Source organism: Gymnogyps californianus, chromosome 6 (assembly GCF_018139145.2).
Source record: "Gymnogyps californianus isolate 813 chromosome 6, ASM1813914v2, whole genome shotgun sequence".
Taxonomy (NCBI): Eukaryota; Metazoa; Chordata; class Aves; order Accipitriformes; family Cathartidae; genus Gymnogyps; species Gymnogyps californianus.
In genome coordinates this window covers 1176953-1249041 of record NC_059476.1, presented here as the reverse complement: position 1 = coordinate 1249041, position 72089 = coordinate 1176953, and the positions used below count along the sequence as shown (strand labels likewise).

The 72089-nt window shown below is 44.6% G+C and overlaps 1 long non-coding RNA gene across 8 annotated transcripts; it reads right to left on the bottom strand.

The window, feature by feature from the left end:
• Nucleotides 1-39390: 39390 nt before the first annotated feature.
• On the bottom strand, nt 39391-70373 carry LOC127018057 (uncharacterized). Of its 8 annotated transcripts, none has more exons than XR_007766694.1 (8): nt 70347-70373; nt 62226-62371; nt 61318-61502; nt 52659-52723; nt 42802-42944; nt 42016-42245; nt 40437-40479; nt 39391-39455 (listed from the first exon to the last, which is right to left on the bottom strand). It is a non-coding gene; the product is annotated as an uncharacterized LOC127018057 (long non-coding RNA). The 8 variants fall into 8 exon arrangements; XR_007766695.1 differs by having other exon boundaries at nt 62331-62371; XR_007766693.1 differs by lacking the exon at nt 70347-70373 and adding an exon at nt 67506-67596 and having other exon boundaries at nt 62211-62371.
• Between the last annotated feature and the right edge of the window lie 1716 nt (nt 70374-72089).

Genomic DNA, 72089 nt, shown 5'->3' with positions numbered 1-72089 from the left:
ATTTTTTAACAAGTTTCGGTCTAGCTAGAACAAAACTAACTTCAGAAAGCTTGATCAGCTTGAAGTTTGCTCGTCCTCCTCATCTCAGGACATCTATTGCACATCGCCCATTCTGCCCTCTCTCGCCTAAGGGCAACCTTGAAAGCCAGCCAGAAGGCCACCTCTTATGACATTCGGCTATTTGAAGTTCAGGCAATGAAAACTGCCAACACTTGCATGAAGTACTCTCTACTCCGCTCTAAGCAAAAGTCACAATATTTAGATAGAAGTTGCCAGTCTCATTATCTCAGAGAACTTTTTTCTCCTACCACTGGAGCCAGTAGAGATACTACTGCTGCTGAAGAGAGAGCAAAGTCCAAAGGAGACAGTCATATGTCTTTTAATCTTCATCATTTTTTTTTCTAATTATGATCAATTAAAATGAACCCAAACCTTTGCTGTTCCACAAAGGAGTGCCTGGTATGCATTCTCAAAAAAGCTCTTTCTCTGTAATGAGGAGCACAGAATAACCAACCATGAACAGAATCAAACCACATTAAAAAGTAAAAGAAGAAATGAAGACTGCGAGTCCTTTCTTAAGAAGAATATAACTTTCACTTATAAAGCATCATGACTGGTGCATCAGGATAGTCAGGCGCCGACAGCCAAAGGAAATCAGAAGTTACAGAGGAATCTGCTCAGGTAAGCAAACTGCATTAGATCCTACATACAACCCTTCAGATGTGCCTCAGAGCTCTTGGTATGTAATTAATGTATGCTACAGGTACCGCAGAGTCTTTATGACCTTGGTAGCACTTGAGACCTCTTGGGACGTCTTCTTGGTGCAGTGTTTATTTTATATCATGTCCTCATGACTTGTGTCCCTTTTCTGTCAAAGCTTGTTCTGGCCAGACAATGGGAGGCCATTCCCCGCAGGTCCCTGCATTCCTTAAATTCTCTAGGACCTGGAAAATATGGCTCCAGAGGATGAGGTCCCTGCTGCAGGGACTCTGCTTGGTGCCCAGGGAGAGGTGCTTGGCTGCACAGTGCGGGAGCACAGGGACAGGAGGTGGGTGCCCCGTGGACACCCCAAGGGGTTTGGGAGCCCCATGGTGACCCAGGCATGGGGGTACACCAGCTTTTTTCCTGAAGTCTGAGCCCACAGGCTGTGTTCAGGGTAATAGACTTCACAGACAGGAGAGAAGAAATTTTCAATCATTTCTTTCAGAAAACAGCAGCAAAATCACAATGCTAGCGTCAAAAAAACAGCCAAACCTATCATTTCCCACTCGACGAGAGCGTTGTTCTGCAGCTGCTACATATAATAAAGAAACTGGTGTTATTCCTACTTTAATCTAACTTTTCCTGCATCTGCAGTTATTCTGCTTCATTTTTTATATACCAATGCCTGTATTTTTAGTATTACACGGCTCCCTGGCCAGTTCTTAGTCAAGGCTGTGGGTGCGCCTTGCCCCACGCCTCCCGGGGCGGTGGGTGCAGCCAAGCTGTCGCAAAGCCCCTGCTCCCGACTGACCCCCTCGCTCCCTGGTTTGGGGGTTGTGAGGAACGTGCACCCTCAAGGGCACAGAGATCTGCACAGGGCCAGAAAAAAAACGGTTTTACAACTCCTCCCCATCCTTTTGTGGAGCAGCCAGCCTGGCTGGCTTACGATGTCAGCCTTCTTTAGGCTCTTAATTTCACCGTTCTGGTGAAACCAGTACCTTTCCCGGTTAGAAGCACTGGGTTTCCTATAAAGCACTCAAGGAACATCATTCTTGGTAGCTCCCAAGAGTGGACCAGGCTTTCCTTGATTTGCTCCTGATTTATACCAGCATCAGAAAAGAATCACACCTGGAGCCTTTATGTCACTAGAAGATTTTTTTACCAAATGAGCATACTTCCAGGAAAGTTTTATCTGCTCTCAGGAGTGATTAACTTTCCTTTAGAATTATACGTCTCAAAAATAGCAATATTAGCATCATCCTTGGCATAGACTGAAGTGAGAACAAAACCTCATGGAAAGACAGAAACGCAACAACAGGGAAAGAGCACTTCTGGGATATATTGCAAATTTTCTTTCTTTAGCAAAATCTTGATCAACTCGCCTGAGCTGGTACCTGGCAGTTCTTTACAGACACACACTTAAACATCGTTATTTCAGAATCAAAGGCCAAACAAGCCAGCCCCCAAATAGCTTTTCTGTGTAAGGAAAATCACCCACAGTTGCTACATACAAAGTAAGACTACTTTACTTTTCCTTAATTAATCATCTTCATTTCCTCCCTCTTTAGCCTTAGCCAATGAGGTGTAAATTGCAGGGGCAGATGCATTTTCTGGGCTGAATTCCAAACTAAATGTTCTTCAAAAAGTGAGGAGGCACTTAGCATAGTATTTTAGTGTTTCACTGTCATTAGGCACATTAAATTCACCTCATTCTGAAGGCTTTGGTGACATTATTTTACCCATATTCTTTCTACTCTGATTATGGCAGATTTTGTACCCTGAGAGCAAAGACCTGAGCTCAGCAAAGAATGAACGTTGCTCTGTCAAAGTGCTAGTGGTTCAAGAACATGAACCGAGGCAGCCTGGTCCAGCCCTGGGTCTTCTGCTACAAACCTTTTGGAGGTGGTTTACTCTGAGGTTCCTTTATGCCCCAAACTTCACTACCTCCTGGACGTTCATGAAGGTCCGGTTATTTGTGGGTTCCTCGGCAATGAGGAGCACAGCGAGGTCCTCAGATGATAGACACCAAACGTGGTTCCTATCCAAAATACCACCAGTGTCATTTTGAAATCTTATTTTTGGTATTTGCCAGGTTATTGCAGTGATTAATGTACTACCAAACCGTTAATGTATTACCAGCCTGATAAGTGAAAGAAAATGGTAGGGAGGGTTTTTCATTTACATTTCGACGCTACACGGTTTGTTTTATTCCTGACATCACAACAAAAGCTCGATTTGGATCTTTTCATTCTCTCTGCGCCAGTGTGCTCTCCTGCAGTACAGGGATAACTCACCGTGGGGTTTTTCATTCCCCGAATGTAAACAAGCCAGAGCCCTTGTTTACAGAACTGAGCTATGGGCAAGCACACTCTAATTTCTGAGGCTACATTTGCAACCAGGATCTCCGGGCATGCAAATTAGGAGTCTGCACATTTTCCCACATCATTACTATGGCAGTGTTCAATCATACAGAGAAACTCTAGGTGCATAAAAACGTAGGCACAAGACTGAAAAAGTAGTCCCGAAGGGAACCTTTCCTGGTGTGTAACCGTTTTGTCAGAGATGCTGATTTCTAATTAGCAACCCTTGCACTGAAGAAAGTTCATATATTTTCATTAATTGCAAAAAACATACTTACTGTAAAAGGCGTAGAGTCAGGAAAATATTTGGAGTCTGAGGATTTAAGAGAGGCCCGTCTTGCTGGAAACACCATTATATTCAGCACTACCAAAATCAATGCCATCTATTTGAATTAAACATGTATTAATCCGCCTATAAAGGACTGGAGCTATCCAGTCAATTTTCTGATTATACGTATAGCTTTTGTTAATATAGTAAAAATAAACCATTTCTCTTTCAACCATAACTCTGATGATGTTACAACCTGTTACAAGCACAGCTTTTTAGTAGCTACCATACTGTAATTATTCACCAAACTGACAGAATAAAGATCCTTTTTATCCATCTTATATTTCATCAAAAAACATTGAGGCGATTTGCAAGCAACAGCCTCACACACAGTCTCAAGACATTGCTGATAATATTGGCAATAAATAAATACTGGCAATTCTGGCTGGAGGTGAAGACACTGTCTCCTGCTTGTGCTATACAGTATCCACGATCCCTGTTTACGGGGCGGGGGGGGGGTGTTAATATTAACTAATTCATCTTTTAAATGTATTCCCCAGCCTTATGAATTATATGGGCAAGACCCTCCAACTCTGCAATATTTTGGTTTTACAAAGCTCTCTCTAACTGAGAGTTTTCTCTCTCTCTAAGTGAGTTTTCAGTGTTACTCAGGGCTGTAACCAGTCCGAGCTTGGTGGGATGGGGAGCTGGAGGTCGCCCATGGGTGCGAGATGTCTGCTGACCCAGCGTGCACGGGGTCAAGCCAAAAAAGAGCTGTAGCTGCATGAAGGGAATATCACAGCAGAGGAACAAGGGTTTGTATTTACAGGCACGTGTTTCGGGTTGCTTGCAACTTAGGAAAATAACTCATTCAGTGGAAACCGTAGTTCTGTTGTTAGGCAGCAGAGCTGTGCTTTCCCTTTGGGTAAGGGCAGTAGCCTGGCTTTGATTCCTTGCTCTACTAAAAATCAGCAATGTGTTAAAAAATATAGCTGCAATGTATTGCCTGAGAAAGTCTGAGGGCAGATAGGCTAATCACTATGAAATGGTCACACACAATCATCACGGGCTCCAAATTAAAACACCTTGTTTCGCATGTAATAAGGCCGCATGGCAATGACAACTTTTGCTTCTGCATTGCATGGAGCACCGAGGCATAAACCGTCTTTGCTGAGCACAGGGAAGCTGAGCCCAGTTCGGCACGAAGGAGCTCTTTGGCTCCCCGTCATTCTGGTACCTGAAGGAATGAAGAGACAAGAGTTTTTGCAGGGAATGGGTGTGATGGCTGATGCAATAAGAAAACAGCAAGCTAAAAGTCATTCAGTACCTGTCATCTGCAGTGTTTATGTCATGGGCCTTTAGACCAAGCCTTCTGTTACAAAATCATCCATCTCAGTAATCGTAAAATCCATTAAAAACAAGCAGAGGCTGCCACTTAACGCGAGCGTTATTTTTATTTACATCATATTATAAAGGTAATTTCAATTTACATTCATTTCAATTTTAATGGTGTTGGCTTGGATGGTCTGCAGAGAGATGACATGCATTTTGTGGATATATGTTATAATCATTGTAATTTGTATTCAAGAAAAGGCTGATGAACTTTAAGCATTTTGACGTAAGGAGGCTGGAACAGACGCTCAGCTAGTGCTCACAGGTTCTTTTATTCATTTTGTACAACCCAGGTTAGCCAGCCTCACTCCCGTTGTGCAGTTAGCATAGAAGCATTATTCGATAGTGTTTTCATTTTACTAAAACCGAGTTGTGTGTTTTCCTGAGGTATCTGCAGGTTTTATAAGCAGCTGCAAATCCACTCGGTATGACAGCATTTCTGTTCTGTGATTTACCGACCTCTGAACAAACTTGTACTAATATTATTCAGCTTACATATACTATTGAAATCGTAACACATAGGCTTGCTATAAGAACTAATCTTTATTTCCACAAACTTTATGTATTTTAAGGGGTACGTGACACTATGGTCATGAGTTTTCCTTGCCGTGATTGTGAGTTGGCTACAGTAGCAGTAAATGGTGTTCACCTAAAATTGGTGCCAAAAATCTCCTAAAGACACCTGGAGTTATTCCATACATATATCACAGAATAAAATAATAGAAAAGTATTTTCAGAATTGCTATAGTAAGGTTTTAGTATTATAGTGGAAATCCAGAAATATTGCTATTAGACCAAATTTAAATGTCAGTCGTAAAACAAGCACAAAAATTCTGTAAGACCACCCAGAAAAGACGTTTGATATCTCGTAGAGCCATACGTTTCATGGCAGCTTTCTGTCGGATTACCTGGGCTGGTAATCGTCTAGAAAGTAGGACCTCTTCACTTTCATGGCTTTTACGGGCCTAAAGGCTTACAAAGTGTCATTTCTTGAATTTATCACTGGAAACACCATGTATTTCCTTCATATAATTTAGAGTAAGGAAAAACAAATTTCATATTTGAACAAAAGCAGAGGACAATTTTCTGTTTAAACATTTCTAACCCATTTTCAAATTCAACCGTTCGTCTCAGCACAGTCACTTATTTGGCAGAGAATTTAGGGTTTGGAGTTGTTTCTGAAGCATCCCCGGGCTCGCACCCCGGCACGGTTTGTTCCATGCACTGAAGTGGCCGGGATGTACTCGGCGTTTCCCGAAACTCCGTCGTTTGGATGGGGAGCAGTGCGGGATGAAGGGTTACGGCATTACTGCACAGCACACGTGTCCTTGGGCAAAACTCTGCGTGTGTGTGAGGATGCGTGCCCGTACCCGCGGGGAAAATCCGCCCCGTTAACACTGCCACGTGCGTCCAGGCTGGCGCAGAAAGCTGTCTCTCCTTGGAGAAGCTCTCCAAGGCACCCGCATTGTATCCCGCTGCATTACGGCTGGTTTGGTTTGATACTATGAGGAGTTCAACTCAAGGATCTGGGGTTTCCAGTACATGTTAATAGCCGGGACTGCAGATAATAATAATAATCAATATCAAGCGAAAAGCAATGCTCTGGAGAGTTGTGCTTCTGAAAATATTATGTAGCTTGACTCTAAAACTAATCCCCGCACAAAATTATGCTGCTGATTTGCAGCTGTGTCACACATCCTCACGTTTCTGTAAGGAAATGTTAAAATCTCCCTACGTACAGATATTACCAATATCGATCAGTGCAGCCAGAAGTGGGTGGATATAAAATCAAAGCCGCTCAGATTATTGAGCTCAGTCTTTATGAGGCACATAAAGAAGACAAGGAGGAGTCATCTCTCCATCAAATGACTTTTTGCGCGGCGGCTGCGGAGCTCCTGGCCCTGCTGGCACTGCACAGCCCCGTGGAAATCCCCAGTTAGGCTAAAAGGCTGACACGGACCGCGGCGTCCCGCTGCCGAGCGGCTCGGTGGGCCGACCCGCGGGCACGGCCACCGCAGCTGCTGCACCGGCAAGCGCCTGGCTAACGCACCCCGAGCCTGCCGGCAGCGAGGAGGGGAGGCTGGCGAGCATCCTGCCCGCTGCTGACACTGCCCCGCGGAAAAACAGCTCTGCGACACGTGCGCGGGGGGCTACCCCGCAGCTCGCACCGCAGATCAGGCGCTTCTCCGCAGCAGGGCTTCCAGGGGAAGCAGCAGAGGCAGCGGCGGCAGGGCGCAGGGGTTTAGCTGAGCATTTACACCGTTACAAGCAGATTTGCCACGCCTTTGCTTGATCCCGGGTCTGAAGTTGGTGGAGTTTGACGTTTCCGACCATAACCACAGTATATGCTTTTATAGTTCACTTTTTAAAACAAAACAAAAAAACCTCATCCACACTCCTGTTGCACCTGAATTTGCCCAGACCTGGCAGGCGCAGGGACGAAAGCAACGGTCCCTCTGCTTAGGCTTCGCAGCCAGAGCCGAAGGAGAAGTAAGTGGGCACAGCCGGAGGGATCAGCGTTTTACAGCCTGTCATCGCTTCCCACGCTCCCTGCTTCTCACTGCCGCGGTGAAAAGGAAAACAGTGAGGAGAGAGGAGTCCTCTGTCGCCCGAGTCCTCTGTCAGACCTTTCTCACACCATCATTTTGAAAGCCGTTTTCACATCATCGAGTATATTTCCAGAATGAGCGTCTCTTAAATTTGCACACGGATATATTTTACAGTGTTACACGTACGGTAAATAGGCAGATACACTTGAGACAATACCCTTACAAATAATTTTGAGAGTAGAGTCATGCATATATTTTCCAGATTTTGAAAAGTGAGTCTTGGGGTGCTGAGCATGAGGCCCCGGGGAAGAAACGAGGCGTTCAGAGGGAAGGCAGCGCAGTGCCTCCTCCGGAGAGTCGGTCTGACCCCCGAGGGACCGTGCGTGTCCCTGCCTGCCTTGGGCATTCGTCCGTGGAGTCAGTTTTTCCCGGGTAACCGACCCGGACCAAACCAGCTGAAATACATTGGAGGGTGAGGAAAGCGAGGGGGTAGATCAGAAACATAATAGGAATAAAATACAAAAGAAGGGGTTCGCATTTACCAAGGTGTAATACAATATGTGAGCAAATACAGATATATTTTACATCACTAAGTAGGAGTAAGTGCAGAGTCCCAGGCTGCCCAGGCATGACATTTAGTCCCTGGTATGCCCCTCTCCACACCAATACCAGACCCTTTCTTCATCTGCTAAAGAGCTAATTTCGTGTCATCACTTTTTTTGTTTTGGGAAGAAGATTTTCCTCGACCCTTGCTCCGCGTGCAATGCCTGCTGTGCAGGCTTTTACAAAACCCCAGCAGACTGACAGTGTTTCCTGGAGCGACTGCTCTGTTGGCGTACGGTCCCCGGTGACACACGCCGTACGCAGCCGCAGCTTCCAGCACGCCGGGAAAACCCTGGCAGAGCATCATTCCTCTCGCTTTGCGACTGCCCCACCTCAGGCCGCCGCTGACGGCTGCCTTCCACCCAGACTCCATTAGCGACATCTGTACCAGACAGCTGGAGAATTTAAATGTAATTACCTCAGCATGCACCACGGTGCATTTGTTATTAAGGTATTGATTAATTGTATTTAAAGTATACCAAATGACATTGAAAACTTCAACGGCTTTGCTACCAGCACAAACCAAATAGAAACTATAACCCCTATCAAATCACCCATAGGCCTGTTCTTAGCGTGCACTATAAAGCTTAGACTATAAAAATTGCTTTATTTTTTTAAAAAAAGTGTTGGTTTAATGTTACTTTGTAATACTGAATTAGAGATGCTGGAATAAGAGTTTCATTTTCTGAATTGCAGCACGACTAAGGTATAGGGTTTCTTTATAAAATATGCACTTCCTGAGGCTTTGATTTCTCCTGTTGCATGCAGAACACGGAGCTGCGCCAGCTGACACTGATGGAGAAAAATACTGCCCCAGCACACATCGAGTCCCATAGTAATGTGACCACGAAGGTCTCCAGACCCTCACGCTTGCTCCACAGGGGCTGTCCCTCCACCACAGGCACAGCCCAGGACACAGACACAGGTTTGGCATCCCTGTGTTTCCCAGCAGTATTCCAAACTTCCATTTCCCACATTGGATTTGAAATCTGAAATTTTTCACTCCGGTCTTGTTATTTCCATTATCAGCCCTCTCATCCCCACGAGGATTTCATTCCCTGCTTGCTCACGGGTGGCAGGTAGCACTGAGAACTGTTAAAATGCGTTGCAGTCATGATCTGGTAGCCACCAGGCTCTCCTGCTGCAGGTGGGCAACAGCCGAAGGAGAAAGGCAAGCTGCCTCTCACCCCCCGGGCTTGCAGCTTGCGAGCCCTGAACTCGGTCCTAGGGGAGGATTATGGTTATCCAGCGAGCAACCTTTCCCCGGTCGCCTCTGAAGAGAAGTTAAGAGCTACACGGCAATGAAAGTACCGTCAGATTAATGCCCTGTCACCTCCCTCTGCTCCAGTAACTCCTGCGGCTGAGCAGATTACCGTTCCTGGCTCGGAATTCCCACCGGCAGCTCTCGAGCAGCATTGCACCGAAGACCGTTCAAGCCACTCCGCTGATCTCAAAGCTGATTTACAGCAAAATTATAATAATCTGTCAGTGCAACCCCCTGCGGTTTGCCGGGGTGAAGGAGAACAGGCAAAGGGACGATTTCAGCAGCTTGAGGGGAAGGGGGAAGGCGAGACGTGGCTTTGACTCACTCTGTGAGAACCGCAGCTGGTGACGGGCTGGATACAAAACACTGAACTTCCAGGGCTTTCCAAAATATTGTGGTTTTTAAAGTATTACTGTGCCTGCGCTGAGCAACAGTTCTTTGAAAAAATCCGCTGTTTGGACAAACTCCTCTGGTGCATTCTTCCAGCAATTATGTTATTTCTGAGACTCAAAACTAGTAGTTTAGATATGGTCACTTAAGGCATGAGAGTTTAAAGATGCTGGCAGGCGTTTTCCTTAATGGCCCATTGAATGCCATCTTAGTCCACCCCATTCACTAACCCACTGTACCTCTGTCTTAAACCTTCTTACGGTGAGCTCGTGGAAATTTTTTCCAAAAAGCCAGGACGAGCAAAGACTTCAGCTTCGTCTTGGGTGGAGGTTGTTGGCAAAACATACTGGGTCATTTCTCTCCTTCCTCTGCTGAGGAACACACCGTTTACCAAGGGCAGCAGAGGTCCCAGGCACGCCAGCCACTTGTCTTCACTGTTGTTGAAGCTCAGCGTTGTCACCAGTGATGATAACGCTCTTTTATCACTCAAGATGCGACTCAGTGCTACAGCACGTCTCCGATAGCTTCTCCAGCACCCACTCGGCACCCAGAGGAACGGCTCACAATACCCGCTAAAGCAGCGTAATGTCAGAGATACACGTCTGCAATAAGAATTTGAATATCATCTTTTCTGGTTTGCTTTATTTCCCCGCCCTCCCCTTTACCATTTGATGTTGTTGTTAGCACACCAGAAGGATTAACTCGGTATAAATGCAGGGCCTTGGGGACTGTTATGATTTTCAAACATCTAAAACAAAGTGAATGAGTCCTTCAGAGCTCGCCTTCAAATCAGCATAACGCCATTAATAATTAAACTGCACCATGACCTAAATAAATCAGAAGATCATACTTCATTTAAATACTACTTGTCACATATCAAGCTTGTCTGATACTCGATGGGGTTGGAGCGCTCAGCCAGACAGGAGCAGTCTTTCAGGTGTAATTAAATCTACCTGTACGTCGTTAAACAAGAAATATCCTTGAGCAACCAGTGCGTCAGCGTCACTTGGACCAGTGCGGTTCACACCGTCGCTCGACAGCTGGTAAAAGCTGGGGTTGTTTGGCCAGGAGATGAAAACCAAATGCTTTTCAATAAACTTTTTCTGCTCATTAGGAGATGGTCAGTCCACGGTCTGTTCGGTGCTTCGGTAATAAATAGAATTGCTGTGCTGTCTCCTACCAGAGCTCGTCTCGGGCATGGCCAAGCGGCTGAGTGCACTTGAGGGTTACACCTTTGTGTGTCTTTTTTCAGCAATCATAGCCAGAACCGCAGTGAAGTGCCGTTGTGAAGGATGCACCTTTGCTGACACAAACTGAGCAATGCTTGTCTTATATCAGAATTGGAAAATGTATGTAGTAATGACTTGAAAGGAGTGACACCCAGAGAGAGAGGAGGAGGAGGAGGAGGGCAGAGCCAGCCCCACGCCAGCCCGAGCCCGGGCAGCCTGACCCGGGGTGAGGGCTGTCCCCGGGGCCCTGCCACGCGTGCACAGACATGTAGGCAGTGTAAAAGGCGGTGCACGTGGGAAAATAGAGCAATCGCACAGCCTAGCATCATCGGCTTGAAACAAATCGTTTGGGATTCAAAAACATTTTAGGTCTCTTTTCTCCACAGTGCCCATTACTTGGCCCTGTGCATGGAGACGCTGCCAAACGCAATACAGAACAGCAACAAAAATAAGGCAGGTTCCTGAAATCAACAAAAGAGGCTGTTCTCATAGCAATTTGCCATCAAGAGAGAAAGCATGAAATAGCAGGAAATCGTGAGGCAGACTGTTCTCGTGAAATTTGCAGCTCAGGAGGTTCAGAGCATGTGGATAACTACGTGAGCTTTTTGGGTCCTGTATGAAAAACAAATCAAAGCCTTGAGAAGCAGGCGGTTGCAGTATTATGGCAAAGCCATTCCTTACTGAAACGTGTCTGTTTTCAAGTTCCTGACACTCACTCAAAGTCGGCAGGGATGGGGCTGCACCGAGCCCCGGGCAGAGGCTCGCCTCCGCCGCAGAGCTCCTACCAGCTGCCCCGACGCCTACGAGCAGCTCTGCTGATGTGCGCTTTGTCCTACGCGGGGATCCGCCTCGAAGGCGTTATCCATTTGAGAGACCGTGAGGAAGAATTCCTCGTTTAAAACAGGAGCTTAGTTTCAGACAACTAAAAAGGACCTTTCATTGATTAAAAAGAAGAGGGAAGGAATATGAAGTGTAGTCAGTGTCGCAGCTGAAAGCTGGCAATGGCTGCTCCCAGGCTGGAGAGGCAAGGCTGGGAGGAGCGGGGCAGGAGAAGGTGCGTCAGAGCTTTCCAAGTGAAGCCGTGGGTTCGTACTTTTGCGTCTTGATAGCAGAAATCTTACAAGCCTTATTACCTCTAAAAACCAGTCACCCTTGCAGTCACCGATGGCAGGAGGAGCATCCTGGTGGCTTCTCCCATCAGCGTTGGCCGTGTCCACGGCACGGGTATCCCGACCCTGGGCGTGGGATCGGCAGTGGCAGCAGCCAGGGCCAATTGCTCTCCCCGTTAGCGTGTTTCCCAGCAAAAAACCGAAGCCCTCGCAGGATACTCTGCTGGGGTGGGGGAACTCTGCTAGCAAGGCACCACTGCAAAACCTTCTCCGAAAGAGCCCAAATTTTTAAAGGCAAGGAAGAAATAGACACAAAAGTGGATAAAGTTAAAAAAATAATTTAAAAAAATTGAGATTTCATACACTCTGGTATGGTTTTGGTTGAGCATACCTTAAATCGGGTTAAATCCTCAACTCCTAGAGATTAATTCTCCAAGGCAGAATATTTTTCTCTCCCAGGCAGAATAACCCATATGGACTGAATCAGTAACTGATTTTTTTTTTTAAATCCTCATATTTTCCCACGTAAAAACAACATTTTCTTCCATGTTCTTGTAGTCTTTCTATGGGATTGCTGAAAATTGGAAGTTGGTAGGAATATAATCAGGATCTGTCGAGGTATTTATGCACCTAACACTTCTTTAATTAGCTGGATTTAAGCACAGAGAGGTCTAACTTCACAGTTGTGTTAAGTGACTTGTTTATTAACAAAGAAAAAAAAAAATCCTGTTATTCTTGTGCCTTCTCCTACGTGTGGTTCCAGCACTCTACGTACAGAGATTTGAGATATGTGTTATATTTAGGTAAGCTTCTAAATCTAAGTTATTGCCCTTACCAGAACTGGGGCAATGTTTGAAAATTTAACCAGAAGTATTTGTTTGCATAAAAATCTGCTTTAACTTTAATGAAGTTCTGTGCTTTGTGCATCTACTTTCTGTGGATGCTTTAGTCAGTGAGTTTCCTTCCGGATATTTGAAGAAGCAAATCCCTGTGGCATATTTTTAGGAATATGTTTCAGAGCACATACTAAAACAGAAGAGTCTTTGTAACGAAACTTCATTGTAAGACCAATAATGCAACTATTAATTGGAAGCCTGGAACAACCCAGCTTGTGCCACAAAATAATGCAACAAATTATTTAATCAAAGACACAGTCGGAGGAAACCCCCATGTGTTCGCAAGTAGAAGAAATCCCTTTCCTTTGACCTAACTTGCATTGAACCGTAGGGTTACCTGTGCGACTGAGCCCTCCTCCTCCTCCAGTACAAACAGACGGTAGAGCCCAAAAGGGCAGTAAATTCTCCTTAAAACCAAGAACATATCTGTCTTCCTTATCTCACCGGGAATGTGGCACAGTCCTACGTCTGCTAGAAAGAAATCCTGGTGTTTCTGAAGTACGTAGACTGACTCACCTAAAAAGTTCATTTTCCTTTCAGGTATAACTTATTTTTAGGAGAATTACTCAGTTGAAGTGTTGGTGGTATGTTTGAAACTGATAAGTCTTTTAAGTTCACAACAAAGTATTTTAGAATCCTTGCCACAAATATTATGCTTTACAACTTTTAAGATAATAGTCTGAAATTCACGCACATGTGCTTAAAAACTGTAAGCAAAAATTGACGAAGAATTAAAAGCTAAAGTTACAACACAATGTTAGCAAAATCTGCTAACATGAAGCATAGCTTCCTTCGCAATTTCCAGGCTATAAAAATGATCTAAATAAATGTGGCTCAAGAGACCAGTTTTAAGGCCTCCTGTCCTCCCACTCCCCCTCACGGTTATGATCACTCATGTATTATATTCTCCCATCTAGGCACAGCACCTGCATCTTCTGTAAGTTTTTCACAGTAGATGGTGTTAGATATATCTAATTTACATCACTTAGAGAAAGCGAGGGAGCGCCTAAGCGGTAGTCTCACATCTCTGATTGATGTAGTTATTGCTTCTTTGGTGATGAGACATCACATAATCCTCTAAACTGATTATTCTTTGGAAACACTCTAAAAATGCATTACTCAAGTCCAGCTCTCCAGGAAAATGTGATTATTAGAAAAGTCTACAGGCAGTGTAATACCAGTTGGTGTGCCCCCCAATAAACAGACCTCGTTTTAATTTGTTTGTTGGTTCAGCACTGCGCTAGGCTCGGGATCCGTGCTGGGTAATTGAGGACATGCAGGGGAACAGTCTGCTCTCCCGTGCACGCACGTTCCCATCGGTGTTAGCAGGACTCCGAGCCCGCGGTGGCAGGAGAAGCACCCGCAGAGCCCTGCAGAGGCTGGCTGCAAGTGCTTAGTCCTGAGGGAGAGAAATATTTTTCAAGAAATAAATTAGCACCGGGAGGGCTTACCTAGATGAAGTTTTGCACATCACCACCTCCGCTCCCAGTCAAGAGCAAACACACCTTCCCGCTGCGCTTGTTATTGCACGCCCCGGCTCTCAGGTCCCCAGCAAGCAGCCTGGGACACAGACCTGAGCTCCTCGTTTCCAAGCAAGAAGCCTCTCGGCCGAAGAGGCGGCGGCCGGGGCCGGCAGCCCAGCCTCGCGCCGGCGCAGGAGCCCCAGCCTGCCGTTCCTGCCCGGAGGAGCCTGGCTCCGCTGCACCGCCAGCACCGCAACCTGCCCGTTTCCAGCTCAGCAAAGGAAAATGGTATTTGATGAGGTATTCTGCAGCTGAAGGATATTCTTTTTCTTTCTCTTTCTTGTGCTTCTTTGAGCATTCCACAGGCTGAAATGCACGAATGATTAACTTTGAAGCGGGAAGAGGAAAAAAGAAGAAACCCAAATCTTTGAGCAGGTTTTGAGGAGGTCTCTGCAGGTAAGAGATAATGTCCAGAAAAGGTCAGACATGAAAGCCTGGGATCCAATGACTTAGAATGATTTTAAACATTTTTATCAATCATAACCTAGGGAGGAGTTAGCAAATTACTGCCGCTAAGGCTTGGTGACGACCCTGATGCTGAAGTGAAGGCAAACCCAGCTGAGGACGGGACATCCGCATCTCCTGGGCTGAGCACAAACCACGCACGGCGCATCTCGCTGCCCGGTTACACACCTCACGTGTTTTAATGACGGTTAAAGGCAGCGCTGACAGGATGGGAAGCCTCTAATGGAGCAAACAAGCCCAAAGTTTGGACGAGCTCCTGTTACAGGGCTGCATAAGGGACAGGAGGGCTGGAACTGGAAAAGAAAAGAAACTGTAGAATAAAAGCGGGACTTTTGCTGTACGGCGCTGTGTTTTGAGCGCGGTTCATGCAGCTGGCTCGGTTAACGTACTTGCAATGAAAAGCCTCCATACATCCCCCACCTCCGTTACATTTGCTATTAATAGTATCTGAGGCTACACGTTGACTTTCAAACATTTCAGACACAGATAATAGAAAATTTCCAATTAAAAAGGATAATCTCCTGTCAGAAAGAGAACAGTAAGCAGAGTGAATAATTTAAAAGCTTTGAGGATATAAAGATTTATTATATTTCCCAACAAGCCAGAAGCTTTGATTAATGGTTAAAAATAGAAAATAGGGATGGAATTAAGTTGTAAAAGATCTCCCCATATAGTCATTTTTATACTGTTAATATGGTTTGAAATGTTTTCGTTCTATGAAACAACCTGCCCGTCTCATTTTTCTTATTAAAATAGATTGATCATAATTTATTTTTTAATAAACTCATTTGGAATTAATTTCCAAATTCAGGACAAAAATTGCAAAAACAGCAGGGTTTGTAATATTAAATACTGCATTTTAAAATCTTAAAAATTAGCAATGGAAGTTTTCTGGTCATAAAAATCTCTTCTTGTAGATTTGGCCTTACAAAATTGCTCACCACAGCTCTGAATTCCCCACTGAGCAAAAGCACATCAGCACGGAGGGCACTGTGTGGGCGCTCACAGAGTTGCTACCCACAGCGCAAGAAATATATCCGTATATAGCAACTTGTGCTATTTAACTTAGAAATAAAAGCAAAAATGGCAAAACCAAAATCATAGCCTTTATTTTAATCTGTTACGTGGCCAAAGGCATCTATAGAAATTGTCGATCCCTTTGTTAGAGTTTTCATACTGTGGTCTACCCATTTGCCATCAGTTCTGCGGTATTTTTCAAAACAAAGGTACGCCTGAGCACTTCTGTGTGTTTTCTCCTTAGCAATGCTCCGTTTAGATCTAATATCATCATTCAGTAACGCCTTTTGCCGAATACGAATCCCTTGTATTTGTTAAATGCAGTTAACTTTCCAGTGCTACGTGTGCGTTAGGACTGTTGGATCCTGTACGAACAGTGCTGCTTAGCAGTATATAGTGTATAGCAGTACGGGTTACAGCATATTGCACAGTACAGCAGTGCAATTTCAGCTTAGCATGAAGACGACCCCACACACGTTGGGATATGTATACCGTACCCCTGGGTTACGGGTACGTTTCATATCTAAGCTGCCACAGCTCATCAGCATGGCAGTACTCGGATCATGTTCTTGCAGAAAGTCCTTCCTAAGCGGGTCAGGAGACGCATCAGCTCAGTGGTACTGCATAAAAATAAGCTTCTCTCACCTCGGACGTGTTTCTCACTTCTAACACATCCTTAAAGGTGCTATGACAGAAAATACAAAAATCCTTTTTGTCTAAAGGAAGTTTTACATTTGTTGCTATTTGTGTGACTTGATTAGGAATTAGATCTGATGGTACTTGGGGGAAAAAAAAAAACACCAAAAAACCTCTCAACAAGTGACCTCAGTTTCTGTTAGAAAGTTAGAAAATGACCAAACTGCAAAATCCCAGCAAGTACTGCCTAAAGCCAGCAGGAAAATTAAATGCAGCAGAAAAGGTGAGGGCAGTGAGAGACCAGCAGACGTTTGTGGAAAACGATGCTAGAGAGAGTGGAGGGAGGAAGCATCCCTCCTCCTCTTCCTCCTCCCCGCTCTGTGCATCAAGCCCTGCATCCCGCTGGCAGGTCCCGGGGAGCGGCTGCGCCCGTGCATGCGTTCCCAGCCCTCCTCCCTGCGGCTTGGGGCGGAGGAGCGTGGAGGGAAGGTGGTGCAATGAAGATTATTCCTTCTGCAGCAAGGGCGGCATTTCTCCTCCTGGCCTGGACTCGGAGCCGGTGCCCTGCTATCAGCAGCTGCGCTACCTATGCAAAAGCACTGCGAGATTTGTCACTGCCTCACCACTGCAGCGCGGTGAGGTTCTTCGTCTGGTCCTGGTTCAAAGAAGGCAAATGGAAGAAGAATAAATCTGAAGCGGGTTTTGCCAGAAATTGGTGGGTATTTTAAACTTTTTGTTATCATAAGCAGCAGTTGGCGCACAAATCGCTTCGTCGAGAACAACTTTGGGGAACCAAGATGAATTTTTCCAGAACGAAGTCGTTGCCTGCATCACTTCCCCAATGCAACACAGAAAGCATCAACAGACTCGCTGCGTCCTGCTCTCTGTGCCGCTGGGTGTGAGAGGCATAACCAACCCTCCGGGAGCGACTGCCTCCAGCAGCAACATCCCCTTGGGCAGCAGATCCCTCGGGCAGCTCCCGCAAAGGCTTTATCTGCCTTGTGGGGAGCCCTGGCCATGCCCCAGCCTGCCCGGGCAGCGAGATGGGCCGTGCCCGCTGCCAGCCCCCCCATCTTGGCGCAGGCCCCCATGCACAGCATCCCCGCAGGGCTCCCCTGTGCTGCGACACGTGAGCGAGCACGCACGGCTGCATCGCTCCCTCCACGGCGGGCAGCAGGGACGGCACCTCCTGTTTCACCACAACTAAATCTTACAGATCTTGCAATCCGCGCTGGTATCGTGTTGCAGTCCACGTGAATAGCACAGCGCCTAAAGGGAGCTGCCGATGCTCTCCCACCATTGCACCGGCCTTTCACAGCAGCCTTTCAATGTACGCGTCCATCGGCATCACTTCTACAAAGCTCTGTGAACCTCTGAGCTGGCACCTCTTTATTTTTAGGTTATTTGATAACTTACACGGGATACCTCAGGAGGTGGGTTATTGCCTGGCAGAGCTTACGGCAGGAGACAAGCGAGGCAGTGACAGGCTCCGTGGCGCAGCCGGCAGCTCCCTCCAAGGGCGAGCACCGAGCCGTCCCGCAGCAGCATCCCCGCCAGGAGCAGACGCGAGCCCTGAGTTCTTGGGGCTGTCAGGATGCAGCACTGCCGCTCTGGGAGGGTTTCAGCTCGCTCTTGGCTTTGCTGAGGCCATCCTCCTCTCGGGGTACATGCAGGTATCTTCATTTAGATGCTTTAACCTCTAAACTTCTTCAGCCCTTAATGAAGAGATGGTGGAGAGAGTTTTGACGGTTTCCCTTGGCTGCCAGCAACACATCCCCAGTGGTGGCTCTCCTGGCCTCAGCGATGTTACTTCTTCCCAGCTGCTATCAAGAGCAGTTTTCTCCCCAGTGACATTCACCCATTAATAACACACAGCGTAGCTCTCGCTCAGAAAGGTGTCACTTCTAACGTAGTGCCCTTTTTAAGGTGTCTGTATCTTCTCACTCCTGGAGGGTGGGTGACCCGCGGCATGCCATGCCGGTCCCCAGCTCTCTGCTCGATGCCTGAGCTGCCAAATCCTCCCCAGCCAAGACAAAGCCCTCAGCACAGCGCTCCTGGGGAAACGTCCCAATGACCTTCCACACAGCTCACGTACACACTGGGCATCCCTGGGTAATTTAGCGTGACTTTCAACATAGCTTATTGCACTGCCTCGTTTTGCTTCCGTGCATGTAATGGTCATCTTCAAAAAATTCCTTTAATTAGCAACAGAGGAGAGCCTTCCACCTCGCCACAGGCAGAATGAACGGGTGTTTAAAGAACCGCTGGCTCTGCAATAAGGGTTACAGAGTGAGCGTTCGCTGAAGTCCTGCTTTATGGGAAACCAAAGTCCATACTTAGGTGCCATTTAATTAACGCAGCCAAAGTACAAAAGGCATACCTGAGAGAGAAGACCTATGTAGCTCTTCCAGTTTTGGGAGTGATGCTACAAGCATAGCACTTCCATTTTTACAATATTTTCTACACATATTTTTCATTAGTGTTGGCTAGGTGCCAGTTCCCAAGGATTTGCAGTTTTGCAATAATTGGATATGTGATTCTGGAAATGATAGGACTTAAAATTCATAGGCCTTGCCTAAACATATACAGACATAGATTGTGCTATCTATTTGGGTTTAATCAAATGAGATAATACTGGTATTCACTAAGAAAATTGTGTGTGTTATCTTACTGTAGCATGTAGTTTTGTTGCAATGCCATATTTAAACAACAGTGCTGAAGAAATGGAGAAAACTTAATAGAGCTGAACTTGCACATCAGAAGGCAGAATGAGTGTCTTTTTGTTAGAGTCCCAGAAGGCATCGCCCTTGCTCCTAGCCGGCTTCCCTTCCCCCTCTTCTCAGTGCTGGTTTTTCTCTGTGCTCAGTTGTTGCGTATTCAAGCTGCCGAGGAGGCCCACGCCACGCAGACACCGGGTCGGTGCTCGCCCAGTGCCTCGCAGCCCGGGAGCCGAGAGCTGCTGCAGGTTAACAGGATGGCAGGATGAACGGCCCGACGTGCCGCTGCTGCTGCGGGTCTGCTGTGAACCTCTGCGCTTCGCCTCTCCTGCACGCCGCTCTGGGGAAGCGGAGGAGCGCTATCAACCCTCTGAAGTCCCGTTGCTGTGCCAGGCAGGCTGAGTCACGCAGGTATGAATAAGCATCCCCGCGCTGTGACGGTTAGCTGAAGCTCCGCATCTTTTGAAGTTCAGCCTAGCATTAGTCATCCCTTATTCATAACAATAAAAAATGCATTGTACCGTCACCGGTGCGTCTCTGCCCTCTCTCCCCTGGGTCCCGGTGAAGGCAGCGCAGGGTACTGCTGCCCCTTCCGTCTGCACCACGCTTCAGTCGGCCACTAACCGTGGTATATCCCACAGCCCCTCCGGTTTCGGTTATATTTCAGATGCCCCGCCTATTGATTTGCCTCCATTGCAAAACTGCTATCGGCAACTCTCAAGCCGTTGGAACATCCCTCCTCCCTCTGTCCCCGCAGACCAAACCAGGGCTGATCTCACTCCGCCATAGCAGAGGAAAAACCCGCAGTTCAAGCAGCTATAACCCCCCTAGAGCAAAGCCAGCGACAAAACCACTGCTCAGCCCTCGGGAGAGCCCGGCTGCTTTCGCTGACAGCCGATGAGCAGGAGCGGGACACCGGCCCGTGCCACCCATCCCACTGGGCAGCCCTGGAGGGGCGGCAGGAGGGACCCCCGACACCAGCACGCAGCTCAGTGCACAACACATGCCCGAGGCGCGAATCTGTCTTCCTTAAAGCTAATGGCAAGAAGGCTGCAGGTTTCACCCCTCGTTACACCGAAGGTCTGACCAGCATTAAGCCATGCAAAGCATAACTGACCACTTACTGGAACATGTGATTGCGAAGTCCTACTGTATTCAGCTGGTAACTTCTTGTTCTTTTAAATGCATAGCAGAGTTTAATGCTTGCTGTGTGTTTTCCTTCCCTCTCGGTCCCCATGAACAGGGTGACAAGTGACATGGAGCAGCCCCGAGCCCGGAGACTCACTTGTTTTCTGCTTTTCAAGAGCTTTGTTTTCATGAATCCACCCTTGCAGAAAGATTCTGGTTTCAACATTCAGAACACACTCGTGAGAGCTGCAAAGTATTATTTGTGATTAATCTTTGTATACTCTAATAGATGACTTTCGCTCCATCATGCCTCTCTCTTCTGTATCCCCTATTATCTCCTGTGTCACCGTGGTGTCGCGGTGCTTCCTGGTGGTGTACAAATCATGGTGTTAAGTCCTTGAGCAAAGATCCAGAGGTCACACGGAAAATAGCTTCGCCCTTTGTTATACGTTTGTTTTTCCAGCCGCTGCCGGCGGGCTGTGCTGTGAAGGGCGGGTGGGTGGGTGCTCCTCTTCTCGGAAAGGGGTCTCGGCGATGGGGGCCACGCTTGTAATTAATCGGCGCTCTCAGCCGTTCATCCCCACGCTACAAAATGGGTCACTTTTTCAAATTGTCATATTCCTTTGCTAAGGGCAGAGTCTTCTCTGGTGTTGAACAAGTCTCTGCCAGAGCCTCGTGCCAAGCTGGGCTGTCCCTCCACTCATCTAGCAAAAGTCCCCAACCTAGAGCCATGGAGGACCAAAGCCTGCCCAAAACTAGAGCAATTCATTGTTGTTTAATAATGAATGGTATAACCTTCCTCAGGCAGCAGCATAGTGTTACAAACTTCCTCACAATCTGATTATTATGGGTGCAACTAATTTTTCACTGCCTGAGCTGCTTAGAATCCAAAATTTATATTCACATATTCAAAGTCTTTATGAGCAAGAAAGCTTTTTTAATTCTCCTCCCCCCCCACTTGGGAATTGCCTTTCTCTGTGCAGCAGCAAATAAGAATATTCAGGATGCATTTTTCACATGAAGGTCCCCATAAAGTTGTGCTGAGGCCCCGCGCATTCCAGCGGCAGAGCCTTTACCAGCGAGGCCATCGGGAGAGGGAGAGGAGGGAGTCAGACTCCACACGTCCTGGTGCTGGCATTCGCAGCCGTCGGGGAATCTGCCTGCCCTGCCTTTTTTTGAAGGTTTGGGGGACTTAAGCAGGTACTCAAAATCTTGTTTGTGTGCACAACGCATCTTAAAGAAAGGCAGTTATTGTGCACATCTCTCAGCCTCTGTACACATGCTCATTTCTCTATCTGTGATCCAAGCAGTTACTAAATAAACGGGGAGCGAACCTGCGGATGGCCTCTCAGGGCAGCTGCAGAGTGGGAAGCTGGTGCAACATCCAGGGGATGTATGGAGGACTACACGTCGATCTGCTATCAGAGAACATTGCTCAGAAAAGCTGCTAACACAGCCTGTTTTCTGCTCAAGTGAACAAAATATCCTCATAGGAGAAGTTTGTTAGCTTGAAAATAGCAAATTTTTATGCATGATGTAATTCACTTGAAGCTTCACTGAGCTGAAATTGCCTGACCTTTTGATCTTTTGCAAATAAATGAACAGCCCTAAGGAAGCTTGAAAGTGCTGCACCCTCAGTGGCGGAGGACAGGGCGCCTGAAGGATCTGAGGAATTAAAGCTTCCCCCCTCCCCCCCCCCCCCTTCATTTTAGGGGACCAAGACTTGGGAAAAATATAGGTAGTATCATATGTTTTAAATGATGACCAAAAAAACCCAAACTATATTTGTACAAAGGTTCAAAGAGGTGTTATCTTTGCAAATACTGCCTAGCATGGTGCTGCCATTAGGGCTTGCTCAGCCCTAAGCTAGCTCCCAAGGCTTGCATCATTGTCACCCAGAATGCTGCTTCTGCAAAATGTTGAGGATGTATTTAAAGCCCCAAGAGGGAGCCAAGTCTTGATGGATAGGCTTTGAAAAGCCATTAAGGTAAGGTATAGAAAGATGGAGCTATTTTGAACCAAAAAGTACGAGTGGCATGGTCACTAAACGAACTGTCAGTGAAGTGATAGAGAGCCCGGTGGGTTTTCAGATGGAGTAACTACAGCAGCGCATGCTGAACGGTTGTGTGAATTGGCCATAATTGGTTGGATATGTCCCAAATGGCAACTCTCCTCTATTCTGCAAGGTAGGCAATTCGTATGAACTTTGTTCAGCTATTAATCAAGATGTGAGGGGGGGATTATTTTTTTTTTAGCCTTCACATCCACTTTCATAAGCCATCTAACAAAACCTAATTCTGTTTTCAGAGTGATGATATGAGAGGATCTCTCTTCTTCCCAGGGGATTTCTTTGAAGAAGTAGTTGTTGTGCAAGTGCTCCTGCCTCTCCTCCAGACCTACCAGGGTGGAGGAGAGTTTTGTAGACTTCTTGAGATTAAACTTGTGGTGCCTCTTCATCAAGTTTCTCATTTATGTCCAAAAGGTGCTAAAATTTGGATAGCACAAAGATTCTTCCCAAATCAAAATATGGGATATGATTTTCAGTCATTAGCAGGGGTCAAGCTGTTTGAAACCCAGTGGCTTCCACCTTCTGCTATGAATTTCAGAAAATTACAGAATTGTGAAACGATACTAACAACCTGATTATTTAAAAGGTAAATTGGAGAAAGATAACTATGCATAAAACCGCAACTGGGGGAAACCAGACCTCCAGCACCCAGTAAGCCAAGCAAAAAGCTAACAAAGCAGCACCTGCACAGCTTCTTGCCTTTGGTTGCTGAAGGTGACAGCAGACAGGTTTTGCCCCAACAACGCTGCTCGCCAAACCCCCAGTGCTGCAGTTACCGGGAGTTACCTTTGCGGTTAACCTTGCAAAGGAGACGACTTCCCTCCTGAGAAAGGTACTCATGTATTCAAACCAGGGATGGCTCTTACCTCGGGGACGATGGTCTGTCCCCACCAGAACGTTACAGCTCTCAGAAAAACCACATATGGGTCTCCTCCTCTCGCTCCAAGCCGGCATCCCCACCCACCGGACGGGTGCATCGTGCTGACCTCCGGTGGGATCCCGCGCTGGAGCTGTCTGTGCCGGTGCAGACACGCTGTAAGATCCCTGGGGCCTTCGTGACTCAGGCGTCACTGTGATATATCTCCCGTATTCCCCAGACACGGATTGCTTGCAGGCAGTCAGTTGCGAACATGCTTGCTAATGAAACGCTGAAATCCACGCTGGGACAGTCAGCTGTCAAAGTCAAGTTATATTGCCTTCATGGCCCGGTTAGAGACTGCACAAAACTAAACGGAACAGCAAAATCAGTGTTTTTTTAAATATTAACACCCTCCCAGTTTTAATTTCTCCCCTTCATGAATATCTCTGCCAGCCCTGCCCAGTGCTTGCCCGCTCTCAGCGAGGCAGGGGCGTTGCAGCCAGAGCTGTGCCAGAGTTTCCCTTCAAGTAACATTAAGCAAAGGCACATCTGGAGAGCAAAGCCCGGAGGCCAATTCACCCAATCGTTTCCCCACACCTCCCTCAGGGCCTTCTTGCAGGGGTTTCAAGACGCATATTAGCATCTCCACCATCTCACAACTCATAACCTGGATCAGGCCCTCCTGCCCGCTGGAAGCATTGCCTGCTTTGCTCCGCATGGCTGGGACCTGCAGGGCTACGCACAGCAGAGCAGTTTGTGCATGCACGAACGCCCGCTCCAGGACCAGAAGGGCCGTGCCGCCTCCCCTGCGTAAGGCACCGAGCCCCACAGCCGCCGGCACCGAGGCGCGAGCCACCGCCGCCGCTTGCTCCTGCGCCCAGCCCTTCGCGAAAGCTGTTCTTGCTCTCGGTTCAGGGATGGCAGGGCAGCGTGGCACAGCAGGAGGGAGGCCAGCCCCTGGTGCTCCCCGACCCCCCCGCTTCTCCCACGCTCAGGGGCTGAGGACCATGTCAGGATCCGCTCGGCACTTACCTGCAGCCACCTCCGCCCTGCGCCCCCAGTGCCGCCCAGCGCCTCGGGGGCCCGCTCCGCAGGACGTCAGGAAGGAGAAATGTTTAAGCTGCTTGACTTGGGCAAGATGTTCTTCTTGTTTTATCTCCCGGCGAGACCTGGAGCCGGGGAGGTAGAAAATTGAAAACTCCCACTGGAGCTGCGTCCGGCTCTGCTCTTCCCAGGAGAGGATTTAGCCTTTGCATGTCCAGTGTGGATTAGTGTTTCCAGGGCAGAATAATTATTTGATTTTTCAGCTGTATTTAATATATAAATAAAACATAATATATAAAGAAAATAAGTACTCAATAAAACATCTCTCAGGACTGTAGCACCGTACTGTGCTCACTGGCGGCAATCCTGCTGGGAACTGGGGTGTGGGGGGAGTTCCTGCCTCAGTAATGCATTTATGAGAAAAAAATGAGCAAAATCCACAGTCAGTGAAAGAATACAGGTCCTTTTTAAATAAACACTCAGTTTCCATCAGAATGCAGCTTTTTGTTCTTCTGAGCGCGTGTGCTGCTGTAAATCACACGCGCTCCTTCCTTTCAGCATGCCTAATGTTAATTATCAGCAAAAGAAACAGGAATACTTGTGTCAGGCAACATATGAGACCACCTTCTTCTAATATTGTTATTCATAGCAACATATAAATGTTCTTTTCAGACACGTGAAGGCATTTTATGCTTTTTATGGACTCCCAGGAGGAGAGGGGCAAGGGGACGGGGCTGCCAAGGACCCTCCTGCTGCCGCTCCCCGCAGCAGGGCTGCAAACTGCCCCGCGTGTCCCATCGCTGCAAGGGACTGCGGTGCCCGCCCTTCAAACCTTGGCCGTGGGCAGAAGGGGAGCACACCTCGGCCACAGGGCCAGGACTTCGGTGATGCCAGGGACACATTCCGAAAAAATCTCATCAAAAGGTGGCTATTGGACCAGACTTCACTCTCACAGAAAATGAAAGAAAAATTAAAGGGAATGCGTACGACTGCACGGGAAAGGCGCCAGGAGCAATGCCCTTACAGCACTGGCACGCACCGACGCTGGTGCCCACCACCCCCTGTCCTGGTGTCACCCTCACAGCCCCGAGCTGCTGCTTTGCTCTCGTGGTCGCCCACTCGCAGCCGAGGGCTCTGCGGCGCCCGTGCCCCGTCCCTGCCCGCGCCGCTCTGCTCCCGGTCCTGCACTGCAGCACCCCGCACCTCCGTTTCTCTACACTGTATTATTACGATAGACATAAATTTTTCTTTCTACACAGAGCAGCATGTGTAAAACCTATGTGCAAGAGCTACAGCTGTATAACAGAAAGGTAAGCAAAATTTTTCATAGAAATTACCTGTTCTTACAGAAATACATACTTACTTTCCCTCTTGAAACTTTTTTTCCATCCTTTCTTTTCTTTCCCCCAGACATGGAAGGATTAAACAAGTAGTCAATCCAAGCAGCTGGGTGACAGGACTGAAAGCTCAAGTAAATCATATTTTTCCCTTATTTAATACAACAGGCTGTTTTGGATGGAGGTAAAATTTGCTAAAGGTTAAGGTAAACAATTCAGAGAACGGCACACAAAAGCTGAAAGTGAAACAACATGACTTACAGATCTGTTTAAGCAATTCTGAATAAACTGCCCTTTTAAAAATACTTTGAGAATTGTCAATAAAACTTTCAAAAATATTTCTGACCGAACTCTCAATTGCAGGGAGATGCGATTGTTGTACCTGCCGGTGACTTTCCCTTCGTAAGGAGGTTTACAAGAAGCATCTTCAACATTATAAAAATGGTTTTGAAAAAGTGTCACTTGATGGGAGAGAGCGGGAAGGTGTTTTTCAAAATAGTTCTATGTGTTGCAGCTAAATTCTGTGTCCCACAGTATTGTTGGTTTAGGATCAGCTTCCCCATTTGTTACAAAAAAAAAAATCTTTGCATATTTAGTGTCACAAATTCAGGCATTTGTTAAATCAATTTTTTCTTGCCGTGCCACAGTTAATTACTATTGCTGGCTCAGTAGTAGAGGCAGGCAGAGAATCAAAAGACTGGATGGAGAAGGAGCCGTCAGGCTGCACCCCAGCCCCGCCGGCAGGCGGGTGGGTACCGACACCCGCAGCCATCGCCTCGCTTTTGGGCTCCGCTGGGCAACACCAGCACGGAGTCCAAAGTCCCGCTCCACCCCGGTGTTCCCTGATTTTCATGCAAGTTATTCACCTTCTTCGCTTCCGTTTCTGTCTGTGAAGCAGACTCAGAAAAACTTCCCTGCTTTCCTCACAGCACCGCTACAAGGACTGGTCCCTGCCTGGGAGGCGTTCTCAGGTGATGGGAATAATTTAGGGTAACTCATTTTTAATCAAAATCGGGGCTTTGTCCTTATTATCATAGCTATTTATTTTTGTTCTGTTCTTAAAACATTTATCCAACTTTTCGCTGTCCCAGTGAGTTGTGCCGACTGGGTCCTTTTCTCTTCCCTAAGCTTCCTCGAAAGCCTGCCAGGCGAGGGGCACTGCTCACCCTTACAGATGTCACCTGGGTTGAAGACCTCAGCCTGAGCTTTTCCAAGGGGTGCACAGTGCTCCCTGCCCTCGACGAGCTCCACACTCCCCTTCCTCGGGGAGAGGTTGGGGGCACCCGCAGGTACCCGATCTGCAGCAGCATTCGCCGTTGCCAGAGATACGTGTTGCACATCTCCACCTTGGCCACCCGCACGTTGCATTTCTACCCTGGTAACTTTAGAGGATTAAAACCCCACTCTTAATTTTAACACAGTTCTACTTTTTATAGAGTCGTTTCATTCAAATAAGACAAACACCTTAATTCCCATTCAGAAGCATAGCTGTGCTGCACAGCTTAACTCTTCTTTATCTCATCCACAGGCTGTGCAGTCCCAGAAGAAAAATTAAGCAATGCAGTCATGAGACAGTATTTTGAGTATATCAGTACTTAGATCACAATTAAGAGTTATATCATAGAGGCACTAAAATCAAATTAATGGCTTCAAAGGAAGTGACACCTAGAAGATACCAAGTCCTTGCCATAAAGGTATCGACGTGACCAGGAGCAGCATCTTCCTAACGCTCCTTCTAATGCATTTACCCACCTGGGTACCGACCCCTCCGCCGCCTCTGCCTGATCCGACTGAGCTGTGCGTACGCACAAGGGAACACGTTACACTCGGAAGTCTCTGGAACGTTTATGGTTATATCTGCAAGTCACCTGACAGCCTCTAAGAGCGCGGTATTTCTTATTCTCAAGCAAAGGTTTTGCTCTTAGGGAACAACCAGGGTCCCACTGAAGCCAGGGTGGATGGATGGCTGCGCACAGCGTCACCGACTGGGTCGGGAGACACGTGCATGAACAGGGCAGCTTCCAGGATGTTTCTGTAATGGAGAAGCGGAGTAAAAAGTGGTGAGTGGACTTAAAAGTAGTTTAATCATCACTTAAGGTAATCAGAGATCAGCATCTCATGGATCTGTTTGGAAAAACACCACAGAATTGTGCCTGGTGACAGCTTTGCCACTGCAGTTAGCCACTATGTAAGAACCTGCTTGTTCATGTAAATATATATATATCAGGACCTGACCCTGCCCGCTGACTGCAATGAAAATTAGCAGTGTCAAGTGGATGGGTTCGTCACTTATTTAAGCATACTTCTGCTTTTAAAAATACAGCGTACCTACAACACACAGTGATAGTACTTTTACAGTCAGCAACCCAGGCTAATTTCAGAAATCACAAAGAACCACATCGGGATACCCACGAAACGTACAGAACTTTGAAGTGGGACTGGGAAGCTGTGAGATGTTTCTGTTTTTATCCTTCAAGCCATTCTCACCCCTTTCTGGCATTCACAAATGGCTGAGAAAGGCAGAAAAGCAGCTGGCCTACATAGCTGCAGCGAAGCGATGGAGATTATGTGTGCCTGCTCCTGAAAACCTATTTCAAGTTTCTTATCTGACATCTAATACTTATAGGTTCCTTTTTTCTTCTCATACCTTTGAATTTATTCCAGATATAAAAGGAAATGGAAATTAAATTGAAAAAATTATGTTTTTGTCTAGTCAGAACTAGGAAGTACTTGAAATGTAATTGCGGTTGTTTCTGCAAGCTCTAGTTTGTATTTTGAAATGGTAAGTGTTGGGAAAGCTAGCTATTAACCTGAACCCAAATTCTAGCCATTGGGATCATCCAGTACTTCTTTTAAATCGAAACTGGCAAACAGAGTAAAACTTAAAACATAGAAAAGGGATTAATGCCTTTCAAAAATACCCAGGAAGCAGCCCCCCACCAAGAGCAGTAACGAACCTCACAGCTTTTCTCCCACCCGATGCTTCCTGACAAAGGCTTTATGGATCAAAACCACCCAAGAATAAATGAAACTGCCCAAATCAGTCATGCCACGATGCACAACAACTCCTCCAGATAAGCAGTATGGAAGGCACGGGTTCGACACCGTATCTGGAGACCGTCGGGCAGTCCCATCAGGGCTAGTCATCCTTTCCGCTGGACATCAGGTCCACCCCACAGTGGGAGCGGCTCCAAGAACATCCAAGTCATCTAGATACACAGACCTGTTTTACCACAACATACTCTCTTAAAAAGGAAGAACAAAATAGGGATATTAAATGTGTATTTTGTGAATGCTGCTATCCTACCGGTGGCTCTGGCACAGTAAACCTGTAGAAAGAATTTCCTCCACTTATGTGGATGGACCAAGAAGGAGGAGAGATGGAGAGAGAGAGAAACTGGTCTGAAACCGTAAGAGAAGAAATCATAGGGAAAGCAAATACAAAGAAGAATTTTCCCTCCTTCTCACTACCATTCTCCTTTCCCTCACCCTGCCTTATGAATATGTACACAGAGCTTTTAAAAATCAGCCAAGACACTTTGGTGCTTATTACTGGATTCTCCTTACAGTGATTCAAATTATAAACAGGGCTGTTGATGTTAAACCTGAAGTACTAAAATTATTACAAGTAATGCACGTCCAGCTTTGAAATTCTGAAGTTAATTTAAAACATCGCTTTTAAAAATGGGATGTCTTGTCCTAATAGATCTGTTGGCTATGTTGTGAAGAGAGTTATCAATATTTTTATAAATTTTACATGCAAGTAAACTAAAATTATCATTATATTGATTCAGTAGCAACCGCTCCAGTAAGGACTAGTCTAAATGACCAATAAATTGAGAAGTCTACAAAACAGAACGGGAGAAACATAACAAATGAAAATGTGGATGTTATCTGCCATCTCCTATTGTCCTATTTTAACTTGCTACGCTTCTTTTTAAACAGGAGGAATCAGTAGCATGTTTATTTTCCAGTCACCAAAGCATTAAGCAACATATTGCCAAGCCAGCTTTGGCAACCGGCCACGGAGACGTAGCATTGCACCCTCCTGCAGGGCTTCGGCCTTGGCTCGGCGTCAAAGCTCGCTCTTCCAGTCCAGAAAGTGCTCTGCTGGGCTTCAGCCCCATCCTCTACTAATGCTTCTCTCTAGCAGCTCCAGGACAGTTTTCCCCTCAAGTACCTGGACAACGCAGCAGTTCAGTTCTGATCTATAAATATTTAATATTTTATTTCAGAGCTGGGCTTTCTCCAAAGCAGCATCTGCTGTCTTTGAGGGTTTACAGCTTGTGCATATGCATTTATGGGGACATCAACCTTCACAGTTCTACAGAACTGAAGGTAAAGAATAAAGCAAATGGTCATGGATTTTTATATGTCTTAAAGACCAGAATTTCTCTGAGCTTTAAACCCTGCACAGTTAAACGAATGCCAGAGTTGAAAATTACCTAGCAAAGCCTCTCTTCTGGGCTGCTCTTCATACATGCAGTTCAGTACTTTAATTGTGCTTCCACGGTGTACAGACCTATTGCTACGGCCTTTTTTTTCCTCCCACTACACAGAAAGAGGTGTTAGTCTTTGACTTGGCACCAGGTCTCCCACCTCAGGTCCAGCAGGATCTGAGCAAGCTTTTCAGGCGATGGCAACGGGCTTTGCACTGCTTTCCGGGAGGGGAGGGAAAGTGGGGCGGAGGAGAGAGCTAAGCTCATTCCAACAGCCAGTAATGCAGAGGGGGTGACATTTCCCAGGGCTAATATGCTGCTGGAATAAACAACATGGCTTAGCAGAATTAATCATACACATTAACCCCACTGCTAGCTAACACGGTACATGGTCCAGAGTGTAGAAGATGAGGTGCTCCTACCTGAGGTTGCATCCAGGACAGTTTCAGTCTAGATGTTCAGCTTTCCGTGACAGTCATGGAAATGCCGTACGAGAGATCTCCTGTTAGATCAAACAAGTTCAGTGTTGTCTTAAAAGAAAAAAAAAAGACATTATTCAGTTTAATGTGTCATTGTGAAATAACACCCCTGGTTCACATGTACCTGTTAGTGCTTGAGCAGCTGCAAGGCATACCAGTCCGACGTACAAAGCAGAGATGAAGAGAGAACATGATACTTAAGATATTATTTTTAAAAGTCATTTTCTAATTCTTCAGTAGAACTCATCTCGGTTTGGGTTCTTTGTGTGCCAGGCAAGAGACCTTTACAACCTGTATAAACGATGTTAGAAGACCAAACTAGGAGCATAACACATTGGGTAACGCTGGAAAGCTGAGATGTCCAACCTAGGAAACTTTATTTCGATTTGTATTAATTTACACACTACAATATTTCTAAAGATTTAATTTAAACTTACCTTTAGCCAACAAATCTAACCATGCTAATACTCTTTAAAACGTCCCTGGCTACATAAAAGCGGAGCTACCTGGGAAAACAGATACAATTGCTGCAACCTGCCAAAAGTTGATTTTTTCATGCTGCTGCATCTTCCATTTGCCAGCCTTATTTCTATGGTTAATTAAGCAACCTCGAGGGTTATCCAGAAATAGAAAGAGGAGCAGTTGAATTTAGGGATACTAAGGAATTTTGTTTTTATAGTGTACCGCTTTTTGCCTCAAAACCGTATTCAGGTGAGGAACAAGTAAATAAGTGGAATTTTTTTTTTTTTTAATTCTACACATACCACACTGTCAACTGCAATTACATTACTTCAAACTGCATTCATTTTCTGCTTTTAAGTCTCCTGTGGCAATGATTTTGTTGAAATAATTTAATTTTACTGTATTATGCCAATACTACACTGCTGGAAATTTCAGTCTTCTTACATAGAAAGAAGTGCAAAAATACATTAACAACAAGCATAAGGAAATGTAAACTCTCAATGCTTCTAGTTTATGCTATTTTTCTGTGTTTTTTTTTTTTAAATCATCTTTCTTTTAACAGCTTGGTGCTGCCTCTTTAACGCACTGTTTGCATCTTACAAGGAAAACAGCTGAGTGTTTCGAGAGAAGAGGGCAATACTAGAGCGAGCAGCCTGTAAGCGCTTCCCTCCCACGCCGTACGTGGCGGTTGCACACCCAGATGCCCAGACACGGGAGACGCTGGGCGAGCAGCCGCCCGCTCCGTGGCACCGTGGCCACCGTGTTGGTGCTTGGATGGATCTGGGGCTGCCACCCGGTCAGGCCCCTGACGGGCTTTCTGGGCGGCTTTTTCCACCCGAATGCCTTTTTCCCTCAACTTCTCTCTCGTTCTGCAGAGCTCATGCACGTTCGCTTCCAGCCGGCTGGGAAGAGAGGGGTGGCATCCGCACCATGGGGAGAGCCGGCCGCTCGCTGCAGCACCCGGAGCTCTGCTCCCTGAGCCCAGCCTGAGGATGCACGGGAACAACAAAGACCTGCAGCACACAACATCACCGTAACTCAGCAGATTAGTCAGCAGTGAATTCTGCTTAACCGCTTCTCCAAAGATAAGTCAGAAAAAAAATTCAATAGAACTTGTGTTAAGCTGATTCCATGTTGCAGTACAAACAAAGTCTGGAACAGCCTAATCCTCTTACACCAGGGAGCGGGCTCCTAAAGTAGTTATTTAATAAGATTAAATACTGCAGGTCATAAAAATTAATTTATACAACTGTCATGGTTTAAGAAACTACATATCTACAGAGCGGGCCAAATTTCTTCTCTGTGGGAGAGGCGACGCCGAGTACAAGCCCTGCCCCAGCACGTGCCATGCAGCGCTCACGTAGCACAAGCCCCGATCTCGACTCAGGAAAGCCCCTCGTGTGAGTAAGTGTGTAAGCCAGATTTAAACTGCTCACATCAGACAATTTGCCAGTGTCCTGGTTTCGGCTGGGACAGAGTTAATTTTCTTCTTAGTGGCTGGTACAGTGCTGTGTTTTGGATTTAGAGTGAGAATGATGTTGATAACACTCTGATGTTTTAGTTGTTGCTAAGTAGCGCTTATCTTCAGCCAAGGACTTTTCAGTTTCCCATGCTCTGCCAGCAAGTAGGTGCGCAAGAAGCTGGGAGGGAGCATGGCCAGGACAGCTGACCCCCACTAGCCAAAGGGGTATTCCGTACCATGGAACGTCATGCCCAGTATATAAACAGGGGGGAGTTGGCCGGGAGGCGCGGATTGTGGCTCGGGAACTGACTGGGCATCGGTCAGCGGGTGGTGAGCAATTGCATTGTGCATCACTGGTGGGTTTTTTGTTTGTTTGTTTTCCCTTCCTCCCCCTCCTTTTTTGTTATATTCCTTTTCATTACTATTATTATTATTATATTTCATTATTACTATTGTTAGTATTATATTTTACTTTAGTTATTAAACTGTTCTTATCTCAACCCACGAGTTTTACTTTTTTTTCCCCTCTTTCCTTCTCCTCACCCCACTGGGAGGGGGAAGGGGGAAGCGGCTGCGTGGTGCTGAGTTGCTGGCTGGGGTTAAACCACAACAGCCAGACCCTTGAACTTACCAGACTTTAACGTGAACAGCAGCGTTCGTTCCTACAGCGCTTACAAATCCCTCCTTCCGTGGAGCAAGGGGAAACGCCGCATGGAAATCTCCCCGGGAAGCATCCCCCTGCTCAGAAAGCACAGGTCTGCTTATTCTGCACGGGAAAGGCAATCAGCTCCCTGATTTCACGGGCGAAACAGGAGTCTAATAGCTCTGCATACTGACACAGTTACAGCAATAAAGACGGTGTCTTAACTATCCTCACTTACGTTCCTCCTGTAATGTATCCTAGAGGGATCTGTCATTGGCACCTGCAGTTAGAAACTCAGAGCAGGTGCTATAAATACCTCTTTCCCTCCATGCCACAGTAAGACAAACTAGAGGAAAAAAGGTTTAATCTGGAAAATCGCACGGCACACAGGAAGGTCAAGGCCTGCTAGAAACTGGGGGGGGGGGGGGAGGAAATCACATTTTTGCTCATGTGATACGCATAGGTGTTAAGAATAAAAACCTTTATAGCTCAAAAAGGGCTGGAATATGGTTGGGGAGGAAGCAACAGTAGGAAACTGCGAACGAAAACATGGCCAGTTGCGGGGAAAGCAAGACAGAAATAAGCTGTGTAGAGGATGGGGCATGGCACACTGGATTTCCTCTCCCAGGGAGTTAAGACTAAAAAGAAATTTAAAAACCTATCAGAAGTAAGAGAGAAATTGAGACTTGCAGAAGTGTTTCAGGAAAGCAAAACACTTCTAAAAGTCAGAACAAAATCTGCACTGGGTCACAGAGTTCAGTAATTTAGCAATTTAATAAACTCAGCTAGAATGGGGAAGATCCAGTTTTATGTCTCAGCTCTGAAGCAAGCGGAGTCACTTCTGTTTTGCATCCCTTAATCAGTAATAACAGGTCATAATTTTGATCAGAAACTATATCCTGAAACTTCAATGTCAATGTAGTCAGTGCTGCACCACAACCAACATGCTTTCATGAGAAGTGGCAGTGCAGATGCATCGGAGTATTTTGACCACGCACACACCCCCCAGAAAACAACCTGTTCCTGGGAAAGCTCCAAACCAGGTTTCATACCAAGGCAGAAAAAAAAGCACAAAACAGCCGTCTGTGCTTTCCGTCTGCTGCACAGACGAGCAGGGCAGGTGGCGAAACGTGCTGCAAAGACATTGCAGCATGAAATCTTAAAAGTTACCAACTCTAAATTACCCTAAGGGACTGGGGCGGGAGTGGGATGAGTTGACAGCGTGGGGAAATTGTGATTACTGCAGCGACGTGCCCGGGTCGCTGGGAGGGGGCGGAGGTGGGATGTCTCTCCCGTGCCTCCCCGCGGTGAGGAGGAAGCTTTTTGGTCCTCCAGGATGGAGGCATGCAGCTTCCCCATCTGCTCGTTGAGATCCCAACAGCTCCAGTGCTCCCACACCGCATGGAAAGACCATTGGGAAGGTATTCTGGATATATGGGAGTGGGCACAGTGCTGAAACCTCTCCTTTTAATGAAAGCATCTGCTTGAAATTGTTTAAAAAATTATTTTAAAAATCATTTTCAGGCATACAGCTCCAGAACTCACTCCCATTTGCATTCATTTCACCAGGAAGTAGGAAATGAAAACCTTGGACTTCATGAGGCTTTTTCCGTTCTTTTCCCAAGCCCTGCTTAAACTTGTTATCGCCTTTCCCCAACTTACCAAGTTTTGCTCCTGAAAGCTGAGGAGAGAGATAGGTACAGGGGAAGAAAGGATAAGGACACACTTCAGCACTCTTCTCGCTTGTGAAAACTTCAGATACTTCGTCGAACTCTTTGAATTCGGAAAGAACAAAGCTCTTCCTTACATTAAAAAAGGAAGAAATATGAAAAAAAAATTTAAAAAACATACATTAAAAAGAAGCCGTGCCTATAATAATGCTGTTTGTGTTTGGAGACACAGGGATTTTTCTGAATAGTCTGAAAAGTTTTCCCCACCTACAGTTACCGAGCAGCCTGGCACTATTGAGTGCCGTTGGCTGGGGGAACCAGCAGCCACGCAACCGACAGCATTCTGGGTGCTGTTTTGTTCCATTTCTTACCAGTGACATTTTTTGAAGCAATATTTCAACAAAAGAAAAAGTACTTATATCACCTCAGGGAAAAGCAAGCCTGCGGTGAAATAAATATCTCTTTTGTATCAAAGCGATTCACAATTCCTTTGATAAATCTTATCACTGCGGAGTTTTTCTGCATTGAAACAACCCCATGAAGGGCTGAAAGAATCATCTAAATGCATCTGAACAATTCTGTTTATTTTGTATTCAACAGTGCATCGCACAAGCCAGCATAGCATTTCCATTAGTCTTTAAAAATAGTATTAAAGGACGTTTCAGTCTATTTAAATTATGTCTATTTTCATCTAAATTAGTTGCTAAATAACAAGTTCTATACCATCATTATGCCGTAGTGTGTAACTGCTAGAAATACACTTCAAACAAAACAAATTAAGGAACCTGGAAACTGCTACAGCAGAGCAAGGACATATTTTTAGGCAAAAATAAACAGAGAACAATGGCAAGTCATCAAAAACATGATAATAAACCAGCCCATATTTAGTGTGCAAAAGGAATGGTACATATGGAATACCTCATTTTACCCTGACGAGGTTTTTATTTATAAAACAATGCATAAAATTTGCAGTTTCCTTACTTAACTGGAAAAGGACTAATTGCCTTTTCGGTGGCCTATTTCATCATACCCGGCAGTTCTCTGGGAGTTTTGTGCCGTCTCGGAGCGAGACAGCTGGAGCGCTTCCCGCAGCACCATCCATCACCCTGGCACGGCTGCCGCTCCCAGCGCAAGCCAGGGCTGCGCTGCCGGCTCCGGACCCCTCCACCTGCAAAACCAGGACTCGAATTAACACAAGGGTGGGTTTTACCCAAAGTTTCAGTGGCAGGCTCAAGGACAGGACGGACAGCTCTCCCAGAGGGTGCATCGGCATTAGGGGCAACCCTGAAGATGTAGGATTTACAGTGGCCTGAGCAGAATAAAATGGCAATTTGCTACCGAACGATGTTATTTCTCGAGGAAGGCGTTGAAAAGGTGTGCCAGGAGCCTGGGGGAAGCAAAGTTTGGGGTACTTAATAACGACCAGACTACCTAACTCATCACTCATCTAGGAAGCCCCCAGGAACAGCAAAACCTTTTGTTTTCCCCGGAGGCAGCATGAACTGCGGACAGGAGGGTTCCGAGGTCTCTCCCTCACAGTGCCAGGAGGCAGGGCTGAGGGGCATCAGACCCCCCGTCCCAGCCCGGGACCCCTCGGCAGCACGGGGCAGGCGAGCCGACATGCCGAGCGAGGAGGCAGAGCTGTCCCAGCTCCGGCTGGGAGAATTCAGAGCTGCCACCTTCTGCCCTCCGCATGGTCCAAGGCGAGCAAGGGGGGCTCTAACAAATGCAAAAGAATATTTACATTGAGCCTGGCACTTACAGAGTTTACTGCCTGTACCCTCATCATACGCTTTTCCCCAGCATACAAAAAACGTTAGGATTGACCTCCATAGGAGTCAACTCTCACAGGAATGAAGCCTGACCCTAGTGACTTATCAAAGTTTTCCTTAAACTAAAAAAAATCCTTATATTATACATTTTGAAATTATACATTATCAAACTACATCAAAACAGTGTTAGAGAAGAAAGCCTCATGTAAGATAGAGTTAATCAAATAACTGGACTGAAAAAGGCATGTGTAAATGTGTCCGGAATTTTAAAAGTTTCCAGAGCAAGTTCAGTGCCTCCTTCTCCAAGCAATGCCGTAAGCTAATTGAGTAATGGTCTACTACTAACGTTTTGATTTTTAATCACTGCCAAAATAATTTAGCTCCCCATATTTTGCAGCAAGTCAATGCTAGGATCTTAATTAGCCATGTGCTATGCGTTCCTTGGATATGGATTATTATTTCCCAAACAGGATCTGGAATATCTTATTTTTGTACCTACTGGTCTTGATCATACACAATCATTTGCATTCCCAAAAAGCCAAACTGGGCTGCCTTCTAACTCATATAAACCCAGAAAAAGCATTCCTGTACTCCGTGCGTCTTGGGAACTGAATTTTAACAGTACCTTCAATATCTTCCAATTAGCTTTTTTATTTTTTTTTTTAAATAGAGTTCGGTTTTAGCATGCCAAGGCATATTAGTAAGGACAAAGAAAAAAGTCACAAAGTAACATTGAATGTGAACATATCCACATACCGTCATAATAAATATATGAAACGAGAAGAGGGATCAAAGCACATGTGCATATTTTGACTCAATACAATTTAAAAAAATAAAAAAAAACTGGCATGCTTCATGCTAAAGTGGCTCTGAACCACCCCCTCTCCCGCGGCACATGCTCTCCTTCCATCGGCTGGTTATTTCACCTCGCCCTGCAGCGCGAGGGTGTAAGCTCGCACCCGCGGGGTCCCGGGGAGGTGGGATACTTTCTCTGTCCCTCACGTGGAAGAGGGCTCTGTCCCGTGTCCCACGACAGCAATAACGTACACAGAGCTACCATTCTTTACAAACAGTACGAAGAAACTCCTGGTCAATTTGCGACTCCTGGTTACGTAGAAAACTGTAACCCTAAGTTTGGAATGTTTTCTAAAACCGGGAAGTTTTTGATCTTTTCACTGATATATTTTCAAAGGAATAAATACATCTTCTGTAGCCAGAAAATCTGGGAAATTTTCTCAATATAGGAAATTTGCATATATATTTGCCCTCTAAAAATTCCTAGTTTCAACTAAATGTAGGGAAATAATTTAGTGTATACATTTGATACTCAAGCCATGCAACAAGTCATATGCATTTAATTCAACAGTGCTACAAGAAAGAGAACTACATGAGTAATCAAGAATGTACTTAATCTTTCTCTAAGCAACATAGGAAAAAAGCTAGTGTGAAATATGTGACAATCCCCTAAAAATATAACTAAAGGACAACTGGTAAGGTGTGCTGTAAAAACACACTCGGCACTAAGGACACAAAAACTGACAAACCAGAAGAAAAATTTGTTTTGGAGTCACGCTCAGTAATAGCTGATGTATGCTCACTATAAAATGAGATGTATAATGCAAACCTCCCCGAAAATAAAAGGCAGCATAATTTCAACAGTATACCAGCACAGCAGGTCTAAGAGTTAGAAAATTCCTGTAGGCTGAAGAAGAAAATACATACAGGTTTTTTAAATCTAAAATCATACAAAAACTCAAAATTAATACTCAGATATCTTCCATTATATTTATGTAATTGCAAGACAGAGAAAGGAAAAACAAGACAATTCAGTTCTTTGGATTTGCTTTCACTTAACACTAAAAATGGACAAAAGTACTTGGAAAGCGTGCAGTCGTCCTGGGCGCACCGTGGAGGGAACAGGCACCCAGCGTTTCACTCGTGGCTCAAAGCAGAGGGTAAGTACCAACGCTTCTGAAGAGCGAGGAACCTGTTTTATCGTGTCAGTTCCTTTGAAACTTAAAAAAGTATCATGCTTATCTTTCTTTTTCTGGAAAGACAGCCCAGCTCTAAGCCTTGGAAAGAGCAGGCTTATTAGAAAAGAATTAACTCAGCATCTCGGGACAACAGGGCAATAGTTAAAATGGAAAGATGAGCTGTATGACACAGTATTGCAGGGGACTCTGGAAATCCACTCGTGACCCAGAACGTAACCAATACCCAGGGTGACCAAAGAATCAGACTAGTTAGCACAGTTCTTTAGTCACAGCAATCACCGGTATGAGATCAGCTTGGATGGTATCTGGTGAAGGGGAAGAGCCACCCACATGCCAGGTCCCAGCTGAAGGTGACGGCTGGGCTGGAGCCAGCAGATGAAGACCTGATGGAAAGGAAGGGCGGCTGTTTCCAGCCTTACGCTGCTCAGACTACAGTCGGCAGGTTGCTTGTGTCAGATAAAGTAATCTTCCACATCTTCAGTTCAACCTAGGGATGACTGTCAGCGTAAATCACTGGCTCCAGTCAAGCCACTAAGTTATTGATACCCATAGATTTTGAGGGAAAGAATAATTGGGAGCGGGAGCATTGCAGAAGATGCCCTGAAGGTAGACAGTTGTGAGAAACAGCTGCCTCCTGCAGAAGACACGAAGATCTCATTACCCGTTCAGAGCAACCATGCAGCCTGCAGAGTCCACGAGCTCGCGCCACAATGACAAGGATGCTCTCGGAGAAAGCGTGATCCATCCTCATTGCCATGCACGCGCACGGCAGAAGTGCTTCTCTTTCTCTGAAAAAGGAGTTTCTGCTGCTTTCCAAATATCAGAGAATAAAAAGTTAATGTCACCTGAGAACGCACAAAGGTTTCTTAGCTGTAAGAGGTATTCTGCTAAAAAATACCTCCTGTATCAACGTACCTGTTGAGGCCACCCACTGCAATTGACTTTGACCTCTGCTGACAGCCTGAGCTTCATCACCTGCTGAAGTATGAGACTGAGCTGAGTCAGGCTTGGGAGGATTTTTTTCTGCAGATCAGAACTTAGTTCAATCAGTTATGGAAGCTTAGATAGAAATAGGTGTGTGTATATACAGGGATTCTTGCAGAAACCTCAGACGTTTTAGTTTCTCCAAGAGAACCTGGAGCCAAGTGCGGGTTTTCTCCACACAAAGGCCTGAAGGCTTTTACCAGCAGTTTGGTGCTGTCCCCGCATGCAATTGTAAAATAAAGAAATAATGTAATATTCAGAACTTAAACTCCTAGAAGTCAGACTTTGAATCTACATTTAGAAAATTAAATAGTTTGTCTGATCTTCAAAAGTCCCAAATGGTGAATAATTTCTGTCAACTTGCATGCATCTTTTGTAGAAGGAGCGAACTCAAAACATTCATATATATTTGTAAAATGAAATACAGATTTGCTTCAAAAGATCTGTGCTACAGCACGGTTTGAGGTGGGCACTTTAAGATAATTATTGCATTTGCTTATGCAATTTCACAGCAAGCTCAGGGATCTTGTGTATTTAAAGCCTGAGCTGGTACATTTAATTTATGAAAACTGTCCTGCTCTCAGGGTTAGGCGGCTTCTGGACACTTCTCCAGCAAATCCGGAGGGTCAGCAGCGGAGCCTGGGTCTGAGCATCCCGCTGCCTCCGCCCGGCTGCTGGGGACCAGAGCCCCGCGCTACAGAACGTGCGACCGGGCAGGAGCGTGAAAAGCAGCGTTCAGGAATCATACTGACAACACCTTCCCGTGAGAGTTTGCCAGCAAGCTTCCCACGCAATTAAGAGAAGGCCCTACGATGTCAAGACCTTTTAAAAAAGATGGCAAAAACACTTAATTAAAAAAATGGGATCTGTATTCGGTTCAGGAGGGCGGTCCTGTTTAGTTTTGCATTAACAGCCTTGGGGGGCTCCGGGGGGTCATTTCCATCAGAAAACTCCCGTGAAAAGGTCACACGTTACCGTTTCCAGCATCCTGGGCACTCTCCAAGCATAAATATTGACCCTGCTAGGGCAAATAAATAAGTTAACAACGTGACTAGGTATCATTAGGCCAAACACTAACAGCAGCACTGCCTTTTCCCTCCTCCATGATCACCATCCCAAAACACTGTGTTACCAGCAGAACTTACTGACAAAAAGCGTAGGGGCTTTATAAAATAACTTAGTAAACACAAAAACCCACGTAGGAGCGCTCGGCGAGAGGCAGAGACTGTGCTGGGCTGCACTGTCGGGACAGAGCGACAGAGGACAGGGAGGGTTTCTTGGGTTTCTCCCAAGACCTAGGAACCTGGAGTCTTAATTTGTGACAGCTATTAGGGGCTTTGACACAATTAAATAAAGCTTTGGGCCCTGAGCATTTAAAGAAGATATCCCATTTCTGAGAAACTGGAATAAGCAGAGTAAATTATACAAAGTTTGGAAACTGGATTTGAAAGTTAAAGTTTGAGCTACTGATTGTTCACATGACTGTGAAATAATAATTACTGCAGCAATACAGGAAAAAAACAGCTATTTGTATTAGTATTAAAATCCAAATTAAACGCATAGATGTAAGGACAGGCTCCAAATTTAAAAAAAAAAAAAGCCAGGCAGAAATGTAACCTCTCAATTTTCACATTTCCAAGCCAAAAGATATCAAAAATACCCCAAATGTAGTTCTGCTGCCCAAGGTTACATGTTTAGTACTCTGTGCCCTCACAAACCCATACCCAGAACTGGTTGGGGAGCGGGTCTTTTCCCACTTCTTCTCCATTCCATTGTTTTATCTACTTGATCTCATTTCTCTTCCTGATTCCCCAGACGCTGATGATGCTCCTGATTACTCAAGCTGCTCTACATCTTCACCAAAACTACAAAAATGACCTTTTGCCACATGCAGATGTGTGATACAAATCATGCTATTCTTTAAACATAAAGGATCTGCAATTTGTTCTTTACTCGTAAGTTAAGATTCTCGTGTAGATATAAACTTCAGCACGTGGACCCAATATCCTTGTTTAGATCCTTGTCTCTTCTTAACTTATGAAGTCTCGTGCTTTTAGTGCATTTTTAGATTAAGACGTCAGGCAATTCAACAAGTGTTTTAACAATTCTGTGCCACATTTAACTGTACTTTGCGGTATTTAAGCAAACAATGAAAGACGTATGAAAAGTAATAAAATCCATAGATGAAATATGTTGGGAATTCTACTGCTTAAACAAAAAAAGATGATAATTCTATGCCTAAGGCATAATTTCAATTACAATAAAACAAAGTGAATGTAAAAACAAAAAACAGCAGTGTTACTGCACTTATTTGTATATCAACTATCATAAAAAACGCTGCCCACCTCCAGTGCAGCTCTGGAACAGAGCTAGCATTCAAACGCTAACCTGCTAACCCTATCGCTGGGAAGAAATTTAATAGAAAAATCGAATCTCTAAAAGTATTAACATTATGACACAAAAAGCAGGAAATTTCAAGTCAGTGCTCACTGAGCTGCTAGCTTACTGTTTTATTCATTATTTCATGGAAAAGAAAACCAGTGTCTTGTCTTACCTAAACAATGCTGTAAAGTCAGCAGCAATCAGTCACATCGTGATCGAGTCAAACATTCGAGCATATGCTTGTTTACTCCAGGTAAAAAAAAAACACCTTACTTTCTTCTTACATTTAGTGAATCAGAGTCTCTGCATTTGCCTGGAAATGCCTTGATTTTGAGAAGAATCGTCCATAACTTCGCAGCAAATGTTTTGCGAGGCTCTTCAAGGAGTATCATAGGGAGTACGCTAAGGTTGAAAATTAGATCATTACAAGAAAGGTCGTTTTTAACAGATCATCGGTAAGCAAAAACATGGGCATAAAAAATCTGGGGGTTTGATTGTTAGCATTGCTGTTTGCTTGACTGGATTTTCTGAGCTCACCAGCTTTCTTGTATATTCACGTAAAATCCAAGACAGATGCATTCCCTTTAAATGCTTGGATGTAGATGCAAACTTATTTGTGTAGAAATCCCTAATTCTAGTTATTCTTCTACTATTTCTCCAACAAGGTGAAGAAAATAGCTCCATCTGGGAGGTGGGGATGGAGCAGCAGATCAAGCACGCTGCACCAATGCAGTAGGTACGCCTTCTGGAACAATACAGCTTACTATTGTCACCTTCTTTCTAGCCATCTCCTTCAATATCATCAGATTTTTGTGTTGAGAAAACGTGATCCCCTTCCTCCAAACCAAAGCAATGGCCTCCGCGATGGGAGAGGAGAAGAGCAGAGCTGGTTTGGTGACGATCACTCCGCCAGTCCCAAGCAATCAGTGACCCTTAAGACCCTGATGTTTTCACTCACCTCTAGCAGAAATCCCTTAAAAAATGTGCCGGCTTCCCATCAACTGCAGTCGCGCAAATAAACAGCCTACAGCGTCAGCGTGCCCACGTGCGTGCAAAACGTGCATACTTCACTTATCTTCTAATAACTGGTTAAAAAAACCTCTGCAAAATAAGAGAAAGCACAAAAGCCGTAAGACGTCCTCTTAATGAGAAATGTGTTTAAAATTAAGTCAATATAGTGAGATAAATAGTTTGTGAGATGGAAAATAATCCTAAGCGTTACAATAACACTCCACAGGGCAACCTCAGTATAACTCAGGATATGAGCACTGTTGTGCAGTAATAAAATACACACTGCATAATCCTTCAGAGACTTGCAAAGACTCAACAAGAAAAAGGAAAACTGATTAGTTCTTTCCCTAAGCAGTTCAATGTGTAAGAAAACTAAAACTGAATAGCCTAGATAAAGAACGAAATGCACAGCAGAAATCAGGAAAGTAAGCCCAAAAACTCATCGGCCTGTTGTTAATAATTACAGAAAACAAGCAAACTACTTTGGAAATTCGGTTTGCCATTTAGTTTCTGCATGCACACGCTGGAATAGCAGGCAGCAAGCAAATATTCTGGCACGTGTTGAGACGGGCAGGATTTCCTAGCGCTGCGAGCGCATTCCCAGAAGCACGCTGCCATTTGTCACAGTTGCATTAAGCGGTGGAAGAGCCACCGCCGCTGCTTAGGCTCACACCACGCTGGTTCACAGCGCAGCGTGCCGGTCTGGAGAGGCAGTTAAGGATGAAGTCTCAGTCCACCTGAGCAATTAAAATAAACACAATCTTCGCCTTTATTCCTCACAGCGTTTGAACAGCATTACCTCCTAGGGCAAACCCAGCACACACCAAATCGCATCTCACAAAAATCTTTTCCTTTTCTATTTTTAAATAAGAACAGGCTTTACAGAGGCAAATAGCAGAGGAAAAAAACACCAAGCTAGGGGTCAGATCTCCATCTGGCCTGAATCTGTGTGACTATTTTGATTTCATCGGATCCATGTGGATTTGGGCGGGCTGAGGATCTGACCTTGCAGCCATCGGCTGCCAACCAACTTCCCACGTGAAATGGCATTTCATCGCAGGGCTTCCAGAGACGGCGGCCAGCACACACCTCCCGAGCCCCAGGCTTCCTCGGGGGCTGGCGGAGCTCAGTGTAAATCAACTCTGTGGATAAGGAGGGAGGAAGGGTTTGGATTTAAGTTTTGGAAAACAGGGGCAGGATCCGGTACCGGTTACATCACGGTCACACATCAGAGTCATCTGAGAAGACCATGGCAATGGTATACTGGGTATAGTGGGAACACAAAGGAGGTCGATTGTTCAGGGTCTTTGTAGGCAGTTCAACCACTGAATATATTGTGTTTTCAGTCCTACTGCACTCTGGCTATAGCCGACTTGACAGATATCTCATTAAATATATTTAGATATAAATCATTTGTTTGAGTCAATAAGCACATCAGGTGCGCTCTGGCAAAAGTTGCAGGTGTTTCTGAACAAGCTTTTAAATAAACAAAATTTTCTCAAAGATAAGAATTTAAGAGCTAAGGAACTGAGAAATCAGAGCTTTACACTAGGGGCAAAAGACAAAAACGTCCGCAAATATTAGATACATCCTGAATATCCTTTAATGTCAATATTAAATTACTACACAGTAACTAAATAAAACACCTGCAAACTATTCTTATTCTGAGCTGGTTCAGTTTACATTGACATGCTAAAAGGTTTAAACTAGAATGGTCTATAAAATGACAGAGAAATAGTTTTTTTAAAAAATCATAGCCTGGTATTTGCATCTCCACTTTGAGGTACTTCCCTTCTGATAAGGCTTTTAATTTCTCAGCCTTTCAGATTTTATCTCTGCAGATTTCTTCTAAACCTTGAAAGGCAACAATTAAAATCCACTCATTAAAAGAAACATTAACTATGAAAACAAATAGAAAAAGTCAGGAACAAGGCATTTGTGCAGACTGTCCAGAGAGCAGGTGAGGAGATGTCTTGATAGGAGACTTCATTTTAACTAAATAACATGTTCTATTCGTGAGCTCGGTATAAATGGACCTGTGTTGAACTCAAAGTCTGGAGGTGGGTGGGTTTTGGGTTTCTTTGGTAAGTAGTCATCCCTTTACGCAATATTTATTATTTCTTTGCCATTAAAAGGCAGATTTAGGCTGGTTTGCTGCCATGCCAACACTGCGTCCGAGAAGCACACAGCATGACTGAACAGAAAACCAGAAAGTAAAACCCAGAAAAAAGTCACCAGTAAAACCAGCACTGACCTCCCATGTCGGTGGTCATTTTTGTTCCATTCTCCCTGGGCATCATTTTGGGATGAAATTCCTTCAGAGCAGAGGAACGCACAGCCGGTCTCTCCTCAGAGCCAGCGCTGCACCATCACCTCCATCACCACGACCATCACGTCACAGTGCCGACATCCAGGCGGCACTGAGCGGGCGAAGGTCCGTGGCAGACAGATGCACGGTCTCCCACGAACGCGCTCCAGAAGTGACACCAGAAAGAGCCCACACACCTGGCCGGTCAGGATGGGGGGAAAAAAAAACCACAAAAAACCCACAAAACACCACCACCAGAAACCAGCTTTGGTAGCCTTTTGCCTAGGAAACACCATTCCATTAGCATTTCTTAATTAAAAAGGGGATCTAGCGGATCTTGATTACGAGCCATTCCTAGTCTAAACTAGTTTCTTTGCGAGCGCCAAACAAAGTCCTGAGCAGAGCAGAAGCTGAAGGAGCCAGCCTCGACAGGGCGCTGGGCTCCGAGGCACGCCGCCGCGCCGGCTGCTGCAAGAACTGGCCTTTAAGTAGACAAGGGTTAAGTATGCTCTGCCCTTCCTGAAGCAACATAAAATAAATGCACATGTTAGTGCTGAAATAAGTGATGTTGTCTTCATAGTTATACTTCCAGGAGAGGCATAATGTGTGATATTTTGCCACAGCTATTGTGACCCAGAAAACTAAACATAAATCACAGCGTCAGGAATCAGCACACAAAAACAGCGGCTCAGTGGACAGGTATACGGCAAATCTACTTCTTAGAGCAAGGTTAAAATAAATCCAGTATGTTCCAGTGATGCAATACATTATACTGACAAGATAGCTGAAAATACCATAAATAAAATGGATTTTATCATCCCTTATCAGTCTCTTGTGGATAATATTGTTTATTTCAAGAATGCCTCCTCCAGCATCAAACATAATTCAGCAGTAAAATGGACTTTAGTTGCTCAAACCAAACAAGAGAGCAGGGAGATGCTACACTGCACTTTTACTAATGAATTAATAGATCCATACGCTCTCTGTGCTTTAAGGAGCAGCAGCTCACAGCCCAGTCCCCATCTCAGTCCCCCATATAATAAACTGTGACAGCAGAACAACAGATGCTATTTCTTTAATCCATGTAGCCTTTCATTTTTGAAGATGAATAAAAAGAAATCATTTTGTTTATCTTTTCAACAGGAATTGCTTATTTTCTAACTCCAGAAATCTGAATATTCATTGCTATTGTTTGCATAGGGGGTTATCCTCAACTACATTCCAATTTATAAAATAAAATTTAAACTTCTGCTAAATCGCAGACTCGAATGGATACTTTGCTTTTAATTACTTTCAAAACTGACAATAAGGGATGCATTCTTCAGCTGTGTGATACATTTATTTACTCCGCTGTGCTTTTGGAACTCGCTGAATGTTTATAATTAGGTTGTGTAACCATGCGAACCTTCAGCTGGTGTTTGCTGTTTTTAAAGCAGTTTTGTTCTGCGTTTTGAAAGAAGGAAAAGCTACAATGTACCATGAAAATTATGCAGTAGGTCTTTAATCTATACTTCCAGTGCAGAAAAAAAGCCCACTTAAAAATTGTAATTGTGGTATTTTAAATGCTGCTTAGGTGCAGAGCGGAGTGATGCTTCCTGTTGCAACGCAAACGCAGGCAGCGACATTCAATCATTTCCAAAGCCGTCGCCAGAGGTTTCCTGCCCCAGTCCCACACCTGCACCAGCTCTCACCGGTGGCACATCCACGTGGGAAGTTCTGCTCCGAAGCACGAGCCGCTGGAGCGGGCCCTCAGACACAGCAGGCTTTAGGGGACTGCTTCCACATTTACCTGCAACGGGAAAGTCCTGACCTGGACGCGTATCTCTAAGCACTTTGGCAATAGCTATATTGCATTAAATAATTATACTTGCGCACGCCTCCTCCAAAAGCACCCAAACCATGCAGGTGCCCAGCAGCCTTCAGGTCTTCTGGAACTGCTATGAGAGCCAGTGGTGGGGAAAGGTCTTCCCTTGGGGACATGAGCAGGCCCAAAGTCACCTAAAGCAGAGTCTTTCCAAGCCATCCTCCTCTTGGGCTGAGCCTGGATGACGGCAGCGGTGGCTGACGATGGCAAATGTGCCAGCCCCAAGCCCTGCAGCACAGCGACGGGGCTATCCCCGCTCCCACCTGCTGAGGTCCCACCAGGTAAAGCACATCTCAGCTGCTTCACAAACCTCTACTGCTTTCCGAGCCCTGAAGGACAAAGCCATTTCAAACACTAAGGTGGCTCCTGGCTGGTGCCACGCTTGGCAATGGCATTAACGCTTGCGGCAGAGGCAGCCCTTGGGAATCAACCTAACATTAGCTTCTGTGGAGCTCCTGAAAGTCAGTCTTTTAAAATAGACAATTTCTTTTCAATTAGGTAATTTATAATCCAGAATTAAGGGGGGGTTTTTTCATTATTTCATGAAAACATGATTTTTAAATTGTTCTTGGTGCTTTCTGCACTAAGAAATTAACATTTGGTGTCAGGTTTAACCATCTGTTAACACACATGTGATTTCAAAATTCTCCCTCATGCCATCCATAAATAGAGTCTCCACCCCATACGTGATTAAGTTGTCTCCACCACACAAATGTTCACTTACATCTTTCCTATTCTCCATACAGATTTTCTGGTAAGCGCTGAGAAGCTGTATGATTTTCCCTTAGAACGATGACAAAAATTTAACACAGGCCATACGACATGTAAATGTTGAAGCTTCGCCATCTTCCCGTGCTTCTGTCGCAATTGTAGCTAAAAAGAATTACGCAAACGCATGAATTTTCTGTTCAGGAGCTCAAAAAATAATAATGTAATATCAGCTTCACTATGAATCAATTTTTCCTCTGTTTTTTTTTTTCTTCCCCAAAACAACCTCACAAACTTCCATTTTCTTTCCCTTTAGTGGTTTTCAGTCAAAACCAAATCAACATAAGATGCAGACTATGCATTGGTATCGTTCACAAAAAGGGAGGAGGCGGCGGACAAAGATGCGGGTCCCTCCGACCCCACCAACGCCAACTCTCTGTGGTCAGGACGGATCTTTGTTTTGCCTGGGGAAACAGATTTACACCTCTTGCCTCCTGTGACAGAGTTATTGCATTTAACATCGTCGTATGAATGTCATGGCCAAAGAATTACATCTCAAATCTAATCTAAAACGCAAGCTGTGGAAATCATCAGAATTTACCCGTGACCCAGCTGGCAGCAGATGGAGGAGAGCCTGTACAGAACCCAGCCACCTTTGGGAACATCTCTGGGAAGAGAGGTTTGGCTCCGCAGAGCTCCCTGCAGCAGGAAAACGGTGGAGATCAGATGTGGTGTGGAAAGCCTGCTCCTGTGTGACAGCCCGAGGTGTCCTGGTGCTGCGAAGCCTTATAGGAACAGCTGAAGTCAGAGGCAATTTTTGCAAGTCCGCGTGTCCCTCAGTGTGAGGGGACGACACGCTATAGTGCGGATTTTCTTTATTTCCTTCTGAGATTTAAACAGGTCAAGTCCCTCGCTCAGTGTCCTGCAGGAAATGGTACATTCCCACAATTGCATTTCAGAATGTATAATCAGCCCATTTAAGTATTATCATTACAGAAACGACAGCAAAATACAGATTGATAAGTGCCTCAGCTTACCCACACGCACTTGTACTTGAATGCCTGTAAGTTATTCCAATATTCAGCTCTTTGCTTTATATCACTGCATTTCAAACATACAGAATAAAAATTGGATTAAATGATGTGCTGAAGAGAATACTTTGCCACCGCGCAATGTGTGCTATGCTTGGCAGCATACGGGATGCACGTGTCTAGATGAATTACTAAGGCTCAGGAGTTAAAGTATTCAGGCATGATGGGAGAAAATACGACACACTGATGGCTTTCCGATGCCTCTAATAAAAACACAGCGATTCTAGCAAAGCACAAAGTAGCAGTATATTCCCTTAACAAAAACGAGTTAGAGAAGTGAAAGAAGTAGATGGTAGAAAGAGAAGCCAAAATATATCCACAAGTCACTTGGTCTAGGACAATAACACACTTAAATTTTGCATCTGTACCATCCGTCCAAATAAGTTGCTAATACACAAGTCTGTCACAGACTGCAAGTCTGGTAGAAAAGATTGGAAAATTATGTTAATGCGACTCGAGCTGAGAATACTAAACCAAAACAAACAAACAAAGAAACCAAAAGACAGAACTTTGTCACCACAGAGGCATGGAAATAGCAATACACTGCCAAATAAAAGGAAAGACACATTCACCACTGAAGTGAGTAGGAAACAGCCCATAGCCATGCGAAGGTGGGAAGCGGCCCTCCTGGGCCGCTCAGGAGCATCCCCCCAGGAAAGCTCCCAACGCTTGGTCTGTAGGGTGAAAGATCAGAGTAGTAGGTGTCTCTCCTTATCCGCTTACATGAAGTGGCACTAGCAAAAGACATTATAAAGTAAAAAGAGTGTTCACGTGAAGGCATCTGTGAGAGTCAGGTTTCAGTGTCATACAAGATGTCAACTACAAAGTCAGAAATGGCACTTGTAGTTTAGACTCCAGTTAATACCCACCTGACTGAAGGCAACATACCGTACACATGTAGCTATATGGAACAAGTTCGCTTTCTTTTGAGAGATTTTATAAACAAGTAAAACCCCCCAAAAGTCAACAAACAAACAAAACCCCCAAAACAACCCCCCACCTCCAGAAAACCTTTGAATAATGCGCTGACCCAACCCAACCCCCTCACAGCTCCCTCCATCAAATGGCATCTACAGTGCCGTTTCCCAGTTTGGAAAATATCGGAAGTTCCAGTATTGCCCTTCAGGAGGCTGGGCTGTAATCCCCCCTTGCCAGGGCCAGGAGAGATACCTTGCACCAACATCCTTCCCCAGCCACCCGGGCACAGCACAGGGTGCCAGCACCCACTGCCTCAGCACCCACTGCCAGGGGCGCAGGCAGTCTTGGGGCATTTTACTGAAAACTGATGGGAGTCAGCCAAGACTTATCTTACTTCACTTCAAAAGTTCATTTTAAAGATTAAGATAAGCTGGAGAGGATAAGCCGGGTGACAAAACCAATCTGCATTGTGATCTGCTCTCACGGACCCAAGAGCAAGACCCGGATAAAATGTCAGTCCTGAAAGGACCAAGGTCAGGAGGAGATGTCCAGCCCCATAGCAAACAGAGAAAACAGCGGACCGGGAGAGCTGAGCTCGGAGCCTGCCGCACCCTCGCCAAGCAGGAGGATGCAAACATGCCTCAGGTCATCTTCCTTCATATTTTCAGAACCCGGCACATGCCGCTGCCACGTGAAAGCGTTGATATGGAAAGCACGTTCCAGGAGGATGAATCAATATGAGGAATGCTTCAGCATGCTTTTCCTTTGGGCAGTTCACCCAAATCCAGTGGGCTGCAGTCACCGCGCTGCCAGACCTTGACTCTTATTGATTGCAATGGGAGCCAGAGGAAGCCCCAAGAAATTCTGAAGTGACAGGGCTGGCTGGGCTGGGCTCAGCTGCCCGGGCAGCAGTGCCTGCACGTCCCAGAGCCCCAGCAGGGACGTCTGGGGGAAAGGACATTGTCTGCACAGGTTGGTTTGGGTGGTAGGGTTCAACAACGTCTATCGATAACACAGTGCTACTGAAGTATATTCTCTTTTTGTAAATATTTTTCTCCCTGTGTTCATGGTAAGCTTACAGTTTACTCTGTGCTCTGCAGCTCTGCAAGTGCTGTCCTCCTCTTCCACTTTTGCCTCCTTGGCGCTTAACAGATGTACATGAAATTTCAGTAAACTGTGAAATGAACTGTCATTCAACAAAGCTAAGCTTTGAATAATGTGTGCCTACTAATACATATTGCCATCAGCTTCTAAAAAACAAAATCCTCGTCAAAATCGGTAGGTCCTTCTGAAAATTTAATTGTAGAACAGATTTTTAAACCTACAGATTTGATTTTGCCACTCGTTGCCAAAGAGGGGTATCCATAAGTGCAGAAGTCAAATCCTTTCCACTGATCCTAATGGCAAATGCTAAGAAGAAGAAAATGAGAACATTAAACCCTGCTAAAAGGATCCAGATGACTTACCATGCTACAGTTTCTATTATTAAATGGTATTTTTCCTGCCTGAATAACATTAGGATGCTTAAATGCTGCATACTAGTGATCCTGATTAGTTGTACGTCTTGAGGGATGTCTGAAGGATTCAGATAACTAGTGCTTGGGATTACATTTAATTTCTATATGAATTTTGGATTCAGGGGAGACAAATGAATTTCAGATTACCCAAAACTTGGATAACAAGGTTTCATGCATTCAAGGCTTGCTGACATTAAGGAGTTGCCCAAGAGCTATTCTGCATTTTATGTGTAATATATCAACAAATGAAAGAAAGATTTAGAAAGAAGTTAATAATGTTGGAAAGTAAGCAAAAGAGGACCTATAATGAAGTACATTTTGCACGTAATTCAGAAATAAGAGAAGCGCATTAACCTGCTGGGTGAGAGTGCTTCGCAATTCCTCTCTAATTGGATTCAGACTGGAGACCCTCCAGGCCTTTCTGCATCAGCAGGGATTTTACTCCACAGGTAAACCAGCTCGCTTGGAAAAAGTGGCAGCGAGGAGGCTTTATGGGGAAGATGCTGCAGCTGCGTTTTTTTTCTTGCACATTCACATGTGCAGTGAGACTTTCAGAAAGACCTAAATGGCCATAAAGGCTCAGCTGTGTTCGGTGCTTTTGAGAATACTGCCCTGGATACACGCGTGGCCAGCGCAGGCTAATAACAGGGCTTCACGGGAAAACGCCCCCAAATCTATTACAAGTGCTACTACTACATGGGGAACTTCAAAGAGCAGCTAGTGAAAGCAGATGTTTTCTGACTTCTAAAATATTGACATCGTATTAAAAATAACATTAGATAGCAGAAGAACTTAATACAAAACAATTGAATTACAGTGCCATACGACAAACACTAGATCAGCAGAAGCAGATGGATTCACACAAACATTACAGTTGTACCCCAAAGGTGACACTGGTGTTGCCACCCGCGGCGCGTACCAGGCAGAGGGGAACGTGCGACCCAGCCAAGACCCTCGTCCCATCAGTGGGCGCAGAGCCGCTCGGGAGAGTTTCCAAAACTCAATGTGATAGCCTTTATAGCAGTTTATTTGGTCTGAGATAAAAACAGTCCGGATATAAATGAAGACAGCTGTCATTTGAGCTGGCCAACTGCCTCTTGAGCTGCTACATTTTTTCTTTTAAGAGAAGGAAAACCAAATCCCAAGAAAGCCGGCCAGCCCTGACTTCAGACCAATACTGGTAAAAAGTGTTGGCTTTCAATGCACTTGGAAGATTTCCCCCCTCCCACCCAAAGTGTGTCAAACTTCAGATACGGTTTCCAAGGGGTATTAAGAGTATGCACTTCCATGCCTTTGAAATATTGTATTTAAGAGGTTAAAGATGCTATTTTACCAGCATCTATTTACTCCAAATGGACCCAGCTTTTGATATTTTGTCTCTATATTAGATGCTCTCACCATCAAGCAAATGCGTCATCTTCACCGCAGTCATTTCTTCTCACTCCATCACAGTAGCAAAGATCCTGCAGGCCAAAAAAAATACTGCTTTACACTGTTAAAACGCCTTGGTCCCCAAGCAGTGCTGTAACACACACCTGATTCTCACTGCTCACGCCAGGGAGCCTGCAATTCCCGCACTTTCTTAACCAGCAGAAAAAGGAAAAGGTGACTTAAAGAGGATGAAATTAATTTCTCATTAAGAAAATAGACGGGGTGTTTAAAAACCGGAGTAATTGCACAGGATGAAGGCTGAGCTCGGCTGACTGAAAAATTGACCATCGCAAGGACTGAAGCCCCAAATACCTGTTTGCTCTGCTGACAGCTGTGCTGCCCAAGGATCAGCGAGCCAGATGGGAAGACGCAGATGCTGAAAAGCCAATGTAACCTCACAAGTAGGCAACAGGGAAAAAGCAAAGGGAAAAAAGGTTGTCAATATTAATGGAACATCAAAACATCCAGGAACATCGACACCAGGTGATCAAAACAAAACAACCAGACAAAATCCCCTGCCAGTTAAGAAGTCGCAATAAATGTGAGATAGCAGCAGGAGTTATTGATTTCAGCCCCGGCTGCCTGGGGAGGCGAGCTGGAACAGCGCAGGCTACAGACGTATTCGAAGCCGTAGAAGTAACTCACCGCATGTTCTTCTGAGACCCAGCGAACCACAGAAGTACCTACGCATGGCTGCTCTCCAGCATCACATCTCAATGACAGCCAGCTTGCTTCTTCATCAAAACAGTGACAGATACAGCTTACTGCATTGACTTTATAACTTCATTGTTTGGTTTTTTTTTTTAAATGCTTCACCACTTATTTACTCTTATTTCCATTTGTTTCAATGGAATGGTGACAATATAAGCACACAAGAACAATCAAACACGAAAATGATCAGAGTTTTACCAGTCGGTTACTACTGGAAGGTGGCAAGTTTATGGGAGAAATACAGCAGGTGGGTTTTTATTTCTTCCTGTACTAAAAAAAAAACAAATAAAACCCCAAAGTTTGATCCCATTCTTGCAAGCAGCCAGGGAAAAAAATTTTGAAGTTATAGCACAAGTTGAATTCAGTCAGGCAGGTGGACAATACGTTTCTGCGCAGCACAGCCTCGGCTCCGCACCCCAGGAGCGGAGGGACAGGGATGGGGACGGAGCCATGCGAGCCCCCGGTCCACCACCCTTTCCTGCAGCCTCAAACTCATCTCCTCTCCCTGTCGAGGTGCCTAAATAAAAAATTTTCGTTCTGGACTGGATTATCTGAGGCATGACTTATTTGGCAAGTCCAGTCTGAGACATTTTATCAAACAAAAATATTATCTTTACCCCTTATAAATCCAAGCTGCTGCTGTTCTGCTGACAGCTGCAACATCAACAGCATCTCATTGATGAACCAAAGCCAACACGGGCCCAAAGATTTCAGTCTAGAGGGACTAAATTAGAGCAGGATTAGTCCTAAGGAGGAGAGGGATCTCCTCTTTGCCTCTCCGGCCCCACTCGGAGCAGACGTGGGGCAATGCTTCGTGGAGCGTGGGAGCCGGAGAAAGAAAGAATACAAGAGCGGTCTGCCACCCGGTACAGGCAGGTAAGCACAATCCAGGGAAAAAAACAAAATGGATTTTTTTTTCCAAGGAGGAAAAAAAGTTCTGGGGGTCTTAATATCATCATGTACTCAGCTGTGTCATGGCAGCAGAGCCCCAGGTGTCATAGGGAGTTTTTACATTATTTGGTACTGTTTTGATAGATCTCATTTTAATAGATCAAGCCTCTTTTTCATTCATTTAACATAAAATTAAGGTAAAAGCAGACATACTTACAAACATAGGAGGTGAGGAAAAAAGTCAGATTTATGTAACATCAGTGCCACACCTCCCTGAAATAAGGGCCTGTTACAGTTGACACCAAATGTGCTTCTGACAAAGTAAATAAAAGCAAATGCCTGCAAGGGGCAGCTAAAACCCTGTCCCACAGAGCCACAAGACTACAAGCTGTTATTACCCAGGGAGTGAGTCAACACCACAAAAAATAAACATAACCAAAAGAAATCCTACCATGAAACTGAAGGACACAGAGAAAGGAAGAGAGGTTTGCAAGAAGCTGCCTTGAGATACACTGTCGGACACTGGAAGCGCCTTGAATATCTGCCCTTCATTTTTAAATCTTTTTCCCCCTTTAGAAACTTGAGTTTCATGATGGAAATCCCCATTTGCCCTGCCATTTCTAGCCGCCTCATTGCCTAGGGGGGACACAGCAAGGGCACAGCTATACCAGCAGCGTTCATGATGCCGTCAGGCACGTACTGGTCCAGAGCGGGCTCAGCACTACCTGTGCACCCAGACATGGGTACGTTTGGGACAGTGCCTGCTGTACTGTAGACAATATGAAAATCCAGTCCTGAACTATCCTTGTCATCTCTAGTGCCTGAGATGCATCATGAAGACATTAACATCTGCTAGATTACTGTAGAAAATAAAAGCAGAAAAGAAATCAACTCCCACTAGGTTAATTTGGAAAAAAAAAATCTGTATATGTCCCTTGATATGAAATATGGGAAGTAGTATGTCCTGTCAAAAGCAGTCAGTGTTTCCTTCATGGAAACTGTATGCATCGCACACTGCTGTTTTCCAAGACCCATCCCTCAGACTGCCTCCAGGCTCGAGGGGTTTCCAGCTGGACCCCACTCTTACCCTGCTGCTGAAGCACAAGGATAATTTTAGCTCAGATTGCATTATATAAAAGAGTCGAGATAATATACTGCTTCTGGGAAGGAAACGCATAAATGTATTTTAACATTTAGGCAGCAAAAAGGAACAAACACAAGCAAATTCACAGAGAGGTGTGATTAATACAAAAATTGCTCATGAGTCAGCTTAGTTTACTAGTTTTTCCAATGTCAAATGCATTGAGCACTGTGCCATATTGTGGCATGCAGCAAGCAGTACATCTTTTACAATTTTAAGAGCCAGAGGAATATTTAATGTAGACCTTTAGTACATGGTCAAGCTCGAGCAACCTAAAGAGCAGCAATCCCTCCCCTATTAGTCAAGGAGCACGGTCCTGGAGAAGAGACATGGCCTTGATTTCCCGGGCTGTACGACACCGAACCATGCACTGGAGCCAAGAAACTCTTCTTGCATTCATCACAAGTTTCTGTAGTCTCAGACAAAGAAAGCCTCCACAAGAAAAGGTAATTTAGGTCAGTCAGATGAATGTATATTAAAAACCCAGAGATGGGTTTCAGAAGTCTGGATTCAGAAGCCAAAGTATAAATTAAATGCTTGAGGAAATATTATTTACACATTGTGTTTTCAGAGAGCAGCAAAACATTGTTCTAAAATGATGTTTCTAACCCCTTTTGATAAACTGTGTATACAAAGAATAAATTTAAAGTTAGATCCGTGAAGGCTGTCAAAAGCTACAGCATTTATTTACAGGAAAGAGGAACAATATTTTGACTTCTCTTGAGCAACCTTTCAGGAAGGGGAGCTTTTTGTGACTTAAATGTACAAAGAAATGCCACATTAGTCAAGGGTCTATTTCCCCACTACAACAGGAGCATTACTTTGCAATGACCTCCAAAAGGCCTCTATTTTTCACCATGGGTTGGATCGAGCATACAGTTAAAGCCACTGCCAGCCTCAGCTGGTCATGTCTAAGCAGCATTTCAAAAGGTGCTTTTTTTTTTTCTTTTGAAAAGTTATATGAACCGCTTTCTGGTATCCCACAATTACAGATTTACCTACTTTAGGATGGCACAACACACCTCATGTAAAACAGAGTGATTTTCTTTCATGAAAATCAGTTAGGGAGATAATAATACAGAAACAAAGAAAGCAAAGCAAGATGCATCACTGTAGCCAATGACATTATTATATGAACAATTTAAAGAACAGAGTCTTCAAAGACCACGAAGGGCCAGTCCCATTGAACAGGACAAACCCACATTTCAGAGAGCACCTGCCGGGCACAGCTCTCTAAAATTAATAGAGGCACTTTTGCTGCCTTAATGTTTAAGTCTTCCTTAATCAGACTAAAGCTTCACTGAGGGTCTTGCTCAGAAATGACGCACTAGTAAGAGAAAAAAAAGCAGAGAGCACCTGCCTGGAGAGAGACACATCATTCAGAGCCCTCCTGGCCAGGTTTGCTTTCCCTGCCAAAGGGACCGGGCGGTTTTAGTCCGATGCTCCCCAGAAGCATCTCCATGAAGCAGCCCTGGCCCATGCCACCGCGGCCGCTGCCATTCCCTCTCCCAAGGAGAGGGCCACAGAGGGAGAAGGCAGCAGCCCCATCAGCAGCCATGTCAGACCTGAAACCTTTCAAACCTGCCCAAAGGCAATCCCCCCACGCCTTGCAGCTCACCGCAGGAGCGCAGCACAGCTGGAGGGGCACAATTTTGAAGGACTCCTGCAGCTATTATGGCTGTTTTTCTGGTTTACTTTTCAGGGATATTGATGCATTTGTTATGATACTAAAGCTGTATTTTTTTATAGTTCCTGAGGGGTTAATTTGGTGGGATGTTGTTATCTTGTTTGTTAGACTTGATTTTTTTTAGACAAGACCTGAGATACCTCAGTTTTATTTTGTGTCTCTTCTGTGTTGAATAGGCTTCGCATGGGTGTGCAGCAGGTCTGCAAGCAGCATTTATTTCCACCCCCAGTCCATCACTGCCACATTCGTTCAAGCTCTTTCCTCCACCTCCTTTTTATGACTGTAATCGTGTGATAACTACACGGTGTATTGTTGCTGCATTTCAGTGAGAGATTGTAGACCTATTTCTTGCTTGAAGGACACATCCACGCACAAGCATAACTTACCTGGTTTTCTCTTCCAGAAGAATAAATCTTATCTTACCTGAAAAGCATGAACCTTTTTTTCATTTTTCACTTAAACAATTACCTCAAGTCAGCCAGCTGAAGTTAATCCGGTTCAAATGGGGGTGACCACACTGCAAAACCACTATCCCAGAGTGATGCGATCAGCAGTACCAAACGGTTGAATTAGCATCTGATGAGCTGTGCTAACATGAATTACAGCATGTATCTGTATCCCAGCGCATCCCTATTTCAGGCTTAGCAGGACTCCAGCTTCAGCCTCCGTTCCCTGGTGGGTGGGCTGACTCAAGTTTTAAGCACCGCTTTGCTCAAGGTTTTCATCTGTAGGCAGGAGATCAGCAGCAGCAGCAACACTGAGATTATGTTTTGAATGAAGGCTTCAATGAAAACATGTTTTCACTCTTCCTTCTTAGCCCACATTTAATATGTATTTATTTTGTAGCCAGTCACACTTTAACCACAACTACTTGGAGCCTATTGGCCAAAAGTTGAATCCAATTTTAAATTCACAGTTCCAGCACACAGAAATTCTAGACCTGAGGAAATCAAGATGCTGAAGAGCTGGTTTGGGGACTGTTCCTGCCATAAATTCTAAAAAGTTAATTTAGACAAAAAATCTTTAGAATTATATTCTTTATAACAAAAGTTACAAATTTGGTTAGACTTTGGAAAGACTTTAATTTTACTTTTCTAATCCTCACTGAGAAAATACCCTTGTGATTCAGAAGCCTTAGCACTCACCAGTGGAGCTTGATAATTTATCTTCAGTAATGGTCCACCCCACTGTTCTAGTTTCTGCTCGGGTAATATGTTTATTGCAGCTTGTGGAGTGCTACCATTTATTTATGTTATGACCCTAGTACTAACAGATATGAATGAATGGGACAAGTCAGACAAGACTGGTAGAGTTGCTCTTCTCACTGTCCTCAACAACAGCAAGAAGAAAAGATCATGTCGAATATCTATAAAAAGAAGGAAAGGTACAGAGGTTTGAACTGAGCAGCAGATGCTTTGGCACGTGAAAGCCTCTATAATGTCTTTAATGGAGAAAGTAAATTTTACTGGGAGCATTCAGAAGACTGGCTATTTATGTCACTTGGGTTGTGAAAGAGGCAGGTACATGTCTTCACAACACCTGATCCCTACTTTTCCTGCTTCAGAAGTAGGATTCAGACCCAGGTTTCATGGATGGTCTGCGCTTTCCAGGATGGAGCCGTATAAGATCATTCACAATAATTTTGGGGAGTGGCACTTGCAAGTCAATGGCTTTCCCATTGCAGCAATCCCACATCTGCCTGCAAAAAACCATGCCACCTCCAGAAAGGTGCCCGGAGATGCCAGCAACTGTCCTGGAACTGGGGACAGTTTAGCAGGAGAAAATGGTAGTGCTACAGCTCTGCTTGGGAAACCCCATTTGATTCTTGGCTGCTAAAGTACTTAAAAATTGATAGGGAAGGAAACTTTTTTAACACAGCATGACTTCATCAGGTGATTGTACAAAATAATTCAGGCTCTATTCCTTTGTCTCTTGACATTTGATTTTGTACTACATGGCAGATTCTTCTCTTCACACACAATCTCTCGACGCTGGCAAAAGTGAAATACAACTGATGTAGAACATAAATCAATATAAACTAATCCTAGGCAAATGTTCAGAATAAGAATATTTGCCACTTTTTTATGTCATGATTTATAAGTTTTACTGCCATTGCCACTCTTATTATGCAATATGCTCAAGCTTAAAAACTACTAAGAGGGCTATGTGCTCTCCAGTGCAAGGACAGTAAGTAATGAACTTGAAATTATCAGACTTGCAACATCTAAACTCATGGGGGTTATACAAGCTGCAAAACATTTGGCTCCACTTCAGTGAAGACTTATTTTATAGCCTTTAGTAGTAAAACTCACGAGCAAGAAATAAGCTCAATTCCCAGTCCAGTTAAATATCCAGGAAACCCGAGAAGCAGCTCAAGCCTGCAGCCCAGAGGACATCCCAATAAAGCTTCATGGAGGAACACGCTGCCACGCACTCCAGCTCAGGACCAGACAGGGCACAGGGATCTGCTGCTCCTGCAGGCATGCGAGTTTATGGCTTTTAGAGAATGTAAAGCTCATGGTGGAAGCTAAGAGGTAAGTACAAGGAGTAAGGTCATTCTTTGCACAGGGAACGCAGAGGTTTTCCTCCTGTCTTCCCTTATCACAGTCAGAATATTTCATTTCAGCAGAAGGTCCAGGGAGACCACTTTTAGGAAGGAAATGGCAGCATTTGGGGCCAGATTTCTTAAATACACTTAGGTGCCAGAAAGTGGAATTCTCATCTATTAAGAGCTAGCTTTAAATATACTCCACAAGAGTGAAGCAGTCAACCACCTTTTTTTCAGGACTGTTAGTATATTTTACACATAAATGGACCAGAACCCCCAAACTCCCTGTGCTGTTCCCCGTTGCATTAATATTTCCTCCTGCTTCTCCTCCTTAGCCCAAGGGACTCTGAAGCCTTTCCCACAACAGGACAGGTCGGGGGTCCCTTTCCCAGCAACCACCAGTTAGTAAATCAGGCAGCTCCCAAGAGAGTGAGAGGTGTCTAGTTGAAACTACTCAGGCAGAAGAGATATAAAGTCTGTTCTTACATATTTCATCTCAGCAATTCACCACCAAACTATTTTGCAATGAAGAGGACAAACTGAGGGAAAATAAGCAACACATCCTCTAGAGGGGTCATGCTTTCTGGGTCTGATCTCGCAGGTTTTGATGGAATATGTTTTGAGAATAGTTAATGGTCAAGCTTGCTGGGTAAGGGCCTCATTCCTGGGTCCCTCTGTTCAAAGCACAGCTTCAGGAGCTTGGAGAAGAAAGCCAAAGCGAGAGAGACATCCCTGTAGTTTAGTGCAGCTGGTTCTATGTACCAGCTAAGCAGATGTTTTCAGAATATATACATGTGTGCGCTCAGCCATATGTATTGAAGTTCGAGCTCACTCTCACAGGCATAGTTACCCTTAACTTCTCTGCAAGCATACCAATTCCCCTTGGAGCATAGCTGCAGCAGTCTGATGTGGGTACTTGCCTGTTAAGCCCTGGATCCCAGGAACATGCACGAGTCAGTTCAGCTTTATGGAACTAATTATGATCAGTGTAGACTGTATAACAGCTTGAAAGTTAGGAATTAGTCTTTTCCTGGGCTATCATTTCAACCAGCAACAGAAAGGCCCTTGCCAGTTACCAATTCTTTCAGCATCCACTTGGACCTTCCCCCAGCAAGTCTCTACCACGGTCTGCACGTAGCTGTGAACATGGGGCCTCAACACAAATTTGTATCGGAAGAGTAAAATTAGAGAGCACAGTGCAAGACCATACATCACCAGCAAAAGAAAAGATAGTTTTCCTGGAAGTGCTATCAGTAAAGATCCTAAGAAGCACTGACCATCCTTTTTTTTTTTAATCTCTACATTAGCTCATCTGTTCCCATCTCTCAACTTTTTGTTGGTGATTCTGTACTTTCTGCACTTACTATTGACCTCTTTCCACTCCCTCGTTGCGATATGGGGCCCTTTGTCCCTAACAAGCATATTAATGCCTTTCAGCTGATGAAGCACTGCAGGAGCCATCATTATACAAATCCCATATACCTGAAGCAATGTGAAATGAAATACAAGCTTTGCACCTCAAGCACAAGCAGATGATCCACAGCCACTGGGGTTGCTGGGGCAGGGAGAGACACAACCAGGCACATCACAGATAAAATGGACCCATGCAACATGGAACATCACAAAATTAGAAGTTGCATATTGTTACCTCTTTCTTCTCTGTGTGTTCCACTGCAGCAGCAATCAGGCCTGTCCTCAGTAAGGTAGCTCAGGTACTGAAGCAAAGCAGGCTGCAATGTCGGCTCTGTGCTGGAATAACGGCTGCGGGATGCAGCCCAGAGCTGACAGTCCGCTCCCAGAGCGACAGATCCATCAGCACCCGGCACCCTCTTGCTGCAAAGAAACACCAAGTCAGGACCTAAGAGGCTGGGAAGTGACTTCCTTCAGAAAAAAATAAGGTGGACAACGCAAGGCAGGCATTCCTCTTAGATACTTTAGGAGCACCTATTGCCTCATCACCTAATGCACTGCTGATTTTCCTGATCCTGACAGCACCTCTCATGAGGATTAGCTGTCCCTTTAGAAGAATGCCATAATTTTGATAGCAAAATCTCTGTTCTTACTCCTTTCTGGACCTCTAATAAGCTCTTTCTTGTCCTCTGTATTGCAGTAAAATTAAAAGGCAAGCCCGTATTTTCTTCCTTAAATGTCATTTTTTCAATGCTGTGGCAGGTACACTAGATTTTTTCCCCCCATGTACATCACTAGGTACCCAGAGAACTGCCAAAGCTGGGAAAAGTCTAATACATCAGCACTTACACTTCTGACTCTTTCAGTTCAAAATTTTGTGGGTTATTTTTGGGGGTGGGGTTTTTTTGTTTGGTTATTTTGGGGTGGGGCTTTTAATACATTATTTCACACCTCTATTTTTCCACTATCACAGTGGCTTAGCAATGTGCTTGCTGTCAGGGCCCCGAGGGTGCTAATAAGCCCCGATGTCCCTGCTCAGCCTCCCCACCACCGGCTCAATCTCAGCCCAGGGCCATAGGATGCCGGTCCCCAGCCCCGCCATGGCCCTGGTTCCCCCCTCGTTCCCCTCACCAGGTCACACCAAACCTCTGACATTCAGCACATGGAGCTGCATGTGCTGTGGCAAACACGGTTCAAGATTTGAAGAAACACTGAGAAATGTAGTGGACAGACTTAGCAGGAACTGGTTACCAGCAGCATGCACAGGCAGGCAAAGTATGGTTTCAGTAGTCCTGTTAATCAGAGCAATAAGAGAAAAGGAAAAGAGAATGCTACTGTAAGAATACATGCAATCAGACATGGGATACAAATTTTAACAAAGGGTTTGTGTCATTGAAGAGGGATAGCAGCAGCAGGACCTCAGGTGTCCCGGTTGTCCTTGGACAAGCACAGAGACACTTTTGGTACGGTCTTTCTGGAGCAGTCACGCTGGAGAGCAACGGTTTATCCATCAAGTGCATTCACAAGTTAGTGCTCGTACTGTAGAGATGGAGATTTTTGTCTAGCCTGCAGCTATAAGAAGTCCCATATTTTAATGTCTTTCCAGCTAGCATCAGCCCATCACCAGCCATTTCACACAACTGATAGAAAAGGTCTTACAACCTCCTGCAGGGTTTGTCTCCCCGTTTGCAGATACAGGGGCTATTTCCTCAGCTCCCGATGCAAACTCATTACCAGTGTGGGGAGATTCACAGCCGCTACTGCATCTAACAAATCACGTGTGCTTGGGAACTGTGTGCATTTTATATCGAGCAACAATTAGGTAAATCAGAAGTAATCCCAACAGCGGACACCAGAGCCAGAATTTCTGTCCCAAAGCTACAGCTGTAAAGCCGCTCCTCGATGCGGGCTCCCTCATCCCTCCCCGCCTCCGCAGAACAGGTCCTCCAGGCCCAGCAGAAGATTGTGCTGGGGTCCCACAGGATGCAGGAGCTGTTTAATCTGGATCACAAGGGACTTTCGTGGAATTTAGGGTCTGGGCCCACACCCGAGTGGCTATGCATTTCGGCAGAAAGAATTACAGGCACAGGGGGAATTTTCTGTCTAAAAAGATGATCATCAAGTTTTAGGTGCTACCAGTGTTAGCTCCCTTCTCAGGGCTTGCCTATCAAATCATGGGTTTGAGCTTGCACAGCAACTGCATATTTATACCTACTTCACTGGATCAGGTCTGGAATCACCTATCATCTCCTTTTGAAAATCTGCTGCCCTCCAGGAATGGGCATCATAAAACTGGAGTAGAGTAATAAGTGGGCAACGAGAAACATACAATTTGCATATATTCGCTGTATTATTTAAACTAACTAGTGCTTTACCTTTGTGACTATTCCAAATTTTTCCACCATCTCTAGGTACTCGAATAATCTTTCACAGAAAAATTAGTCTCCTCATACACCAGCTAATGTCAAAACAAGGTGCTTGCAAATCTAGGCTTGTTGCCTGTTGAAAGCAGTAACAGATGTCCTTTCTGATCATTATTTGTTGCACATATGAACCAGCTACTGAGAGGTTCTAACTCACAGATGCGTTTGTTTGATGCTTCCATTTCATTTGGAAATACTTCTATTGGCCAACTGCAGCAAGAATTGATTTTGCAAAACAGATGGAGATTATCCTGCTGATCACTGGTTCTTAGTCATAGTTCAGAATATTTTCTGTGCTGTTCCTCTAGTTTTATTCATGCAAAACAACCACATTAAAAACCCTCCTACATTAAAATGTAGTAAAAGTTTGATGTTAACCCTTAAGAGCTCCCAAGGAATTCATGGATAAAGCTGATTTTAGCTCTTACTACTCCAGTTTGATGTTGTAGTTGAACCGACATGAAGAGGTGCATACTTACTCTGAGATAAATGCTTGTAGCGGAAAGAAAGCATAGCTCACGCAGAGTGTTGGGCAGACAGGAGTTTGCCCATGCTCCTTTATTAGCTGTAAGCACAGAAGGAAGCAGGAGAGATTTTGATGGTAGGAAAGTGTGTGCTCAACACAGGCAACAGATGTACCATTAAGTACATGCCTCTTGCTCTGCCCCCCAGGACCTGCTCTTGAGATCATCCACTTTAATACCCAAAGTCCTCATGAGGACTAGAGCCACCTGAGCTTAGAGAAAAAACCTGAAATTTTGCCCTGAAAAGCTGAAACAAAACAGAGCAATCAGCATAGGAAACAGAAGTGGAAGAAACACTAGGATTAATAGGCAAGAGTAATAAGACTGCAATGTTATGTAGGCCTACAGTCTGCAAAATGCAGTTCCAGTGAATCCCACACTATGTTTGTTTTTTAAAAAAAACATTTTTATGCAAAATAATGGTGCCCCAGGAACAAGCTGCCAACTAGTAGGAAACAATAAATGACTAGTAGTAGGAAAAATGTGTTCCTGATAATTGTACCTTTGCATTTTACTGCAGAGTCTGAGGCACAAAACACATAGCTGTTGCCTAGACAAATATGATATGCATAAACAAGTATCAGCAGGAGACTCTCAGCACTCGGGGAGAGTGGCTGGAGAAGACACTTCCTGTGCATGGCAATGTTTTTTGGAAGAGTAGCTGGAACACGTTTTGTGTTGATTCATAAATGTGTCATTTTTGGATGGAGGGTGGAAAATGTGAGCGAAGATGGCACTGGAATGAATACCAGGAGTGTGGGAGACAGGAGCAGGGAGAACAAAGGAGAATAACAGAGATAAGTTCAGAGGAAGAGGATACAGCCCTGAGGAACGATAGAGAGGGACGGGGGGAAAGACAGGCATGACACCTTACAGAGTGGTAGACTAGAGATGGAATAAAACCAGAGGAAGAGAAGGGGCTGTGTAGCACTGGCATGGGGCAGAAGGGAGTGATTTGAAACAAACACTAAATAAACATCCAACAGCTGCTTTTAAAGATTTGCTTAACAAGAAACACGCGTGCGCAAAATTATCCCTCAGCCTATGATTGTGAAATTTGTTAGGAAGGATGAAGGTAAAGGGAGGCAGGAGAAACAAGAACAGAAACAGCTCTGGCTGTCCTGCCTCTTCTCCAACCATATGCAGTCCATACTGCACAAAATTCACCTCTTCCCCTGTTTTGTCCTGTGAGCTGCAACCTGCTTGAAATCCCACTTGAAATTCTGCGCTGAAATCTACTTGTATTGGCCCTGCAGTCATTTGAAACCTGAATACAAATTGAACCATCTGCGTGGAGAAGACAAATTCCACTCTACTCCAGTAAAAGCTCCCACATGACAATAAACTTGGTATCCTGCCCTGTAAAATAGTGGTTGCCCAAGTGATTGAATTTTCCTGATGGCCCAGGCTAAAATACATAGCCAAAAGTCTTTGTCAATCTCTTAGAAAGGGGACAAGCACGATGAGCTGCTTGGAAGGAGAGCAAGACATCCCCCGGACAGGGACTCCAGCGAGACAAGGCTGAGCAGTCCAGCATGGACAGTCACTCAACCGAGCTTCAGACGTGGACCATGAGACCATGGCATGGCAAGGATCCCTGCCCGGGTAGCTTCCCAGGGGGCTATGGAAGTTCATGCTTAGGGGAGGGATGGTGCAAGCTCTCCTGCTCTACACCTGGTTAACTTTTGACAAATAAGCTTGCAATAAGAACAATAAATCAGAGCAGGAGCAACTACCAAAATGATGTCAGCTTGAAAGATAATTAAAGTGTGGCAAAGTTTGGTTGTGCAGTAGATCACTAATTTATTTCAGCACTGCAAACAAAATCCTAGCTATTACTTTGTAACCAGCTTTCCAACAGAAGAGAGTCTACCATAAAGCCTACAGAGGACAGCCTGGTAGTATTAGACTTCAGATAACTTTGGGCATTTCAGAAGATGGCTTTTCACACCAGCTTATTGTCTGTTTCCCTAGAAACAGGAATCAGCACCCACTAGCGAAGGAGTTGGAACTTGTGTTAATTTTAGCTCCTGCTGTTCGTTCCAACTTAATTTCCATTTTCAAAGAAACAGACACAAAAGTATTGTAGAATTTCACACTGCCATTTTGCAGGCCACACGCAAACGCTGGATTCATGCAGTTTCACTCATTAAGCTCTGGGTTTATATTAAGCCATTGCAATCACAAGGTGGTCCAGATTTGCTCCTAGCTGAGCCCAAGCTCATACAAGCCTCAAACAGTCCTGGCTGGATTTTCAAGCCAACAATGAAATCCAGGAGGAGAATGTATGCTGGGATTTCATCGGTACAAAGTTATGCAGGGCTTTGCATTGGATGAGTTAGGGCAAAACACACGCTTCAGCCACATCCAAATTTAAAATGTTGTACACTATCTCCTCTGTAGCTTGATCACCTCGGCTGAGTCCAACAGTTGGTTTTCAAAGCCAGAAAGGGCAGCAGAGTCTGAGCAATACCTGGCTGGTTTTTCACATTCTATACAATTCGAAGAAAGCTATGGATATATTCCCTCAGGAATAGACCTGGATGCAACTCACAGCTTTTAATCAAGATTTCCGAAGGATGGTAATGAGCTGCCTCTCAAAGCTCATGATGCACAAATGCAACACCTCAAAGTCAGTCCACCTGAAATTATATCTCCCCAAGTACCTTTACAACTCTTCTCCTGGTGGAGAACTAGCCTTCTCAGGGAACGGAGTTTAACTAAGTGTGCAAAACTTCACTATTTTGACTGAATGAAAAGATGGTTTTGTACTAATATAAGCCACCTAGCTCAGCACATCCCAGTCAGTGGTGCTTTAAACATCACGTCCTTCCTTATTTTGCCTTTATTTCTTTCTGTTTGTGTTTCACGTAAGTTTTAAGCCTATTATGTTGCTAAGCAGGCATAGCTTGAACCTTCAATACCTAATATCAGCTCTTTGCTCCATTATGCTACCTCTCCTTATTGTCCTTATCACTGCATATTTAGGTCTGTGCTAAATGCATGACCTGGTTTGATTTTTGCAAGCTTACCCCTTTTCTTTTGCTTTGCTGCCACTATCCATGCTAGCTCATGCTTTCTGTTGCTTCTGCTGTATGAACTGAAAATAAAAATGGGATCTCAGGTCAAAAGAGCACAACCTGACCAGAGACTCTTTCCTTGCCAGAAATCTTGAATCAGTGGTACATAACTTTGTTTTGACTCAGCTGATGAAGAGCACTTCATTCCCAAAAATAGCGTCTTCTAATCAACTTTACTTACCTACCATCTCATCTCAGGCAAGGTGGGTTTTTTTCTGCAGGCTATGAGAGTTTTACAGTGCTATTACCAGAGATCAAGGACAATCCCACAATTAGGACAATGCAAGAAATCTCAGATCAATTGTGTGGGATGTGTTACACAAGAAACAGCCAGCTGAAGTACCTAGGGGCCACAGACTCCACTCAACCCCAAACACACAATTGTGTCGCATCACTCACCATGGCAGTCTGCTGCGTAAGCTGAAGTTTGGGGGCTTCAGAAGTCAGGTCCTGGGCCAAACCCTCTGGATTACCAACAGGTCTGTTTTCAAACAGTCTGCAGTGATTTAATTGAAGCGCTTCAAGCTCACAGAACAACCATTTTGTTAAAATGTTGCTTCCTTTGGTAGTTGTCTAGCTCACTTTAGTCAGTAGATTAAAATTTAACATAAATGTCCTCACATGTTCTGGCTGAACAAAAAATTTTGACCAAAATTTTATACTTATCATAGACTCATGGTTCAGACTGGGAGGGGCCTTGGAAATAAGCGCATTGTATTACCAGGTGCACTACGTACAGCAAATACTATGTTTTCTTGTGTGAAAGTTCAATAACTGGAAGTGCACTCACATTATTTTCATTGTGCTCCATCTTTTCCACCTCACCATGTGTTGTATTTCCAGCTGTCCTCAAAATGCTTTGGCATCTATTTTTAGTTTTGTCATGTTAAATTTCGACTATAGAGGGGAAAAACAGAAAGAAAATACTACTGAGATGCCACTTTTTGCCCCACTTCCACCAAAAAAGCCTATCTATGGCAGTCTTGCAACTTGTTTCTCAGACAAATCAGAAGTGATGAGCATGCAGACTGGAAACAGTGTTCCACAACAGACCAAAAGTTATTTAGTCAGCTAAAAAAGAACAGCCTGACCAGGCTACAGGGAAAAAAGCAAAAAGGTATGAGAGAGACATGAGCTTGATAAGGTTGACAAGAAAAGGGGATATAGCTCGCTAACATAAAAACCATAAACCACAAAACCTGTTTGCAGGGCATCAATGTGATCTTGGACTAGGCTGCATGACTGTCAGCAGCACATAATTTAATGTAAAAATCCTAGAAACATTAATTTTTAATAATAGCTAGGTAAAGAGAGAAAATAAAGCAGAGTGGAAGTACTTGCTGGTTTTTTATGCAGTATTAATGTGTAGTATTTTTACAGGGTATTGCAGTGCTAAATAAGAACTCAGAAAAATCAAGCTTCAACTATACAAGATTGTTACATGGTCTTTTTTGTGTGCCTTGGAGACCCAGCCACTTTGTAAGAGGAGGAAAATTGAGTTGACTTTCCTTAAACAGGAATGGATTGTTGTGCCTATCCAGTCATTTTAAATTTACAGAAATGTAAGCAAGAAAAACATGGTCCTAAGAAGTTTGCCTGACAGAAGTGAACTGCATAATAAGTGCAATGCTCTTAACTAGAAAGGTTATAGTGACCTACTTCGTTGGTCGAGAAGGAGGGAAAGATATTTTTGCCAAGCTGGAGCACTCGGTGTTTGCTAGAACACTTTCAGGGAGAGTACAAGGGGTGGTTAATGCCATAAACATAGTCACAAGCTAAAAATGGCAGTGTAAACAGTAGGAACAGTCAATACTCTTGTGTATGAGTAATATGATGATGAAAAATAATATGTACAATGGCTAGAATAAGCTATAAAAAGCAACTATAGGGGGAGGGGGAACTCTGAAGCTTTCCCCAGCAGAGCTTTTCCGAAACCCCAGTTTGCACATGAGAAGCCACAGTAATGTAAATAAGAAAAACCGGTTTGATTTTAAAATTAAAAAAAGAACATTCATAATTGTGGATTCTTCTTTTATTATGCAGCTTTGCAGCATAATTTTGGAGTAGCTGGTCAAATGCCAATTAACAGTAAAATAAAGAGCTGTTAACTTGGCCATTGTCTAATTTTAGTTTAGGCAGATAACCAACAAGAAAATGACTCCACTCAGGGGTAAGAGGAGGTCTGACAATAAACTGAAGGAGAAGGAAAAGCTACAAAGAAAAATAAATACAGACTAAGAGCAATGACTTCAGCAGTCAGGGCACGTGCTCAGGATGGCAGAAGAGAGCACGAGCAGCCCATGGCAGACCACGCTCCAGCTGATCAAGAGAGAAGGAACACCCCAAAACCCATTCAGGTGATTAAATAACTCACATGGTCTGGGCAGGCTACACAACAAAATAACCATCAGCAAATGGCATTAACAGGTAGGATACCAGCGCACGTGCGGTACGGGAATACCAGTACTGAAATTCTTTATTATGGGCAGAAAGTGGTAGCCGTCATCTCTGGCTGCACCCTCGTACATGCCACCTCAGCACTGCACAGATCGCCTGTAACAGCACGCAATATCCTTCACCATCTTCCACCACTCCGTGTGCTTCTGGAAGAGACTACCCCTGCTTAAAGCACAGACTGAGTCAAGAACTACTGTCTCACTCGGTTTATGGCTTTCCAGTCAAACAATCTCAGTGTTTTTTTCCTTATTCAGCCCGGTTTTCTATATTACATGCCTTTCTCCCAAGCCTTAGAAGTGCTGTAAACCACCCCGGGCACATGTGAAGTACAGCTCCAGCATCTCAGATCAAGCTGATATTCAGAGGCACTCTCACAGCAAGGTCATTTCTCCCTCAGCTACAGTCTCTTTTCTACCCTGCTCATCTGAGTCACAGAGTGGCTTTTTGAAAGGCTTTCAAGGTTTTTGTACACAAGAAAGGAGCTGGCTTCCCCACTTCTCAAACTATTTTCTTTTAAACTATCACACAGGTTTTTTTTTTAATGCATAGAAACCTACCCATCCCTCCGAGCTGTACCTTGGACCATCCAGCACGAACCACAGCAGTGCCCAGCACACCAGCTAACGTGCCAGGTCTCCTCCGTCAGTAAGACCCCGTACAGCACATCCTCCACACAGCAGAGCCGTGCACAGGGCAACAAGCTCAGGAGAACCACAAACATCTCCCTTAATGACAGCACTCCATACGGCAGGGCTGGGAAGCCCGGGCAGGACAAAGACTCACCAGAGGCAGCATCCCTGCAGAGACCACAGTCCTGGTGCTGGGGTGGTGGAAGCAAACTGAGCTTGCTCCGCTCCTTTTAAATAATGACCTTAATTCTGCATTTACTCCAGCTGGTTCTTCCTTGATCCGCTTCATACTCCCAGCTGTAGTTAACAAGCTCGCACAGGCATTGGGTCTCAAGTTATGTTGCTGCAAGAGTCCACGAAAGAAATTGTGAAGGAAGAACTTGGTTATTGAAGCAGGGACTTTCCCGTCAAACAAAAGCACAGGGAAAAAATTATGAAAGGATTTTGTTCCTTAAATTAAATGCATAAATGAAAACCATGCTGCTATATGTTACATACTTCTGCCACTTCTAGCATGAAAAAGAAATCAAGGACTACTTAAAATAAACATGCTCTACTGTCTAAAGCGTTCCTCTTGCAGTGACTTTGGCATGAGGAGATTTTTGTAGAAACCATGTTTTGGGATGGAATCTCTACGTTTTACCTGCAATAGAGGAAACATTGGCCTGCTGATTCAAGCAAAGTTAGAATGAGATTTTGAAGCCAAAATCTGTTAAAACAAATCCTTGTACATTTTATTTAACACTTTTATTTAGTTTACAGCGTTGATACATAATGATGCATTGATGAAAAAAATAATGTTTTAACAGAAGAAAATAACAAACGAAGGCAGTTTAGAAATAATTTTCACTCAGTTTCCTCTAACCTCCGAATTGTACATACTAACTTCAGAATCTCTGTAGCCATAGGAACCTTGAACCACTAACACCATAGGTACAGAAAAATCTACTCATAGTTTATTAGCAACTTCAAAAAGTAAAAAAGCATAAAATCATAGAATTTTAAAGCTTTACAATGCAAATATATTTTTTCTATAAATTTTCAGAGTTTTCTAAAAGGTATCAAAATATTTTTTTCTTAGGAAATTGATAAATTCCTTCATAGCATTTTGTAAAGTCAACTTTGGTAAAGATAAAATCAATTTGAAAAATGGTTTCTGTTTACTGCATCTACATCTTTACTGAAAAGTTTTTTCCTTCTAAGTCCATAGAAACTGGAACTTCATGACAGCCATGAAAGAACATGGATAAACAAGACAAGAATTAGAGACTGATGCAAACTCTATGGCTCCTTCTGGCTTAATAAGTGAACTCCCCACATTTCTCAAACACTTGAAGTCTACTGCAAACGCTGAAGATTTTTTTAAGTGAAAGGAAAATATAATCTTATTTTACTTTCTTTGGGCTTAGTTGTGAAAACATTATGTTTCTATTAAGCAAGCAAGCCATCGGTGTTTATCTTCCATCACTTATCGCAAATGTGATTTGAGCAACAAAGCCATTAACCAGCTGTTTGCTGGTTTTTATATTTTACCCTTGATGTCTTACTATTTGGTCTAGTGCATGAAAAGCAAGACGTATTACACACCAGCCGATCCCCAGGGGCTAAGGCAGCATCTCCCCCTCCCAGCGCTGACGTGGGCAGTGACCCGTGGACGTGGAAAGGGAGACGAGCGCTGCCCGAGCCCTCTGCCCTCGCGACGGAGATCACCGTACTCTGCTGAAACCGTAAGTGCTACATTAGAGCAGGTCAGGCTCCTGGCGTGGACTTGTTTTCAGAGAGGGCGTTAACAAGAAGAAAAGCTCCATCACTGTTATGCAGATGATGCAATGCTTTTGAGTGAAGAAATGTTCCTTCCTACAGACCTTGGAAATGTTTTGAAGCAAGGAGGGGCAAT